We start from the raw sequence: 72,089 nt of genomic DNA, 5'->3' as shown, positions 1-72,089 counted from the left end.
GATTATAAATGGACGGTCGACGGAAATATAATATTAATCTATATTAAGTTATTAATTTAATAATGCACCAAAAAACTGCTAACATTCCTTATTTTTGTCCAGTGGCGTGCGGACAATCCTGGTCCTTCCCCTGGATACAAATTCTTAAAAAAATTATATAGACTGTTCTTTCTGGTTATTGTTCTGAATCGATAGTCTAGTCGATAGTACTCAGTTTTTGCTACCACATGGCGTGGTATAGAAAAGCCAAAATTCATGAAAAAGTGACATTCCTTGTTTTTTCTCTGTACTCCTCACATAATATCTTACAACAATCTAGTAACAATAAATTTTACAACCTCTTTATTTTGGCGCATCATGGACGGCTAATGGCACCATTTACAGGCAGGGTGAGAAAGGAGGAAGTTTTAAGAAGAGCAAGTACTTAGAGAGAATTGGTGAACTTGATCAAGGCACGAAAAATTGGATACCTGGGCCGTTTGATTCTATAGAGTTAGAAAAAGCACTGGAAGCCCTACAGCAAAGCCGAATAGGCTACAGGAACACGTCACTATATAGAACAAATGGACAAACTATATAGGGTGAGGCAGATAACTGGCCTATTAGAAATATCTCGAGAACCACAGGCAACAGAATAATGAAAATTGGAATAAAGGGGTTTTGAGGGATAATCTATTAAATGAAAATATTTTCATCTCTTTGCAACTTCCGATTATACCGGAAGTTGCTTATAACTTGGTTTTTTAAATTGGACACCGTGTATATTTTTACATTTTTGGATTCTCCTCAATATCTTCTTTCTTAAAATATGAGATTTTGTAATATTATATAGGGTATTTTAAAAGATATTTACGTTTTTTTATTAATTTCGTAGCAACATTCACGCCCTGTAGAATTGTAATAGTTTGACATTAAAGCTCTGCTTACGTTCAAGTGATTTTTAATATAGGCTATTATTGTTAAGAATCATTAGTATAGCTAATTTTGAAATTTTAGTATACAGGGTTGGTCGAAACTCGGAATAAATATTTTCTGAGTTTTCTTAAATAGAACATCCTGTATTTTAGTATTGTAATGAAATGATATTTCATAGTACTTTTTTATTTTATAAGTATTCCCTATACCTAACTGCTTTAATTTGTGAGCTTTTGGTGATTCAAGCTAAACATTAATTGCAACAAACAATAAGTAAAAGTTTATTACGTTGGCCGTGAAAATATGCAATTACAAATAATTTTTCATAAATAAATACATTTTTATTATTTATTAAATTAACAATGCACCTAGTCTTAAGACTAACCAGAATTTTACATTTAACTTAATCTACTACTGTACTGTCCTAGGTATTCCCAACGGTTCACCTTAGAATTTAATAATTATTGTTGCACACATCCCTGTTGTGGCTAGGTTCACTGTCCGAATTTAAACTGACACTGACATTTTTATAGATTTATCACTATCACACAAGTTCAAAAGGTTTGGTGCGTTTGAGCCTGCGGACTAGGTTTTGATTATCTAAAAGTTCTAACACTTCCCTGTTTGTATGGTTGTGGAGTCGTTTTTCGTGACCCTTGGCAATCTTCTTTATTTCTTCTTTGATTGTTGCTATACGAAGTTCCCGATGTAGGTCTTTGTTGCGGATATACCATGGAGCGTTGACTATGTTTCTTAGTATTCGGTTTTGGACTCTTTGAAGGCAAGCATAGTTACTCTCACTAGTACAGCCCCATAACTGTAAACCATAGGACCATACTGGTTGGAGCATTTGTTTGTAAACTAATACTTTGTTTTTGATTGTAAGTTGTGAGCTTCTACCTAATAACCAATATAACTTCTTGTACTTCAGTTTCAGTTTCAGTTTTAGGGTTGGTCGAAACTAGGAATGAATATTTTCTGAGTTTTCTTAAATAGAACATCATGTATTTTAGTATTGTAATGAAATGATATTTCATAGTATTTTTTTATTTTATAAGTATTCCCTATACCTAACTGCTTTAATTTTTGAGTTATTGGTGATTCAAACTAAACATTAATTGCAACAAACAATACGTAAAATTTTATTAGGTTGGCCGTGAAAATATGCAATTATAAGTAATTTTTCATAAATAAATAAATATAAATACCTACTGATCCTTAAAATTACCAATAACGGTTTAGCTATCAAAATACCTACGTAGTTAAGATTGTTGGTGCGACTAACAATTAAGCACAAATTAAAGCAGTTAGGTATAGGGAATGCTTAAGAAATAAAAAAGTACCATAAAATATCATTTTATTACAATACTAAAATACAGGGTGTTCCATTTAAGAAAACTCAGAAAATACTCATTCCGAGTTTCGACCAACCCTGTATACTAAAATTAAAAATTTAGCTATACTAATGATTCTTAACAATAGTAGACTATATTAAAAATCATTTGAATGTAAGTAGAGTTTTAGTTGTCAAACTACTACAATTCTACAGGGTGTGAATTTTGCTACGAAATTAATAAAAAAAACGTAATTATCTTTTAAAATACCCTGTATAACATTACAAATTCTCATATTTTAAGAAAGAGACATCGAAGAGAATCCAAAAATGTAAAAATATATAGGGTGTCCCATTTAAAAAAAATTAGTTAAAAGCGACTTCCGGTATAACCGGAAGTTGCAAAGAGATGAAAATAATTTCATTTAATAGATCATCCTTCAAAACGCCAGCTGTTTAACGACAACCGAGACACAATAGATAACGAATATTTCGTTGAAGAGATTGGATCAGAAATAACAGAAAGTAAGGTAAAACACACCATTAAAGAACTGAAAACTGGGAAAGCTGTAGGACCAGACGAAAAACCGACAGAAATATTGCAACTTATAGCCGACTGCAATATACAAGTAATCGTCGAATTATTTAATATCATATACAGAACAGGTATATTACCTAAAGAATGGCTTCTATTAACATTCGTGACTATACGGAAAAAGAGAAACACGCCAGACAATGTTGCGGACACCGTACCATCAGTCTAATGTGCCACATACTCAATATATTTCTAAAGATTATTCATCGTAGAATATACAAAGAGTTAGAACAAGACATTGGACAAACTCAGTTCGTATTTAGAAATGCTCAAGGAACCAGAGAAGCATTATTTGCAGTAAATGTGCTAATACAGAGATGTTTAGATGTAAAACAGGACATCTATGTCTGCTTCCTAGATTATAACAAGGCATTCGATACGGTGAAACATAATCCGTTAATAAAACTACTGAGAACAAAGAACATCGACACACGGGATATAAGAATAATAAATAATCTGTATTATGAACAAGAAGCTGTCATAAGAATAAATAATTTATACAGCAATGAAATAAAAATCAAAAGAGGCGTTAGACAGGGCTGTGTCTTGTCGCCATTACTGTTTAACGTATACTCAGAAGAAATATTTAAAAAAGCATTAGAAGATGAAGTAGCAGGCATAAAAATAAATAGCCTACCCATAAAATATGTGAAATTACATACGGCGATGACACAATACTAATAGCAGAAACTATTACAGATCTGCAAAGAATTTTAGATAAGGTTGTTGCAACGAGTGAAGAATTTGGTCTGTCACTAAACATGAAGAAATCGAAATTCATGGTTATATCAAAGAAAAATATTAGAAACATAAATCTACACGTAAATAATAAGACGATAGAACGGGTTCAGCATTATAACTATTTAGGGACAAACATTAGTGAAACAGACGATTATACCAAAGAAATCCGAATTAGAATAGAAGTGCATTCACTAATATGAAACAAATATTATGTAATAGAAACATCAGCCTAAATCGTAGAAAGCGAGTACTAAAATGTTATGTATTTTCTGTTCTTTTATATGGTCCGGAGACATGGATTCTCAATAAACAATGCCTCAATAGGTTGGAAGCATTTGAGATGTGGACGTATCGAAGAATGCTGAGAATCTCCTGGACAGACAGAATAGCCAATGAGGAAGTACTAAGGAAAATACAGAGCAGGACATCGATTTTTGATCCCTCGCTTCGTTATCGAACGTGTGCGCCTTATATCTGTTTATTATACGAAGCAAATACGTTCGATAACGAAGCGAAGGGTCAAAAATCGGGGTCCATCAGGGAGATACTGGATTCCATCAAAATAAGAAAACTTCAATACTTGGGTGATATAATACGTGGTGTCAGATATGAACTCCTAAAATTAATTATACAGGGAAAGATTTAAGGAAGATGCAGCATACTTAGAAGAAAAATGTCCTGGCTGAGAAATCTCAGAGAATGGTTTGGATGCAACTCAACTGAACTCTTTCGGGCTGTAGTATCAAAAGTGAGAATAGCAACGATGATTGCCAACCTTCATCGCGGAGATGGCACGTAAAGAAGAAGAAGAAGACACGTCACTAATCAAAAATATCTATGAGAACGCCACATCAAGTATGCGACTACACAAAGAGACATAAAAATTCAGCTTAGGCCGAAGAGTAAGATGAGGAGAAAATAGTTTATCTAAATTATTCACGACAGCTCTAGACTCAATATTTAAGAACACTCAATGGCAAGATATGGGTATCAATTTAGATGGAGAGAGATAAAATCATCTGAGATTTGCGGATGATGTTGTATTAATCGCAAAAAGTTACAGGATACAGTTTCTATGATACATTCACTTAAAACTCTGTCTGAGTGAGCAGGATTGAAAATAAGCTTTGAGAAAACTAAATTTTGGACAAATCTCGTAATAAGTGGAAATATAACTAGGCATTGAAATACTGTGGAACCACGATAACTCGGATTAATCGGGACCGCGGCCGATCCGGGTTATCTAAAATCCGGGTTATCCGGAGAATATGGTAAAAATTAATAAAATACGGTATACTTACAGATACCCTCCATTATAATAAAAAAAAACATGAAACACATATGCACAGTACACATCTGAATTACGTATAGTTGTAGAGAGTGTAAAGTTTTGTTCATTTCTTGGTAAAAAACTCAGTCATGCTGTAGATTTACCGACACCATATGATGCTGCAATAAATTGATTTTAAAGATTCGCCTTTATCAATCCTACCTAATACTTCTAGTCTCTTTTCCATTGTCACTACAACATTTTTACGTTTTGTTGCCATTACGTAGACAAAAAACACGCAAACACAATCTGAAGCACTATTACAGAACGGAAGTGAACAATACGACTGTACTACACACAATACGGTCACAAGGAACAATGTTGTTATTTAAGAAGAGACTAAGACCATTGTTTTAAAAAAGAATTTTTTAAATAGTCTTTTAGTCGATTTTAAACAATGCTGAGAAAGTTTGACATAAATAAAGGAAAAGGAATACAGACAGGTGCCTGTTCTTTCCGATAAGCTGATACGGTCGCTCTGCCACTCTGTGCCTTGAATCATTTTTACTATCGTATATCACTCCGGGCTAATTAGCAAAATTCATGGAAAAGTTATTTACCAGCAATTTTTTTTGCTGGAATCGAATTATAAGATCCTATATATTAATAATATAGGTCTGCAAAGTCCGCAGATAGTGTGCTACTGTTTTTATAAACAAAATGGCGCCGACAAATCGTATTTTTTTTCAATGATTGCTCTATAACTCCGAAGAGTTTAACTTTACAACGAAAACACTCAAATAAAAATTCACCGCAATTAAATTCTGCATAGAGATATGTTTTCCCGGTTTGCTCCGACGAAAATTTTCCTCGGAAAATCTTTAATTTTCAAATAAAGTTTTAGGTAAGTAATTATTAATCAATAATTAAATAACTTAGCGACATCAAAGCTTTCTTAGTATATATTGTAATTCCAGAAGCCGGTGAAAATTAAACGAATATTTTAGCAACAATTCAATTGTTAATTAACAATTTAGGATCGCAATAATAATCAAAATAATCATGATACATTGATCAAACTTATAAATATTATAAAGATGGGATGCTTATTTAATATTTTATCGACAAAATACAAATTTTTCGTTTTTTTGCATAATCTTTAAATTTTGAAAAAAAAAATAGTTATAATACGCTGGTCTAATTAGTAAAGTACAAAGAAAGGTTATTTACCAGCAATTTTATTACTGGAATCGAATATTATGATCCTATATATTAATAACATAGGTATGCAAAGTCCGTAGATAGTGTGCTACTTTTTTTATTAAAAAAATGGCGCCCCCAAATCGTGTTTTTTTCAATTATTGGTCTATAACTCCGAAGATTTTACCTTTACACCAAAAACACTCAAATAAAAATTCACCCCAATTTAATTTTACATAGAGGCATGTCTTTCCGGATTTGTTTCGATTAAAATTTTCCTCGGAAAATGCGGGTTTCCCAACAAAATCTCTAATTTTCAAATAAATTTTTTGGGCAAGTAATTATTTATCAATAATTAAATAACTTGGAAAAATAAAAGCTTTCTTGGTATAGATTATAACTGCTGAAGCCGGTGAAAATTAAACGAATATTTTAGCACCAATTCAATTGTTAATTAACAATTTACAGTCGCAATAACAACCAAAATAATCATGAGACATTGATCAAACTTAGAAAGATTATAAAAATGTAATGCCTATTTAATATTTTGTCGTATTTAATATTTTGTCGACAAAATATAAATTTTTCATTTTTTTGCATATTCCTTAAATGTTTAAAATGCTTAAAAAGGACTTGGAAATGAATGCTTAAAAATTTTTTCCAACCATTTCCAAAAATTTATGAAACAGCAAAATAAACATACGATTATTCCGTTGTTTATAATTTGTTTTAATTGTTTCAAAGCTTAAAAGTGAGTTTATGGTACAAACTAATTACTCTCAAAAAATATCAAATATTAGTTCAATGGTTATAATATAATCAAAGATTAAAAATGTTTTTTTTTTGTAATTTTTAGCGCGAAAGTAGGCTTGATACAGAGCCGGAGATAAAATGTTCACTCGAAGCGACTGACACGATTTAAACTCGCGCGAGTTGTGTATGTGGACGGGTAGCTACGGTACTGTATTAGTCTACTTTCGCGCGTGTAAATTACAAAAAATATATTTATAATCTTTAATTAAAATATAACCATTAAACTAATAATCAATATTTTTTAAGTAATTAGCTTGTACTTTAAACTCACTTTTACGCTTTGAAAGAATTAAAAAAAAATTATAAACAATGTAGTAATCGTATGTTTATTTTGTTGTTTCATAACTTTTTTGCAAATGGCTGCAAAAAAGTTCTAAAGCATTCATTTTAAAGATCTTTGAAATACGCATTTTAAATATTTTTTAAAATTAGAATACAATAAAAACTCTCTGAGGAACGTTAATTTGTTTATACCTATTTTTTTTAAACATTTAAAGATTATTCAAAAAAATTAAAAATTAATATTTTGCCGACAAAATATTAAATAGGCATCTCATCTTTATAAGATTTCAAAGTTTGATCAGTGTATCATATTTATTTTGGTTATTATTGTGACCGTAAATTATTAATTAACAATTGAATTATTGCTAAAATATTAGTTTAATTTTCACCGGTTTCTGAAACTATAACCTAAACCAAGAAAGCTTTTATGTCACCGAGTTATTTAATTATTGGTAGATAATTACTTATCTAAAACTTTATTTGAAATTTAATGATTTTGTTGGGAAAACCCGCATTTTCCGAGGAAAATTTTCGTCGGAGCAGATCGGGAAAAACATGTCTTTATGCAGAATTTAATTTTGGTGAATTTTTATTTGGGTGTTTTTGGTGTAAATTTAAAATCTTTGGAGTTATAGAGCAAAAATTTAAAAAGACACGATTTTCGGGCGCCATTTTGTTTATAAAAAGAAGTAGCACACTATCTGCGGACTTTGCATACCTATATTATTAATATATATAATCATAAGCTTCGATTCCAGCCATAAAATTGCTGGTAAATAACTTTTCCCAAAAATGGCCTATTCTCCGATATGCCCAGACTATAATATGTAGTTTAAATTACACAAATACACATTATCTCTCACATATTATTTTGCCTACATACATTTTTATTTGATAAAATTGTTAAATTGTTTATTTGTTAAAATGTTTGTCTGATGAAAATCGGTCCGGGTTAGCCGGACTTCCGGGTTATCGGGGGCCGACTTATCGGGGTTCCACTGTAATACCATACTACAAACAGACACTTACAAATATCTAGGACACGAGATCAAACTAAAAAAAACAATCAAACACATGAAATACAGAGGCAAATTTAGACCTTAACATGGGCAGCATTTGTCGAATTAAGCCATATTCTAAGAAGTTTCATTCCCATGTATCTCAAGCGAAAGGTTTGTAACCAATGCCTTTTGCATGTGCAGAGTTATGGAGCAGACACTTTACACTTTACACTGACGCAAAAATCCGCGAATAAGCTTTAATTTACACAACGAGCCATGGAATGTGCAATGCTCACCGTTAGCCTTCGAGACCACATAACAAACCAACAAATCAGGCAAATATCAGTTCAAGACGTCATCGAAAGAGCTACGACAGTGGAACTGGGCAGAGCACTTAGATAGAACATAAGATGGCCGGTGGACACGACGAATTATGGAATGAAGGACCAGAAACTATAAAGAAGCTGAGGACGACAACCGACTGGATGGACTGAAGACATAAAAAGAGTAGCGGAAACTGGCTACAACTGGCCCAGTGTAGAAAACACTGGAAAGAAATTAGGGAGGCCTATGTCCTGATGATGATGGTGATGAATTGTTAGATACCTGTACCAGACAGTGTTTTGGGGAAATCGTTATACCCCTGGTCTACTAGGGAATAAATGCAGTAGATTAAGCTAAATACAAAATGATGGTTAGCAGTGGGATTACCAGCATTCTTTTGGTATAATACAACAATCCCCAAGAAATTCGCACGGAAGCTAAAATGCCCCAATACAAATAATATTTTAGTGAAAAATGGTCTCTATATCGCGTTAGTGAAGCACCTCCCTATATAAATTTGATATTATTTCAGTAAACCATACAAATCGATATTTAAGCAAAAAGTGGCGCCCGATACACAGAGCAGTTTGATATATCGCCACAAACATATATCATATTAGTGCCGTTGAAATATTCTCTGAATCAATATTTTTAGTAACTGTTTTTAATGAACGCATAAATAACGTATCAGTGCGTTTATCGATCATCGGTCGGTGTAAAATAGGTGTCTATAAACAGTTTTAGAACAAGAAATTAGGGTTTTCTTTCAATTTTTTAAACGCCGACGACCTAAACAGTTTAATATTCTAATTCCATAGTAAGTTTTGTTTTTAATTAGCGAAAGTTGGTATAAATTTAATAAGCGAAAGTTGGTACTTCATGGCATAACTTAAAAGTCTTTTCTAGAAAGGGACAAATAAAAACATGAGGAATGTGTGGGGTAAACGTGAAAATTATAGAGGTATCGCGATGCTAAAAGTCATTTACAAAATCTTGAAAAACATCATAAAAAAAGCTTAATCAATACAGGGAAAATATATTGGGCAAATATCAGGCAGGATTCAGAGACAATAGGTCGACGACAGACCAAATATTTGCATTAAAAGAAATTTAGACTACGTGCTACGAACATAAAATAGCAGTATATGTTCTGTTCGTTGACTTTAAACAGGCCTACGATACGGTAAAGCGGCAACAAATGTACGAATTAATGAAAGAGATTGTCCAGGGATGGAATAAGACAAGGAGACCCACTATCAATGACCCTTTTTAATGTAATACTGGAAGGAATAATTAGAAAAAGTAAAAAAACACACAGGAAACGATTTTTAAAAATGGCCATCAATGTATAGCATTCGCAGACGATATCTAACACTATTAACGACAAGTAAGACAGACCTAAAAAAAATTAATGAGAAATCTAATAAAAGAAGCAAAAAAGTTTGGTCTTCTCATAAATAAAAAAAAACAAAATACATGATAATGGGAGAAACAGATAAAGAAAAAGAGGACAATCTCACATTGGAGATAGAAGGAGAAAATTCAGAAAAGAGTTTCAGAATTTACTTATCTGGGTGTAAAAATAGATGAAAATGGACATGGGGAAGGCGAGATAAAAGCAAAAATAGCAAAAGGAAACAAAAAGTATGGGGCGCTGCGATCATTAATGAAATCAAAATATGTCTCAAGAAAAACAAAAATAAGAATCTACAAAACCGTTATCAGACTTACAGCTACATATGCATGTGAAACATGGGTGCTTAAAAATCAGAAATAGACCTTTTAGAAAGATGGGAACGAAAAATACAAAGAGCAATATATGGAGGAGTGAAAATAGATGGTCAATGGAGAAGAAGAAATAATAAGGAACTTGAAGAACTCTATAAAGAACCAGAAATAACGACGTCAATCATAGCACAGAGAATCCGATATTTAGGACACATTGAAAGAATGGGAAGGGAAATAATGCCAAAAATGGTACTATCACGTAAGCCAATCCAAAAAAGAAGAATAGGTAGACCAAGAAGGAGATGGAAAGAGAGCGTATATGAAGACTTACAAAAGAGTAACATTGTGAACTGGAAAGAAAAAGCTTTGGACAGAAAACAATGGAAGGAACTGGTCAAGAAATGTATGGAAATACTATAAGGAATATTAATGCCTGGTTGCACTAATAGATATTAAGCTCCAGCTTAGCTAAGCTCTACTTATAAATAGGGCCTCCTTAGTATCACTTACGTTGCACCATAATTTTAGATTCTTACCTTATTAGCAATTATATCTATTATTATATTATGGTATTCTTATTGTAATATATTATAATTATATTATATTAATTCTTATGATATTCTCGACTTAAGCTTAAGATCTGTTGGTGCAACTGGGCATTAGTGTTTTATATAAATGAATGTAATATTGTATATAGCAGCGTTTCCCAACCGGTGGGTCGCGGGCGGATTTCAGGTAAGTCGCGGCGTGGTTCTTACAGTAGCTGAATAACGTACTATATCATCATGGGTGAGGGATGGGTCGCGAATATGAAAAAACATCATAAGGTGGGTCGCCACACATAAAAGTTTGGGAATCACTGGTATATAGTATAGTAGTATAGGATATAGTGTTATAAATATATAATGTAATAGTAATTGTAAGAAAAAAATTAAATCTTTCAGACCTAGGTCTTCAAGGCCTGTTGAGCTTAATAAATAAAAAAAATAATAAACAGTTTTAGAACAAGAAATTAAGGTTTTCTTTTAATTTTTTAAACGCCTATAACCGAAACAGTTTAATATTCTAAGTCGATAGTAAGTTCTGTTTTTAATTGGCGAAATTTGGTATAAATTTAATTAGCGAAAGTTGGTACTTCATGGCATAACTTTAAAGTCTTTTCTAGAAAGGGACAAATGAAAAATGAGGAATGTGTGAGGTAGATGATATTACCGGTTTGTTGCTAATCAGAATAATTGAACGAACATATCAGAAGTGCGTAAGAAATGAAGAATAGTAACAATTCCTTTAGATAAATCACCATCACGACGGATAAGTGTAAGCCTATCTCGAATAACATGAAGGGACAATTTGAACATTGATGCAGGTGGATGCAGTTTAAACAGGCCATTCGCCTAGAATAAAGAAGGAAAAACAAGAAATATATCTGGTTGTATTGCAACGTTTTACCAAAGTATGAGACAGTTGGAAGTTACTGCTCAAAAGTTATAACCAGAAGAAATATCAGTCAACATTCTCAACTTGTCTTGATTGTTATTAAACCATGGGAACACTTTTTAATGTGCATTTGAGATTCCTCTTCCATAGAAGGTGAGAGTGTATCCAGTTCCTCATGCCTCGTCCAGTATTAAGGAATCACCCCGTATAATTAATACTGTTTTTCCTACATAGTACATCGCATTTGTTTATCACAAATTGCTGAAACAAATATTATCTCTGGAAAACAAAACTGTTGCATTAAATAATTGTAATTATCACAAACATTCAATTATCTGCTAGCTCATTATCCCAATATAAATTAAAACATAATATAAATGTATATTATTTTTAAGTATAATTATGCATAATACACATGAAATTACATTTGGGTATTTAAAGGTAAATAGCACATAAAAAAAGGTTTATTAGTAATATCAAATTAGTTCGAATGTTTTTAAAAGTATTTAGATAAATAAACTCACATACATATATAAGGGCTATTTGTTATTTATTAGGGGTGCTACTGACGCTCATTCGGAAGAAAAATGGCACAACTCAAAAAATGCGTAATTCCAGTTATCTATTTAAACTGACTCCAAAAATTTTTGTACCAGAAAATATGTCACGTAGATGTTTATTTTCGACTTCGTAAAATGGCGGCAGTGTCAGTATATTATTTACTTTTATATTATTATTAATAATAATTAATATTTTGATTTCAGAACAATGACATTTTCAGTTTTGTTATGACGTTCGAAATGAATGTATAGTAGTTATTTATCGCAAAAACCGGTGTATTTCGACAAGTGTCCTATAGTTCGTCCCACCTTGACTTTACAGTATAAGGAACATAGGCAATGCAGTCCTTATAAGAGTTTTTAGCGCGGTGATGCCGATCTTATTAAAAAGAATTTGTAATCGAACATTAGAGAGATTAAATTAAAACTATTTTAGAAAGGTAGTCTATGATTTTCGAATTCATATGCGCTTAAGTTTATTTGATATACTTACTAGAGTTATTACCATGGCCCCCACAAGGGTGGGGCTGGTGCAACTCTGGTCACAGGGCCCGGGCTCCTGGGGGGCCCAGGCCTAGCCCTGTTTTTTTTTAATTGCAGAATATTTACAGGGGATCATAGATTAAAAACTCAAATAGGCCTATATAATTATTACAAAGTCAGAGTGTTGTGAAATAATTATTAATTCTAGGTTATTGGTTATTTACGATATAATTAGGAATTAGGTGCGTACCGTACATGCTAGTTACTGTTGTTTGTATATTAGTGTACAACAGCCTGCTCGGGCCCCACACACTCTCTCTACCTTCCCCTTCCCCCAGGCGCCTAGCTGCCCCGCCCCCACTTCCGCGGCCAGTCCATCTTTGTCTCTCCGCTTTGTTCTAAAAATAAACACTTCTCATCAGTTCGTCAGTTCGTCTGTTGACTCCGTTTGATATGGGCGGAATTGTTTAATTGTTGTGCTCTGCTCTACTATTACTATTGACAGGTAATTATATAGTTGAATGTATCTTTGTTTAAAATGTTCTTAAACAGTAAAATTGTGTTTGTTTACAATTAAAGCCGTCTTGGTTTTTTGTTACGGTATTCAAGAGATTAGTGTTTAGACATACTGTATATGTACTGTAATCTGGCTTTCTTGCCGTCCCGAAACAAAAATAATAATTAATTTTAATACATTTTGAGAAAGCCGATCGTCACAATAGTGTAAAAAAGCAAATTTAAAGGAAAACAATAGTTGTATCTTTTTCAACTTAAACATGTAACCTACTCAATTGTTTTGTTTGTATACAATGGGAAAGCACATAACTTTACATTAGGTAACGGTAAAAGATCCAAATATTTATATGCTTATGCTTAGGATCGAAAACCATTGATCTTATTATGATTTTATCCGTCGTGTTTTGTTTCAGGTTAAGATGTCAAGCTATAAACATAAGTCTGGAGCTTTGAAAAGAAAGGTCCAGAAAGAAAAATTAGAACAATCTGCTAAAGGTCGCCAGGATATTAAGAAGTTTTTTAAGAGTAATGAAAAAGAAGAGTTGCAAGAATTTCAACCGGATTTCAATCCAGAACCTACATCAGCCTCACAGACCCAACCTTCTTCAGCTTCAATCCAAAATGCTTCTACGTCTACTGTATGTGAGGGAAGTAATGACGAATGTGCTAGTGCTGATCCAAATCTTAGTAAGGATACTGTCGATGACAATAAAACTTTTAATTTTGACGATCCTAATACGTGGCCTGCGGTGATGAGTGATAAAATACGGCAGGAAATAGTATTGTGCTACGGTGGTTTTCAAGCTTTTCAGGCCAGATCAAAATCATTTCCAGCTGACCCCTCAGGAAAACATTTCCATGAAACATTGTTGTACATGAAAACAGACAACAGAACATGTAAAGCAATTCCACGTGAATGGTTAATGTGGAGTGAAACAAAAAACAGCATTCATTGTTTACCCTGTAGCATTTTCCATTCAAACCAAAACAAAAGTAAACTTGCAAAAGAAGGTTTTTTCCCTGAAAAACAACAATACAAACGATTATACAGGTTATTTTCGATGCATGAAAGAAGCTCTGAGCACAGAAAACACTACCTAGAATGGAAAAGTCTTCAGATATCATTGAAAGGACATGGTGTCGACAGCAATCTGCAACAGATTATTAACTGTGTAGCAACAAGATGGAAAGCTATTCTTCAACGAATTTTGGACACAACAATATTCTTGAGTAGTAGAGGTTTAGCTTTCCAAGGGGAAAATACCCAGATCGGTGATGTTCACAATGGAAACTTTTTAGGAGTATTGGAATTAATAGGAAAATATGACGAAGTAACTCGTGAACATTTAGCCAAAGTAAAAGAAAACCAGTTGAATAAAAAAAGTATGATAGGTCAAGCTCACTATCTCTCATGGTACTCGCAGAATGAATTTATTTCTCTCTGTGGTAAAAAACTACTGAATACTATTTTGCACCAACGAGAAGAGTCTGTATTCTATGGGATTATTGCTGATGCCATGATTTCTTGTCAGTGTATTAAACACTTAAAAAACATTTTAATTGTTTAGCTCCTAACTTTCTTATAATCTCATTCTTAGTATTTTGTCAACTTGAATTTTATTCTTGGTCAGTAAGGGAAATCAATCTCAAAATGGAAATGTACTGTACTTTCAGTAAAATATAAATGATTTACTTTATGTTTGCAACAATTTTGTCAATAAAGTTTGGTTTTTAGATTAAAATAATAGCCTTAATTATTCCTTAATATCAATAATCATCAGTTTAAATAAAATTTGTAAACTAAAAAATTACCATGTAAATTGTTGAAACATAGCATAGCACGGGAACATAGGGGGGCCCGAGCCTGATCCTGGTTACAGGGCTCGCAATGGAATGTGGGGGCCATGGTTATTACGCATATGAATCCTAAAATTGTAGACTGCCTTTCTCAAATAGTTTTAATGTAATCTCTCTAATGTTCAATTACAAATTCTTTTTAATAAAATCGGCATTATCGGCAGAGACGACGAGAGTAGAAACAGCATGTGACGAGAATGGACAGCGAGAGAATAGCCCGTATAGCCAGGGCTTCGAAGCCAACAGGCAAGCGACCAATAGGAAGGCCCTTTAAAAGGTGGCGAGATAGCTGGCAGTCAACATCACAGCTACGAATACACGCGCAAAATCGGTAAGGATCAGGCCAAGAGGCCTATTATAAGAAGAAGAAAAAGAAGAAGGCATTACCGCGCTAAAACTCTCATGCATTGCCTATGCTTCTTATACTGCAAAGTCAAGGTGGGACGGACTATAGGTATTTTTTGGCGCTTCGACGGTTAGGTAACATATTTAGATTTGGGTTATTTTTCTCGAAACGGTAAATAGGGTTCTTATTATATTTTTAAATAGCTATAGTAATATTTTGGGCTATGTTATCATTGGTAAAATGTTTCACCAAAAAAATACTAATTTATCGTCACTGTTGAAGTGTTTAGATTAATTACTGTCTTCTTGCATTTTCTCGATATGTATCTATTTCTTTTGTGAATCAATAAACATTTTATTTATACTAAAACCTTACTACAAGAGGTTTCACCTTCTTCTTAAAATGGCGAAGGAATATAAACCAGGTGATATAAATAATGAAGAATGGAAATATATAAGCAAAGAACCAGATGGAGATTTAATGTTATTTTTCTACGAGCGTGCAAAAATGTCTACTTTCGCGCACGCATTTTAGTTTAGAAAGTTTTACTTTTCCGCACGCGTGTTACTTCTCCGCACGCGTTTTACTTTTCCACACGCCTTGTACTTTTCCGCGCACGTGTTAATTTAGATATGTTAATATGGCTTTAGAGTAATTGTAATACATGCAATAAACTAATATTTAGATATTATTTACTAATATATTTTAAATATATCTTATTGTGTTCATGTTTTAATGAAATTAACGCGAGAATTCGATGAAATAAAATAATTTTGACATAATATTCAAAAGTCAAATCAGTAGATAATAACAGTGGTTTTGAATCGTCGTCATGGAAACCAAGATCGTCGTCATGCTAACCAATTATGCTGAAACTTTGGTTTTGACAACCTTGTCAAAGAATTAATTTATTTATGTATTTTCATATTAATTAAATTAATTGATTAAGATTTGGTCATTTTTTAAAGACTCGTAGAAAAAATATTGTTCCTAACGCTTGCATAATGTCTCTTTTCCGCACTCGACTGCTTGCCGAACTCCTGCTTCGCGTCGTTCGGCAAACTGCAGTCGCGTGCGGAAAAGTATGACTTTCTGCAATTATTAGGAAAATAACTATTGTAGTAGCGAAATCAAAAACCCCATACGATAATATAAAATAGAAAACACTATTTTTCTGGAAAATTAAAAAGGTATTGAACTAATGTAATTATACTAATTGTAATGAACTAATGTGGTAATAAATAAATCGATTTTGGATAAGATTGTCTTGCTTTAAAATAGTGCCCTAATCAGAATCTTTCTAGTGGTCAGAAAAAGACAAAAATTCGCCAACAAAATATGCCAAATAATATAATAAAAATGATATATTCAGCCTCATTCGGCGAAATTTCTATAATCCCAATTTGACTTAAAGCAAATCCTTAAAATCACGTTTATCTCGTCCGTATTTACCATCTCTACTAAATAACGCAATTTTAATAGATCATGAGGAAACATTTCCATATTTCTCGACTGGCATCACATGTTTTAAAAGTGTCCATTAACAATCAATGTGACGTCGACTAAGTAGCACGCTCATAAATATCGGAAAGCTGGTATAGGAGCTGCGAATGAAGCAACGGTCATTCGGAAGAAAAGTGACACAACTCAAAAAATGCATAACTGCATAAGATTGCGGTAGTGTCATTATTCATTTGGCGCCAAAATGAACATTTTTTATTCGGTAATAATGACACTATTGTGTTATGCTCTGACGTTCGAAGTGAATTTATTATTATTTATCACAAAAACCGTTGTATTGGAGGTGTCCTAAAGTATTTTTCGGAGTTTCGACGGAAAAGTGGCATATTTAGATTTGGATCGCTTTTCCTGAATAGGTGAGTAGGTTTCCTATTACAATTTTTAAAATATTACAGTAATATTCTGAGTTATGTTATTATTGGCGAAGTGTTTTTATTTTATACATCTAATAGTAGTGGCATAATATACTGATTAGTGGCTGATAAACTCATGTTAATAGATAAATCAATTTTAGATGAGATTGTCCTGCTTTGTCAGACTGCCTGAATCAGTATCTTTCTGGTGATTAGAAAAAGACAAAAAGTCGCCATAGTATGCCGAATATAAATACTAAACCTGATATATTCAGTCTCATTCGTCGAAATTTACATATAGATCCCAATTTGATTTAAAGGAAATCCTTAAAATCCCGTTTATCTCCTCCGTAACTATCATCTCTACAAAATAACGCAATTTAAATTGATCATAAGGAAACAGTCTTTCCATATTTCTCGACTGGCATCACATGTTTGAAACTGTCCATTAACGATCAATGTGACGTCGATTAAGGAGAAGCCTCGTATCTGGAAAGATGGCGGAGGAGCCGGCGAATGACGCAAGGCTCATTCGGAAGAAAATTGACACAACTCAAAAAATGCATAATTCCAGTATATTGGTATGCTGAAATATCTATTTAAATTAACGCCAAAGAACCTATACTTTTACAAGCAAAAGTGTCACATAGATGTTTACTTTCAACTTCGTAAGATGGCGGTAGTGTTATTATTAATTTGGCGGCAAAATGAACATTTTTATTCCGGAACAATGTCACTTTTATGTTATGCTCTGACATTTGAAGTGAATGTATCATTATTTATCACAAAAGCCGTTGTATTTGGAGGTGCCCTAGGTATTTTTCGGCGTTTCGTCGGAAAAGTGATATATTTAGATTTGTGTCGTTTTTATTGAATAGCAGAGTAGGTCTCTTATTATATTTTAAAAAATACAGTAATATTTTGAGTTATGTCATTATTGGTGAAGTGGTTTTGCTTTTTACATCTAAAGTAGTGGCATAATATACTGATTAGTGCCTGATAAACTCATGTTAATAGATAAATAAATTTTAGATAAGATTGTCCTGCTTTATAATACTGCCTGAATCAGTATCTTTCTGGTGGTTAGAAAAAGACAAAAACTCGCCATCGTATGCCGAATATATAATAAAAATGATATATTCAGTCTCATTCGTCAAAATTTCTATATAGATCCCAATTCGATTTAAAGGAAATCCTTAAAATCCCGTTTATCTCCTCCGTAACTACCATCGCTACTAAATAACGCAACTTTCATTGATCATAACGAAACAGCCTTTCCATATTTCTCGGCTGGCATCACATGTTTCAAACTGTCCATTAACGATCAACGTGACGTCGATTAAGGAGAAGGCTCATATCAGGAAAGCTGGTATAGGAGCTGGCGAATGACGCAACGCTCATTCGGAAGAGAAGTGACACAACTCAAAAAATGCATAATTTCAATATATTGGTATGCTGGAATATCTATTTAAATTGACGGTAAAAAACCTATACGTTTACCAGCAAAAGTGTCGCATAGATATTTTCCTCCAACTTCTTAAAATTGCGGTAGTGTCATTATTCAGTTGGCGGCAAAATGAACATTTTTTGTTCGGTAACAATGACACTTTTCTGTTATGCTCTGACGTTCAAAGTGAATGTATCATTATTTATCACAAAAACCGTTGAATTTAGAGGTGTCCTATGGTATTTTTCATAGTTTCGACGGAAAAGTGATATATTTAGATATGGGTCGCTTTTCTTGAATAGGTGAGTAGGTTTGTTATTACAATTAAAAAAAATACAGTAATAGTTTGAGTTATGTCATTATTGGTGAACTGTTTTTAAATTTTACATCTAAAGTAGTGGCATAATATACTGATTAATCCCTGATAAACTCATGTTAATAGATAAATCAACTTTAGATAATATTGTCCTGCTTTATAATACTGCCTGAAGCAGTATTTTTCTGGTGGTTAGAAAAAGACTAAAACTCGCCCTCTTATGCCGAATATATAATAAAAATGATATATTCAGTCTCATTCGTCGAAGTTTCTATATAGATACCAATTTGATTTAAAGGAAATCCTTAAAATCCCGTTTATTTCCTCCGTAACTACCATTTCTACTAAATAACGCAATTTTCATTATTCATAAGGAAACAGCCTTTCCATATTTCTCGACTGGCATCACATATTTCAAACTGTCCATTAAAGATCAATGTAACTTTGGAGAAGCCTCATATCCGGAAAGATGGCGGAGGAGCCGACGAATGACGCAACGCTCATTCGGAAGAAAAGTGACATAAATCAAAAAATGTATAATTCCAGTATATTGGTATGCTGAAATATCTATTTAAATTATCACATAGATATTTAATTCCAACTTCGTAAATTGGCGGTAGTGTCATTATTCATTTTACGGCCAAATGAACATTTTTTATTCGGTAACAATGACACTTTTCTTTTATACTCTGACGTTCCAAATTAATGTATCATTATTTATCACAAAAACCGTTGTATTTAGAGGTGTCCTAAGGTATTTTTCGGATTTTCGACGGAAAAGTGACATATTTAGATTTGTGTCGCTTTTCTTGAATAGGTGAGTAGGTTTCTTATTACAATTTTTAAAATAGTACAGTAATATTTTGAGTTATGTCATTATTGGCGAAGTGGATTTTTTTACATCTATAATAGTGGCATAATATACTGATTCGTGCCTGATAAACTAATGTTAATAGATAAATCAATTTTACATAATATTGACTCCCTTTATAATACTGCCTGAATCAGTATCTTTCTAGTGGTTAGAAAGAGACAAAAATTCGCCATCGTATGCCGAATATATAATAAAAATGATATATTCGGTCTTATTCGTCGAAATTTCTATATACTGATGTGATCTTGATTATTGATATGAGATAATATTCTTATATGTCATTTAATTTAATCAATGCATTAATCATAATCTAATTAATTTACCAGATCACATATCAATATGTTTTCAATCTCAGGGCGAATTATAAAATTAATTACTTACTCTCGTGGCTTCTAAGTATTTCTCAATGGTTCCTAATCGGGATAGGAAAGAAAAAAGTAAAATAATACACACATATGGGTTACAATTATAATCAAAATATTGTTTATTTTATTTAAATGGCAATCACTGCTTAATATTTGCTATATCTTATTATTCTTAAACATAACATTTACATGGGAATCTTATTTCCTTTTGGTTTCCAATTGAAAGTTTTTATTAACATTTAACTATTATGATTTATTAGCAACAATTCTATTCAAGTTTGATGAAGCTTTTCTGATCTTATTGATTATGTTCTTCAATTTTAAATGTGGTATTTAATACGAAAAACCCATACATTCATGTCCTAACAAATTAAACTAACCTTTTTCTGGTGAACTGAGAATGTCTTCACACAAGACCCGTTTCCTGCTATCCTTGGCTGCGATCAAAACCTCGTCCTGGCTTTCAGTAATGTTCTCCTTTGAAAACTAGCTCGTATAGCTCTCGCTCCTGCTTCTGTAGTGATGCTGTATTCTACCATTTTCGAAACTGCAATCAGCTACCGGGACACTCTTGGCTCAAGGAGGTTCTTTTACTCTCAACCTGGCCTACCTCTCGTTCCACGATAGATACTCCACACTCACGGAACTATACCGGCTTTCTCACTCTCCGTACACTACCGTCTACTACTGGACTTCACTTCTCGACAGCTCAAAACATTCTGATCTCTCTTTTCAGTCATTCACCTACTTTCTAAATATCCCTTCCAGATTCACAAATCAACCTTCCACCACCAACTCTCATTCGCAGTATTCCTCAAAACCCATTTTTAATCTTTCTAAATATGCTTAATGGATTTCCAAAAAAAATAGTTAATTCCCATTCTAAAATTACTTTCTACTATTTACAAAATTTAATGACCTATTCTCTATTTCCACTAAGTCTTATTTAGCATCGGCTAATGATCGAACCTTCCGCGAACAACGATAATGACCTATTATCGATTTCACTTGAGTTTTGTTCTAAGCGCATTGTCCCGAGTTTCGTTTAATCACTTCTTAAAATTAAATATAACAATTTGTTGTATACAGGTTGTTCTAAATTTATATGCCCGTGGTTGAGAAAATTGAAAGTATTTTATATTAAATTGAATTCTGCTTATAATTATCAAAATTTAATTTTCAGATCAAATAGAAATATAACAAATCCCCGCCTTGTATTCGATAAAATTTATCTGCAATTTTAAATAAATTTTCTCGAGGCAAAACCAACTCCCTGTATATTTCCTTACTTTAATCTACGTCTTATACCCCTTCTTCTTGTATTACTCTAATTAGTCCCACCTGTAGAGTAATTGTTTCCTTATTTTCAGTGTCCTCATCCTGTGTTAGAGTGTCGGCTATTATGTTGTCCTTCCCTTTTTCCCATATCAATCTTCTGTCTCTTTCCTCAGATTTTTCACATACTTTTACCGTGTATTCTGCATCCTCGTTTTCATATGCCTCCTCTTCACATGCCACTGTTTCGATCATATCTTTTTCGCTTTCATTTGTTAGCTTTATTTCTTCTTCTCCTGAGCTCATCTCTTCTTTTGAGGAATCCCAGTTTTCTTTTGCTTTTGATACTCTCAATTTTTCTTCTTCTGGGCTCAACTCTTCTTTTGAGGAGCCACAGGTTTCGTTTTCTTTTGTCTTTTTCTGACTTTTTCTCCCTTTTCTTCTTTGTCCTTGCTTCGTTGCCAAATTCATTTCCACTGTTTGTTCTTTACCTGATTTGTCCGTATTTTGTTTCTCCTGTTCCTTGTCCTGTTCTTCTTCTTTTTCTTCTGTTAGATTCATCGTATTATTTTTAAAATCTATCACTACATGTTTTTCTGCCAATTCGTCAACTCCTACTATCATGTCATGTGACATGTTTGGCATTATTACACATTGTAGTGCATACATCTTCTTACCCAGTCGTACCATTACTCGTATGCCTTAATTTATAGTTGCCAATGTCCGTTTGTTTGCGCCCACTAAATTTACCCTAGGTATTTTGTAAATTAAATTTGTTAAGTTAACTTCTTCTATTAGTTTTCTGTTGACCAATGTTATTTCAGATCCAGTGTCTATCATAATTTTAATTGGTTTCTCGTTGATAAATCCATCCACAAATTTTAAATTAACTCCATTTTTCTTTTCGTTGTTTCTTGCCAATTTAATAAACTCCTTGGGGTTACAAAAGATTCCTGTCTGATTTTTGGTTTTTAGTGAGCGCCGTCGTGAAAAGACGCCGGTTGCTCATCGTTGTTTATATTTTCGTCATAATGTCTCTCTCCGTCATATTCATCTGTCTGGGTATTATTTACTTCTCTTCTATTTTCTCTTGGTCTGTCGGATCTGTTTCGGTTTTCTCGATATCCCTGTTCATTTTGTCTACCATTATTTCTGTTTTCTTGATTTGCGAGTGTGGTGTTTCTATTCTGGTATTCTCGATTTCTGTCCTCATTCCATTGCCTATTTCTTTGTTCATAATTTCCTCTTCCGTTGTCTCTATTTTCGTTTTCCCTTCTGCGATTAAAATCTCGTCTTGTATAGTCCCTCCTATTTTGATTTCTATCTCTGTAATCTTGTGTTTCTCGGGGCCTGTAATCTTCTCGCGACCTTCTTGATTTTCTTTCTCTTAGACGTGATTCTCTTATTTGTAGGAATTGGCATAAACTATCTATGTCTTTGTAATTTTGCAATGTGATATGGTCTTCCAGCGTTTCCTCGAAATGTCTTGCAATCAGTTCAACTAATTGTTCCGATGAGTAATTATATCGTAAATGTTTTGCGTTATAGTAAATTTGTAATGCATATGTCCTTTCTGATATACCCATCCTATCATTGTATTTCCCATTTTGCAATTCCTTGTTAATTTCCAATTGTTGGACTTTTCCCCAGAAATAATTCAAAAATTTTTGTTTAAAATTGTTGCCAACTGTCAAATTCTTCTTCTTTGCAATCGAACCATAAGCTTGCTTCATATTTTAGATGGTTTCTGATAGTTTCTTTTGCTGTTTCGAAATTTCCCATGTGCTGTATTTTCTTTTTCAGGCTATTTATGAACGGCACTGGGTGTAATCTTCTTACATCCCCGCCAAACCTTATCTTCACGTCATCTGTGCTATGTATAACCATTTCTCTTCTTTCTCCTACATTTTGTTGAATATTGATTTCCGCAATCTTTCTTTCCATTTCTTCTCTGATTGCTTGAATAGCATTTTCCAACTTGTTTTCCAAACTTTCCATTTCTTTTTTCTGGCAATTCGTTAACTCCTTCATTTTATTTTGAATTTTCATTTCTTGTTCTTTCATGTGGTCCTTCATTCTCATTTCTTGTTTTTGCATGTGATCTTTAATTTTCATTTCATACTTTTCTATGCGTTCCTCTATTTTCTTATTGTTCTCTTCTATCGCTTGTTTTGTTTCCTGTTGATTGTCATCCATTTTTTGCTCCACTTTATCCATTTTCTGTTCCATTTTTTGTTGTGATTCATCCATTTTTTTATTTGTTTCTCTTTGATTGTCATCCAGTTTTTGTTGTGTTTCATCCATTTTCTGTTCCATTCTTTGTGACTGGAGTTGCATCATTTGTAATAATTTATCTATACCTGATAATTCTTGCTGTTCTGATGCCATGATTGTCGTGTCTAAAATATCTTCTTGGTCTGAATTATTCTCTTGATTTGAATGTTCTTTTTGTTTTTTGTTGTCTTTGCTTTGGCTTCTTGTCACAGACATTTGTTTTCAAGAAGTACTGTCCCCGCCAAATATGAGATTTTACTAGTATGTTACCAAGACGACTTTTTCTCACCCAAATATTATAAATTGTCAATAAATATATCAAATGTAAATATCGTAAAAATAAAATATTAAATCAGTTATGTAAAATTTGTACCTAAAGAGATCTAAAATTTTATGTTATCAAATGTAAGTATCTCACTTTTTACCACAGGCATATAAATTTTCAAATACCGGCTTTACTCTTTTTATCCTTCAAATTTGCCACTAGAAATACTTATCAATGCTTTCCACGTTGGACGACAGTTGAATGTGATCTTTATTATTGATATGAGATAATATTCTTATATGTCATTTAATTTAATCAATGCATTAATCATAATCTAATTAATTTACCAGATCACATATCAATATGTTTTCAATCTCAGGGCGAATTATAAAATTAATTACTTACTCTCGTGGCTTCTAAGTATTTCTCAATGGTTCCTAATCGGGATAGGAAAGAAAAAAGTAAAATAATACACACATATGGGTTACAATTATAATCAAAATATTGTTTATTTTATTTAAATGGCAATCACTGCTTAATATTTGCTATATCTTATTATTCTTAAACATAACATTTACATGGGAATCTTATTTCCTTTTGGTTTCCAATTGAAAGTTTTTATTAACATTTAACTATTATGATTTATTAGCAACAATTCTATTCAAGTTTGATGAAGCTTTTCTGATCTTATTGATTATGTTCTTCAATTTTAAATGTGGTATTTAATACGAAAAACCCATACATTCATGTCCAAACAAATTAAACTAACCTTTTTCTGGTGAACTGAGAATGTCTTCACACAAGACCCGTTTCCTGCTATCCTTGGCTGCGATCAAAACCTCGTCCTGGCTTTCAGTAATGTTCTCCTTTGAAAACTAGCTCGTATAGCTCTCGCTCCTGCTTCTGTCGTGATGCTGTATTCTACCTTTTTCGAAACTGCAATCAGCTACCGGGACACTCTTGGCTCAAGGAGGTTCTTTTACTCTCAACCTGGCCTACCTCTCGTTCCACGATAGATACTCCACACTCACGGAACTATACCGGCTTTCTCACTCTCCGTACACTACCGTCTACTACTGGACTTCACTTCTCGACAGCTCAAAACATTCTGATCTCTCTTTTCAGTCATTCACCTACTTTCTAAATATCCCTTCCAGATTCACAAATCAACCTTCCACCACCAACTCTCATTCGCAGTATTCCTCAAAACCCATTTTTAATCTTTCTAAATATGCTTAATGGATTTCCAAAAAAAATAGTTAATTCCCATTCTAAAATTACTTTCTACTATTTACAAAATTTAATGACCTATTCTCTATTTCCACTAAGTCTTATTTAGCATCGGCTAATGATCGAACCTTCCGCGAACAACGATAATGACCTATTATCGATTTCACTTGAGTTTTATTCTAAGCGCATTGTCCCGAGTTTCGTTTAATCACTTCTTAAAATTAAATATAACAATTTGTTGTATACAGGTTGTTCTAAATTTATATGCCCGTGGTTGAGAAAATTGAAAATATTTTATATTAAATTGAATTCTGCTTATAATTATCAAAATTTAATTTTCAGATCAAATAGAAATATAATAATACATAGATCCCAATTTGATTTAAAGGAAATCCTTAAAATCCCGTTTATCTCCTCCGTAACTACCATCTCTTCTAAATAACGCAATTTTCATTGATCATAAGGAAACAGCCTTTTCATATTTCTCAACTGGCATCACATGTTTCAAACTGTCCATTAACGATCGATGTGAAGTCGATTCAGGAGAAGGCTCATATCAAGAAAGCTGGTGGAGGGGCCGGCGAATGACGCAACGCTCATTCGGAAGAAAAGTGACACAACTCAAAAAATTCATAATTCCAGTATAGTGTTATGCTGGAATATCTGTTTAAATTGACGGCAAAAATCCTATACGTTTACCAGCAAAAGTGTTGCATAAATGTTTTCTTCCAACCTCGTAAAATGGCGGTAGTGTCATTATTCATTTGGCGGCAAAACGAACATTTTTTATTCGGTAACAATGACACTTTTCTGTTATGCTCTGATGTTCGAAGTGAATGTATCATTATTTATCACAAAAAGCGTTGAATTTAGAAGTGTCCTAAGGTATTTTTCATAGTTTCGACGGAAAAGTGATATATTTAGATATGAGTGGCTTTTCTTGAATAAGTGAGTAAGTTTCTTATTAAAATTTTAAAAAAATACAATAATATTTTGAGTTGGGTCATTATTGGTGAAGTATTTTTTCTTTTTACATCTAAAGTAGTGGCAAAATATACTGATTAGTGCCTGATGAACTCATGTTAAGGGGGGGGGGGGTATGGTTTGAAATCAACATATCAGGCACATTTTTGTGAATTTTTTTCGACGCTATGGTAGAATTATTTTATTTTTAGATCAAATAAACATATTAAGTACAATTCAAAGAATATTTAGGAAAAAATTCAAACCAAAATATTGAAAAATAAGCCATTGGCGACCAATTTTGGCAGGCAGCTCAAAAAAAAATTGATTTTGCGGTGGACATCAGTACTCATCACTGGATAATACGAAACAAAAAATTCAAAAATATTTAATTAGCTTGTGAGTTCTACGAAGTAACAACGTCGAGTTTTTTTATTTTTAATGATTTTTGAATTTTTGGTATCACTCAGAATTCAAAAATACGAAATTTTTGATAAAAATTTTGTGAAAACCAAGAGATTTAATATTGTTGAAAAAAAAATAAGCACAAAACGAAAAATATCTCGACGTTGTTACCTCACGAAATGTCTATAGAAAATTTATGCAAAATTTCAGGTAGATCGGTCAAGTAGTTTTTTAGTTACAATGTCCACCGCATTTGAAAAAACAGTTTTGAGAAAAACGCGTTTAAAGTTTTGACAACTGCATCTTCATCTTCTTATTTGTCTGCCAAATCGTAAAGTGATGAACATTGGAATATGTTTTTTGAATTGCGGAGTAATCCACAAAAGAGAAGGCGAACAGTTGTTTAACGTTTCTCACTACGCTCAAGCGTGCTGGCGCGAAGCCGCAGCAAAGCGAGTCGAAGGTAGGGATATTCAACACCCTGTATCTCTGGTAATTTTATTCCGATTATTTTGAAATTTTCAGAGAGTATTCTTGAAAGTATGCACTTTTATTTGAAATAATAAAAAAAATTAAATATTTCAAACCATACCCCCCACCCTTAATAGATAAATCAATTTTATTGTCCTGCTTCATGCATCTTTCTGGTGGTTAGAAAAAGACAAAAACTCGCCATCATATGCCGAATATATAATAAACATGATATATTCAGTCTGAATCGTCGAAATTTCTATATAGATCCCAATTTGATTTAAAGGAAATCTTTAAAATCCCGTTTATCTCCTCCGTAACTACCATCTCTACTAAATAACGCAATTTTCATTATTCATAAGGAAACAGCCTTTCCATATTTCTCGACTGGCATCACATGTTTCAAACTGTCCATTAACGATCAATGTGACATCGATTCAGGAGAAGGCTCATATCAGGAAAGCTGGTGGAGGGGCCGGCGAATGACGCAACGCTCATTCGGGAGAAAAGTGACACAACTCAAAAAATGCATAATTCCAGTATATTTTTATGCTGGAATATCTATTTAAATTGACGGCAAAAAACCTATACGCTTACTAGCAAAATGTCGCATAGATGTTTTCTCCCAACTTCGTAAAATGACGGTAGTGTCATTATTCATTTGGCGGCAAAATGAACATTTTTTATTCTGTAACAATGACACTTTTCTGTTATGTTCTGACGTTCGAAGTGAATGTATCATTATTTATCACAAAAACCGTTGAATTTGGAGGTGTCCTAAAGTATTTTTCATAGTTTCGACGGAAAAGTGATATATTTAGATATGGGTCGCTTTTCTTGAATAGGTGAGTAGGTTTGTTATTACAATTTAAAAAAAATACAATAATATTTTGAGTTACGTCATTATTGGTGAATATTTTTATTTTTACATCTAAAGTAGTGGCATAATATCGCACTAATAATACAATAGTGTCGTAACTCAAAAAAGATGATTTTTCAGAATCAACGAAAAACTCATTACTCATTTCCTATTGCAAGTAAACAAAAAATTAATGCATAATGTGTTTCTAATTAATATTAAAGGAAGTTTCTTTGTACTTTTAGTTAAATAAAAATACTGTCAATGATGTTATTTAAGAATTTTGAGTTAAAACGGTATTGTTCTAAGCAAAATGTTCGAAATGGAATATTATTTTTAGTTATGACATTATTAGTGAAATATTCTGTGTTACTACAATTTGATTTACTAATTTTTTTCTGCGGTTTACGTCAGTTTTTGAGAAAGTTTGCGGACTCTTTGTCGCTCATTGTAAAACTAAAACAGTTAATTTTACTTCTATACAAAAATAATGAAACTTGGCCTCTTGGTACTGGCAGCACAGCTTGCAAGTCATATACGGCGAATATTGAATCTATGTTAGCATTTTTGTCTTTTTCTTTCTCCTTTCTGGACAGTTCTGTCTCTTTCAAGTGGTTTTCGTACGTCACAACAATACTGTCTTTTCCATCATAATCAGCATTTTTGAAATTTTCACAAAGATCACAGTGATCTTTTTTGGTGTATGGAAGGAGTTAAAATTTTTAGTAAAAATGCGGTTAAAAGTAGTTGCAGACGCAAATGATTTGAAGTTTTCTTCTGTACATTTATCTTTGTAGTCTCGATATAAATCAACTAAAGACTTGTCACACTGGATATATTCCCGTGATGTCTGAGCTCTAAGGTAATATTATTCGACGCGTGGTATAGCGTTTATAAAATGTTTGACACAGTCATAGATTCCCGGTTCCACAGTATGTTGTTTGCCATGTTTCCCGCGTAATTTGCCACGTTTTCTGTGTTTTCCAAGAGCTACTAGTAGAAGAGCTACTCGATGAAGAGCTTCTTGAAGAAGAGCTTCTTGAGGAAGAGCTACTTGATGGTTTGACTGTTCGAAATCGAAACAAACTATAGGTTTTCCTTTGCACAACAGGAACGAAATGCGTATCTCGGTCGGAATTATCGGAATCAAAGTCGCTCTGGTCTGAGTGCATCGGTGAAATATGATATTGCCTTTGGTTGGATTCTGTAATAGGTTTAATATGACTGACCTTACTAAAGGCCACTGTTTACGTCAATTTCTTGAAGTAGTTTGATGACTCATAAATGGTGAAGGTATAGGTGCCGGTTGTACTTTCGTAACGTCACTGTTCTCTATCTGGGCACCAGATTCATTATTTGTACTCACCAGTGGGAATAACGACGGTGAAGAGTTTTCCTGCTCGCCATCCTCAACATTTGTTGCCATAGCAACAAGTAATCGCCCACGATCACTTGTTGCTTTGAATCGCCCCCTTAAAAATGAATTAAGTAATTATTAACAAAGTTAATTGACGAAATGAACAAGAATGTCACGAATAGTGTGGTAACTCTAAATTTATAAAATAGTTAGTATTTAGTAAGCTTTTTTAATAACACTGCTGCACATTTTAAATGAGTTGTTCGTATATGTTGATTGAAAAATAGATAATGATTAATAAATGTTTTACAAACAACAAAAAAATGGTTAAAAGTTATGATTCAACAATAGTGTAGCATGTCAAAAATATTGAACTGAACCAATAATAGTGTCGTTAATAAAAATATTATTTTAAAACGTGCTTGTGTAAATCAGGAATAGTGTAATAAGTAGAAAAACAACAATGTTATGGTTAGGTTTAAATCAACAAGAATGCAATAACTCAAAATATAGATATGCAAATTACATACATGATTTAGCAATAACGTGGAAACTCAAAATGATGAGCAAAGCAACACGTACGTTCTCTATCACTGTTGGCCGCAACTAAAAGTGGCACAATATTGTGAGGGCGATAACGACAATCGGTCAGTCATGAATAGCGTCTTATGGCGCCATCCCTTATTAATTTTTTGCACTATTAAAACGACGGTTTTATTGACTTGTAGGGAATTGAATTTTACGTCTGAATAGAGTGTTATGTCAAATTCGAAACATTTTGAGTTACGACACTATTGTATTATTAGTGAAATATATTGATTAGTGCCTGATAAACTCATGTTAATAGATAAATCAATTCTAGATAAGATTGCCCTGCTTTATAATACTGCCTGAATCAGTATCTTTATGGTGGTTATAAAAAGACAAAACTGGCCATCGTATGCCGAATATATAATAAAAATGATATATTCAGTCTCATTCGTCGAAATTTCTATATAGATCCCAATTTGATTTAAAGGAAATCCTTAAAATCCCGTTTATCTCCTCCGTAACTACCATCTCTACTAAATAACGCAATTTTCATTGATCATAAGGAAACAGCCTTTCCATATTTCTCGACTGGCATCACATGTTTCAAACTGTCCATTAACGATCAATGTGACGTCGATTTAGGAGAAAGCTCATATCAGGAAAGCTGGTGGAGGAGCCGGAGAGTGACACAACGCTCAATCTGAAGAAAAGTGACACAACTCAAAAAATGCATAATTCCAGTATATAGGTATGCTGGAATATCTATTTAAATTGATGGCAAAAAACCTATACCTTTACCAGCAAAAGTGTCGCATATATATTTTCTTCCAACTTCGTAAGATGGCGGTAGTGTCATTATTCATTTGGCGGCAAAACGAACATTTTTTATTCGGTAACAATGACACTTTTCTGTTATGCTCTGACGTTCGAAGTGAATGTATCATTATTTATCACAAAAACCGTTGTATTTAGAGGTGACCTAAGGTGTTTTTCGGAGTTTCAACGAAAAAGTGACATATTTAGATTTGGGTAGGTGAGTAGATTTCTTATTACAATTTTTAAAATATTACAGTAATATTTTGAGTTATGTCATTATTGGTGAAGTGTTTTTACTTTTTACATCTAAAATAATGACATAAAAATATACTGATTAGTGCCTGATACACTCATGTTAAAGATATATCAATTTTAGATAAGATTGTCCTGCTTTATAATACTGCCTGAATCAGTATCTTTATGGTGGTTATAAAGAGACAAAACTGGCCGTCGTATGCCGAATATATAATAAAAATGATATATTCAGTCTCATTCGTCGAAATTTCTATATAGATCCCAATTTGATTTAAAGGAAATCCTTAAAATCCCGTTTATCTCCTCCGTAACTACCATCTCTACTAAATAACGCAATTTTCATTGATCATAAGGAAACAGCCTTTCCATATTTCTCGACTGGCATCACATGTTTCAAACTGTCCATTAACGATCAATGTGACGTCGATTAAGGAGGAGGCTCATATCCGGAAATCTGGTGGAGGAGCCGGCGAATGACGCAACTTACGCGAACGCTCTAAAATTTGGCGGAGGCCATTTTCCATCTCTATTTTCATAAGAATGGAATATTTGGCACGTTAAACAAGTTTATTAATGCAAACAGTGGTTCATAAATTAGTTTGGAGTTTGTCTTAACATTTGGGGAACATGGATTAGAGGATGCGCTCTCACATTTGCATTTTAGGGTTGTTGGGTACGAATGGAGGCTTCCAGATATCCTTGATATCCTTCATTTTTATTAATAATTAAATACTAAACTTATAGTTTAGTATAGTTTCTGCTATCGAGACAATTTTATTTGTTTGGATGCTATAAACTAAAAGTACAAATAAAAATTTTAAGCAGAATAATAATATTTATTTATGTATCAAAGGCGTAAAATAGGCGTTTATGGACCGCGACGTGTAAGTAAGAGCCCGAGCCGGTAGGCGAGGGCTATTAACACGTAAGGCCCATAAACGCTGTTTACGCCCGAAATACATACACATTTTTATGCACGACTGTTTTAATAATCATTTATTAATAAAGATACAAAATTCCTTGCACGATCGTCTTAGTGATTATTTTTTAATGCTTCTTTTTCTTTCCACCTTTTGCGAGCAATTTATTATAAATACCGTTTTAAAAGCTACATGAATTTTATAGCTAAATTTATTAAAACTCATCCTGTATAACAATTCACCGAATGATTTGTATTGGTTAGTTAATAAAAAATGTCATATTGAAAGAAATATGTGTAAGAAATAATAATATGATAGAACAGTAATCTCTATAGCCATGTTCGCGTTACCCTAGCAACACAGTAAATAGGACAAGAATAGTAAGTCGCCATTATTTATCGTATTGAAAGTTTCATAACACATTTTTAAAGAAGTTCTTTTATAATGGAAACTAGTGACGATGAGACATTTTCTGGAATACCACCGGAAATTTTTAAGGCAGCAGAAGATTCAAAATTAAGTTTACTACTCGTTAAATCTAAGAAAATATACGATAAGGTCTACGATGAATTTGTTAGTTGGTGCAAATTGGAAAATGTTAAAGACGGTAATTATACAGAAAATGTATTTCTTGCGTATTTTTTGGAGAAGTCTAAATGCCGTAGTTATTATTGTTATTGATATATGAGTTATTGGAAGTTCATAGCAACTTACAACAGAGCAAAATAGCAAATCCTAACATTTCTATAAATAATTGTTGAAATTGTGTTATAAATATAAAATTATAGATGTAGGAAACTTATGTTTGATTGCTAAATTTATAATTCCTTTATTAAAATAAAATACAATAAATAAAAGCTTTGTGTTTTACTAACCACACCCGCCATCTAACATTACCGTCCGGCGGGCGATAAAGAAGCCCAAAGATGGCTCTTTACGCCCGCCGAATATATACATAATATGGACTTTACCGCCCGGTCGTGCATAAACTAAATTGCCAGCGAAATTTGGCAGCGAAAATTGTACCTTCTATCTAAAATTTATTATAACAAAAATTTGGCCAATTTACCAAAAAAAAGGTTATAGTAAATAATTTTAAAACTACTGTTTAAATAAAGGGCCCGGATAATTCAGGCGGTAGCATGTCTGACTTCCACGCAAGTTAGGCTGGGATTGGAAACTCAGCGCCGGCGAGAAAATCTAGACATTTTTAAATATCTATAGGCACCAGATCAACTTAGCCTGAATCAAAATGAGTATCTTGGGTAAAACCAGGGGTAATAATAGGAGGTTGAAGTATAGCACTGGTCCTGTTACCTTCCTTGTATACCGTAGGCCCTAGATATAGAGACTACACTGCTATAATCCCAAAGCCGCGGCTATTTTAATATAGTTCCTTCAGCTTCGATATCGAGTATATCTTCCTCTTCTTCTTCCATCATCAGTCCAATATTCTTTTCAGCCACCTGTGCTCTGGCATTCTTTGTACATGCCGTTGCCACTGTAGGGCTCTGTTTTCCAAATTTTTTGTAATTGAGCATTCTACTTCCATTGTGTTGTATACTTCTTCTGATCTTATTCTATACTCATTGGTATTTGTAGACATCTTATCATAAAGTCCAATGCAACCCTTCGTATTTTATTTCGTACTGTTTTTGTCATTGACAACATATAGGCTTATATTCTCCATTTAGGGTTATATTCAGCACTATGCTCTGAAAGATCCCTTTTTGTTTTCTTTGGTTACAGTGTTCTTCCACACCACTCCATTAAGTGCTTTCGTGGCTTGTGTTTCTCCAAAAATTTTCGTTTATATAACTTTTATACAAAAAAAATTATAACAAGTCAACCATTGGGAATGAGAAGACGATGTAGATCAAAGTTGAGGTGGATGGACGGGTTAACACAAGATGCCGAGAAGATCGGAGTCGGCAACTGGAAAATACAAGCAAGGGACAGAACAGAATGGCATTGAAAGCTTGAGAAGGTCGAGTCCCTCTAATAGTCCAGAAAGCCACTGCGCATCCGCTTGGAAAAATATTCCGATTCGGATTTTTTGCACAATCTTTCTCAAAAAGGACCCCTTTTAACAAATTTGCATGTTGCCAGAACCAAAAGTGGGTCAAAAATTTTTTTTAAAGTTTTTTTTGTTTTTTTTTTAATTATTTTTTTTGCATGGAAGAAAGTTTTTTTTAGGTTTTCTGGATCATTCCAAACAGAAAAGGTCTTTAGTGACATTTCTCTAAAGTTGATAGTTTTTGACACATAAGCGATTAAAAATTGAGAAATTGCGAAATCGGCCATTTTTAACCCTCAAAAACTGTGTGAAAAACTGAAAATTTGAACGTTACTAAGGTAGGCAGATATTCTTTAAGCATCGATTGATGAAATCCCGAAGAGTTTTTTGCAATACAATATTCAAAACTCCTTTGTTTTTTAATTGCTAATCAAGCGTGTGCGACACTATTTTATACCGACGACAGTATGGTGCAAATGAAAGGAATAAATTCGTTATTTCGTAAAACGGCGACTTTAAGGGAAAATCCCGAAAGAGGTCGATTTTTAATTTTAAGTTATGATATTGTGGCATATATGGTATACTAGTTACGTCATTCATCTGGGCGTGATGACGTAATCGATGATTTTTTTAAATGAGAATAGGGGTCGTGTGCTAGCCCATTTGAAAGTTTCTTTAATTCTCTATTCAGTAATATAACCATTTACATAATTATTTATACAGGGTGTCCTTCTACTTAGTTTTTTTCAAATAATTTAATTTAATAAAAATTTTTTGGACACCGTGTATAAATAATTATGTAAATGTTTATACTACTGAATAGAGAATTGAAGAATCTTTTAAATGAGCTAGCACACGACCCCTATTCTCATTTAAAAAATCATCGATTACGTCATCACGCCCAGATGGATGACGTCACTAGTATACCATATATGCCACAATATCACAATTTAAAAATAAAAATCGGCCTGCTTAGGGATTTTTCCTTAAAGTCGCCGGTTTACGAAATATCGAATTTATTCCTTTCATTTGCACCATACTGTATACACATGCAGCGGTGAAAAATAGTGTCGCGCACGCTTGATTAGGAATTAAAAAACAAAAGAATTTTGAATGTTGAATTGCAAAAAACTCTTCGGGATTTCATTAATCGATGTTTAAAGAATATCTACCTACCTTAGCAACAATAAAATTTTCAGTTTTTCACATAGTTTTTGAAGGTTAAAAATAGCCGATTTCGCAATTTTTCAACTTTTAATCGCTTATATAGGTATGTCAAAAACTATCAACTTTAGAGAAAAGTCACTAAAGACCTTTTCTGTTTGGAATGATCCAAAAAACCTAAAAGAACTTTGTTCCATGCAAGAAAAATAATTTTAGAAAAAAAAAAAAAAAAAACGTTTAAAAAATTTTTGACCCACTTTTGGTCCTGGCAAGATGCAAATTTGTTAAAAGGGGTCCTTTTTGAGTAAGATTGTGCAAAAAATCCGAATCGGAATATTTTTCCTAGCGGATGCGCAGTGGCTTTTTGGACTATAAGTGCTGTAGCACCAAGATGATGATGATGATGATAATGATCTTTCATACAGGTACCGTCTCGGCTTATCATTTGGCCATAAATATTAAAAGTCTCACAACTCCTAATAGTATCTTCTAAACTAAAGTTCAAATCTGCAACCTCGGATACAATATATAAGATATAAATATTCAGTCTTACACATACTTATCTTGAGTACCCATAGCTCATACTATTCCTTTAGTTTCCTTATCATATATTCCATTTGCTTAGTGTCTTGTTCAAAAATGACTTGGTCATCGGCGAAACGTAGTGCATATATATTCTCTTGTACTGGTATGCTCATTGTTCCACATTTTCTATAGCATATTTTCAAAGTTTAATCGATGTATATGTTAAAAAGTGTAGGTTAAAGATCACATCTCTGTTTTTGGTCTTTTGCGACGATGGTTGTTTTTGTTATTTTATTGCCAACTTTATTTGCACATGTGTTTATTTATATTGTGTGTATCTGTATTATATTCATCCATTTCTTTCTAACATGCATTTTTCTCATTGTTTCTCACAGTTATATATTCGATAAAGGTTACATGTGTTTCTATAGGGCTTTTCATTCAGTCATTTGTTTCCTGCTTCTGTCATATTTCGTATAATCCGTGTATATTAATATTATACACATATGACAGAAGCTCGAAACAAATGACAATCGATGAAAAGCCCTATTGATAAAAATAATTGTTAAGTAGTAACTTTTAAACAAAAGCTATTAATACTTATAAGGATAAGATATTATTTATTTATATTTGAATAAATAGTTATTTTTTTGAGTTGTTTATCTAATGATATGTATTATATTTATGTTATGTACATACAGCGTGTCTAATGAAGTTGGATACATATAATTTATTATAGGTAACTTTTTTATTTTTAATTTTATGAAAAAAGTTATTGTTCACAAAAAGTTTTGCATATTCTAAAACTTAAGATTCAACCATCAGATATCAAATTATATCTAGTTTATTCGAGGTATGTCAAAAAATATGAATTTAGTTTGTCTAAGAATAAATCACCTTTATTTCTCACAATATTGAAAATGGTTATTATGAAAAGTTGTTTTAAATTAAAATTATGTTTTAATATATTATACAATTATATCCTTCTAATAAAAAAAATATTTGAAAATGTTTTCCAAATTACGGATACATTAAATCATTTTCATTTATAACCCTTTTATTATTAATTTGACGAAGAATAGTGCTATTCTTCATAAATAGCCCTTCATGGTCCAAAACCTGAGATACAACTATCGTATATCAAATTTTATCAATTTTATACGAGGTATGTAAAAAATATGAAGTTCGCTCAAGAATAAAATAATTTTATAGTTTACATTATTGCAATTAGAAGGATATAATTACACAATACAACGTAATTTTTAATTCTAAACAACTTTTCATAATATCAATTTTCCGTATTATGAATTTAATTACGCAAATTAACAAAAATTTTGTTATGATAATGCTCGAATTTTCGGCTTGTTTCTTTTATAATTTCGGAACAAATTCTTGCTATTAAAGATTAACTTATCCGTCTATAATTATCTGTTGAACTTTTGTCACCTTCTTGGAATGGAGCACATGTATAAAGTGTATCTTCTTTCTTTTATCTGATGCATGCATAGGAGGACTACCACCCTATCCAAAGGAATTTTTAATCGTAGTCTAACTTAATTATGTTTTTTTTAGATCTGTATAGAATAATATACTAACTAACTAATACTACACCTGTTTCTCTATATATCCAAATATGGGGGACACTGATAGTAGATTAAAAGAACTGGTTGTATCTCGTCACGATATATTAAAGCACTCATAAAGAACCACGTGCTCTAATATAAATCCTCACACTCAAAATAAATAAAGAGAATGCCAATCATAATCGCACAAAGAATGAAAATGTTTCGGTAAATAAAAATGCCGAACGAGAAGTTGATCTTGCCGTGAAGCTTTACAACTTAGGGTGGATTAGTGGAAAATATAATTGTAAAAATAATTAAAAGAAGCTTCTGCGGATAAAACGAAAATCCTAATTAAAAGTTATATATAACCATAGGAGAAATCGAAAGATATTCGACATGAGAAAGCTTCATCCGACGCTTCAACTTTGATCAACAAAGAAGTGTTTTCGTTACATGATAAGTATATATAAAAATAAACTGTTGCAACAGCTTATATAATAAATCTCGAATTTAACATCGTTCTAATAATCGGCAGTGAATTTCACTAAAGAATATATAGGTATTGAGGAGAGATAAATAAACTATTTAAATATACATACCTATACATACAGTGCACTTCAGATAAAACTAACCTTCTTAAATAACTTTTTAACCACTAATTTTTAGAAAAAACGCAAAAACATGTCAAATAATACTTGAAGGGGGAGACATGCCATATTTAACCTTGCCCGGAAAGGCACCCTCTCACCCCCCGTATCTTCCCTTAATTTTTTTTAATAACTTCCACCTTTTTTTATTTGATATTTGGATTTTCCTCTTTGCACTAATTCCAAAAATGTATCACTTATTGCTTGAAGTGATTGGTTTAGGAGAAAAATAAATACAAAAGCAATAAAACTGGATATAATAAAAATTATTTTTTTAACAATTTTATAACATTTAGAATGAACACTTCACTACCAAAAATTTTAACAATAATTATTCACAATTTTAACAATAATTATTCAAAATTTCAGAAATGATTTTGAATAAATATTGAATAAATACTAATGAAATAAAAAATTTTAGCAGTTCCAAAATAACACAAAACCTAGTCATTGGATAAAAAAGTTTATTTGAAGAAAGTATATTTTTTGTTCTTGTTAATGGCGGTACAGGCTCGTTTTTTTAATATTGTATTTAATTAGAGAGTAATTTCCACATATTAATCTTCTTCTTAACGTGCCCTATCAAGTCCCCTTGACGTTGGCGATTAACAAGGCGAAACTGTCTCTCTCTCGAGCTATTCTAAATAGTTGTTCTGCTTTCTTTATTCCTGTCCACTCCCGGATATTTTTCAACCAAGAGGCTTGCTTTCTACCAATTCCTCTGTCCCCTTCGATTTTACCCATCATAATAAGTTGAAGAATATTATACCGGTCTCCCCTTACTACGTGTCCAAAGTAGGCCATCTTTCTATATTTGATGTTATTAAGCAGCTCGCGGGCAGCATTTGATCTCTTAAGGACTGCCACATTTGTCAGCATAGACGTTCATGGTATTTTCAGTGTACGTCTGTCCAGCCACATTTCAAAGGCTTCCAAACGATTAATGGTGGATATTTTTAATGGCCATGCTTCGACACCATACAGAGGACTGACCAAATGTAACATTTAATGATGCGCTTTCGAAGTTGAAGTTGCAAGTTATTATTACAGAAGAATGACCTCATTTTTAAAAATGTCGTGCGGGCTATCTCGATTCTACATTTTATCTCTTTATCTGGATCTAGTTGTTCAGTAATATGGCCACCAAGATAATTAAAACTGGGCACTCTTTGAATTATATTACCATCAACAAATAACCGTGAATCTTGATGGGCTAAACGGCTAAATACCATGTATTTTGTTTTTGAACAGTTTATGTTTAGGCCAAACTCTCTTCCCACTTTGTCAATAGCATTTAAAAGGTGTTATAATCCATTCATATCATCACTTAAAATAACTGTATCGTCTGCATATCTGATTGTATTTATCAGAATTCCATTAACTTTCACACCCCATTCCAAATGGTGCAGCGCTTCCTTAAATATTCTATCTGAATATAAATTGAATAACAGTGGGGACAGTATACAACCCTGTCTGACACCTCTTTGTATTTTGCATATTTCTGTTGATTTTCCATTTATGCATGCTGTCGCTGTTTGACGCCGGTATAATTTTCCTATGATTCGTCCATCTTGATTATCAACTCCTTCATCCTTTAATATGTTTATTAATTTGTGATGTTGTACTCGACCAAAGGCCTTCTCATAGTCAATAAATACAGCAAAGACGTATTTCCTTTGATCTCGGCATTTCTGCAATAATACATTCAGTGCAAAAAGTCCCGAGTTCCCAGTCCATTTCTGAAGCCAAATTGTGTTTCAACGTGATCTTCTTCACATTTATCTCTGATTCTACTGCGGATGATACGTAGAAAGATTTTCAAAGTGTGGATCATAAGGCTTATCATTCTATGATCGCTACAGTTTTTTTGGTCGTTGTTTTTTTGGTAGGGTTATGAATTCGAACTTTAACCAATCTTCAGGGATATCACCAGTCGAATAAACATCGTTGAAAAGTTTGACTAGTATTCCAATGTTTTCCTCATTAATGAGCTTTAACATTTCTGTAGGTATGCTGTCAGGACAACGGCTTTCTTGTTTTTTGCCAATTTTATAGCATGTAGTATTTCTGATTTTAGTATTTCTGGTCCTTCACCTTCATCTAAAGTCTCCAGTTCTTCGGGTCTATCATCATTATAAAGGTCATTTATATAATTATACCAGGTAGTGCGAATTTCGTGTTCGTCTATTATCATTTTTCCCGACGAATCCGTTATAGTATGTGGAGTTTTCTTATGATAAAATCCAGCTACTTCTCTAACTTTTTTAAACATATTAAATGTATCATGTTTTTCATTCAACACATATTAACATATTTTTCAAATTGGGCTCTGTACCGCCGTTCTTTATTATATTACGAATACGTGTGCCAAATATCTCGAAAAAATATTCAAAATTACAGCCGCAATCGCGTTTTTGCTACCTGTTGATCGTTACTGTTTCCTCTTAAATTTTTGGTAGTGAAATTTTTGAGGAGTGAAATTACGCAAGTGCATCAAAATTATGTAAACATTGTGATCCAGAAAATAATTCTAGCTGGAAAATGCATGGGAAATTTAGGATACTAATCCAAACTTCCAAGCCTCCACTACCCTTGAGCTTATGAAATTCTGAAAAAAAATTGTGAAACTGGAAGGGCATGTGGTTGCCGAAAAGCAGACCTCGAATGTTCAGCAGTGTGCCTCTATGGTGGTGGTGAAAGTTGCAGCAACATCGTGGACATATCAACATTAATTATTGAAGAAAATAAATTGGTAGATGAATTACCGACAATGACGCCAACTCTAACTCTCATTATCCCACAAAAATTCACCTCAGATACTGATTCAGATCTTGACTCGCAGCATGGACCATCGAAAAAAAGGAAAAAATATGATAGATCTTTTTCAACATATATTAATAAATAATATTAATCTGTCTAGAAATTGTCTGTGGATTAGGCCTATTGGGGATACCACACAAAAGACGCGCCTCCAGACTCTACCTCATAGGTGGCCGGGAAAAGGGCCAAAATTAGCTTAATAATAGTATAGGAATGTTAAAATCATAATAAATAAATATAAATATAGATTAAAAAGAATGCCCAAGGTTTTGTTTTTATTATATTTCTATGAGAATTTGAGAATCGGATCAAGTTTGAAGCGCTGTAAAACCTACACAAGAATAAAAAACCGCTAAACGCCTTAAAAATGAGTGGAGCTTACAATATTCTAGCTACAAAAGATATGATATGAATATTACGTGGCGCGAAAATGTATTTTCATTTTGATGCTAAACAAAATTCTAATTTTATTTTAAAAGATTTTTCCATAATGTTTGCCAAATTTGAAGTAAACGCGCCACAAAAGAGTAACTTTGATACAGTTTGAATTTTGAAACTCTTTTGTGGCGCGTTTACTTCAAATTTAGCAAATATTATGGAATCTTTCAAAAAAATTTATGGAATTAAAAAATCTTTTAAAATAAAACTATAATTTTGTTTAACATCAAAATGAAAATACATTTTCGCGCCACGTAATATTCATATCAGATCTTTTGTAGCTGGAATATTGTATGCACCACTCATTTTTAAGGCGTTTAGTGGTTTTTTATTCTTGTATCAGGAGTTTTTCAAAGTTATTTATAAGTTAAATGTATGAAGTTGAATGCAATGTTCCTCTATTGCTCGTTAGGCTTTATAAATGGTCACCTTTGTTGCATTATCTCCCAAATGATCTAGTGTCCATCGAATGTACACTAGATTTTTTTCTCTTCCAAATAGATTGAAAAAAAATATTGAGATGATCGGTAAATAAAGTCAGATTGCCCGTTGCCAGATCAAATTTAGCGTCGTAATCACTACAACTACATAAACCATTTCGGGAATAATCGTTAATTGGATTATACATTTGTAGCTTAATAACTTATAAAAGACTTAACCGATTTTGATCAGTAAACATGAGTTTGAAACGTATTTACCAGTAGTATCTGATGGATCTAAGGTCAAGTATGATAACTGAAGCTATTACAGGAATTATTGAGCTTGAGGAACCGTTTTTCGCGTAGGAAATAGATTTGATCATACTTATGAAGCCTATAACTTAAAAAATTCGAATCTTTCCAGTTAGATTCGTCTAGAGAGCTTCTACAAACGCTCAGTTATTGGCGCAATTCGTAGGTTGAAATTTTGAGTATTTGTCGAAAAACCAAAATTTTCAAAGTATAGTTTTTCAGTTTTTCGGCTATACTGAGCCGTGTGTATGTCTAATCCTGACGGATTAAACACCATTTGAAAGCTTAACTCAACACTATCGATTTGATGTATTTGCAGTTCTCCTGTCTCTTCTTTATCCGAAGATATATACCCCCAAAAAAATATGCCGTTTTGTACATACCAAGTCCTCTAGCTGGCTTATGGGTGGTCAAGAGTCACAAACTACACCGGTTCTGAATCGGTCCTGATCCCCTCTTCAAACACAGAAAAAAATTCAAATTAGTTTAACTTGCAAACACACATACATATCCACAAACATTTTCCCTTTTTTTAATAAAAATTGAGTCATATTTCTGAGCTCGGTAACTTTTGAATGGTATAACCGATTTTCAAAATTAGACATGCGTTGGAAAGGTAATGATCAGTACTATTAGAAACCGTAAAGGTCCGACTTAAATTTTTGAATTTTTTGGGAGTTTTGGGGACGAGAACGAAAAACAGATCCTAAATAGAAAGGGCCGTAATATCCACACCCTTGGACCAAAATGGATGATCAACATATGAATGCGTGAGTCTTTTGCTGAACTTTAAGATGGGACTTGGCCCATCTTTCAAATCAGTCAGATTTAGAAAATCGAAAATTTCGTGTGTATATAGTGTCGCGTGTAGGGGGGTGTTGGTGTGCGCCACTGGCGAGAACTGCCGCTCTCTGGTAATAAATAAATTAAACAATTTTATAGTGGAAATTGTTCGTTAAAAAATTTTCACTAGTAATACCATTAGAGGTCAAATTATTTCCGGAAATTTTTTTGAGATCATGAATATTTTGAAAATTTCCTGAGTCGCAGACGAGGGAAATTTTCTAAAAATATTCATGATCAAAAAAAAAATTCCGGATATTAATTTGACTTCGCGTGGTATTCGGTAAGAAAATTCCACACCAAATTTGCATTTGAAAATCCAAAGCTGCATGAACAGATTAATAGCGCGCCATAGCTTTGTCAGCAATTATTTAGGCTTTCAAATTCGTATTTTCTACTCATTGTAGTTGCATGGGAATACCATTTCAAGATAGAAAATAGTATATTCTTCAATTTTACATAAGTTTTGAGTAACTACAAGTGATAGAAAATGAATCAAAACTAAATTATGTAAACAAATAAAAACCAGTCTGTCAAAAATGTTCTGTTATTGTAAACGTCAAAAAATTTCCACTATAATTCGCTGTTGGGTACCCCACGAGCAAAAAATGTCCGATAAAATACCTCCGTTGCCATGGTGATCTGTCAAAATAACGTATTTTGATTGGTTCAAAATTACAGGTGTGGAATTTTCTATAAAATCGCTATGATGTTATTTTATCGTAAAGTGAACAGAAAAAAGTTATAACCTCCAAAAGGAAACTTCTTACAACATTTTTTCTTATTTCTGTTTATAACTTTTTTGTTGGTCACTTGACAATAAAAAGTAATACATTTAAAATTGAAGAAAATTTAATTTGCTTCATTTTAAGTTTCATTAAATTTTCTGTATGGTTCCTAGTTTAGGAGATACAGCGCGAAAGCCCTTTGCACCCCTTTTTCCAAGATGGCCGCCGGGGGTCAAGGGCGGCGACCCCAAAAACTTGAAGTTAAGCTTCTACTGAACCCCCTACACATTAAAAAAATAAAATTAACTCCTCTAAGAACTGCAACCGTAAATGTAACATTTCATTGGACTATAACCATAGTTTTGCTTAGAGTTTTATTTGTCAACTTGATATACTCTGGGCTAATTAGCAAAATTCATGGAAAAGTTATTTACCAGCAATTTTATTGCTGGAATCGAATTATAAGATCCTATATATTAATAGTATAGGTATGCAAAGTCCGCAGATAGTGTGCTACTTTTTTTATAAACAAAATGGCGCCGACAAATCGTATTTTTTTCAATTATTGCTCTATAGCTCCGAAGATTTTAACTTTACGCCAAAAATACTCAAATAAAAATTCACCGCAATTAAATTCTGCATAGAGATGTGTTTTTCACGATTTGCTCCGACGAAAAGTTTCCTCGGAAAATGCGGGTTTTCCTAACAAAAACTATAATTTTCAAATAAAGTTTTAGGTAAGTAATTATTAATCAATAATTAAATAACTTAGTGACATCAAAGATTTCTTGGTATAGATTGTAATTCCAGAAGCCGGTGAAAATTAAACGAATATTTTAGCAACAATTCAATTGTTAATTAACAATTTACGATCGCAATAATAACCAAAATAATCATGATACATTGATCAAACTTATAGAGATTATAAAGATGAGATGCTTGTTTAATATTTTATCGACAAAATATAAATTTTTCTTTTTTTTGCATAATCTTTAAATTTTGAAAAAAAAATAGTTATAATACGTTGGTCTAATTAGTAAAGTACAAAGAAAGGTTATTTACCAGCAATTTTATTGCTTTAGTCGAATTATAAGATCTTATATATTATTAATATAGGTCTGCAAAGTCCACAGATAGTGTGCTAATTTTTTTATAAACAAAATGGCGCCGACAAATCGTATTTTTTTCAATTATTGCTCTATAACTCCGAAGATTTTAACTTTACACCAAAAATACTCAAATAAAAATTCACCCCAATTTAATTCTATATAGAGGCATGTTTTTCCCGATCTTCTCCGACGAAAATTTTCCTCGGAAAATGTGGGTTTTTCCAACAAAATCTCGAATTTTCAAATAAATGTTTTGGGCCAGTAATTATTTATTAATAATTATATAGCTTGGTGAAATCAAAGCTTTCTTAGTATAGATTATAAATTCAGAAGCCGGTTAAAATGAAACGAATATTTTAGCAACAATTCAATTGTTAATTAACAATTTACAGTCGCAATAACAACCAAAATAATCATGAGACATTGATCAAACTTAGAAAGATTATAAAGGTGTGATGCCTATTTAATATTTTGTCGACAAAATATAAATTTTTCATTTTTTTGCATAATCTTTAAATGTTAAAAAAATTGTTATAAACACATTAACATTTCTTAGAAATTGTTTATTATATTCTAATTTTAAAAAATACTTAAAATGCTTATTTCATAGGCCTTGAAAACGAATGCTTTAAAAAAAATTTCCAACCATTTGCAAAAAAGTTAGGAAACAGCAAAATAAATATACGATATCTCCATTGTTTATAATTTGTTTTAATTGTTTCAAAGCTTAAAAGTGAGTCTATGGTACAATCTAATTACTCACAAAGAATGTCAAAAATTAGTGCAATGGTTATATTTTAATCAAAGATAAAAAATACTTTTTTTTGTAATTTTTAGCGCGAAAGTAGGCTTGATACAGAGCCGGAGATAAAATGTTCACTCGAAGCGACTGACACGCTTAAACTCGCGCGAGTTGTGTATGTGGGCGGGTAGCTACGGTACTGTATTATTCTACTTTCACGCGTGTAAATTACAAAAAAATATATTTATAATCTTTAATTAAAATATAACCATTAAGCTGATAATCGATATTGTTTTAAAAATAATTAGCTTGTACTTTAAACTCACTTCTACGCTTTGAAAGAATTAAAAAAAATTATTAACACCGTAGTAATAGTATGTTTATTTTGCTATTTCATAACTTTTTTGCAAATGGTTGCAAAAAAGTTTTAAAGCATTCATTTTCAAGATATTTGAAATGCGCATTTTAGCTATTTTTTTAAATTATAATATAATAAAAACTTTCTGAGAAACGTTAATTTGTTTATAACTATTTTTTTTAAACATTTAAAGATTATGCAAAAAAATAAAAAATTTATATTTTGTCGACAAAATGTTAAATAGGCATCTCATCTTTATAAGATTTCAAAGTTTGATCAGTGCATCATAATTATTTTGGTTATTATTGCAACCGTAAATTATTAATTAACAATTGAATTGTTGCTAAAATATTCGTTTAATTTTCACCAGCTTCTGGAACTATAATCTACACCAAGAAGGCTTTTAAGTCACCAAATTATTTAATTATTGGTAAATAATCACTTATCTAAAACTTTATTTGAAAATTAAAGATTTTGTTGGGAAAACCCGCATTTTCCGAGGAAAATTTTCGTCGGAGCAGATCGGGGAAAACACGTCTCTATGCAGAATTTAATCACGGTGAATTTTTATTTAAGTGTTTTTTGTTGTAAAGTTAAAATCTTCGGAGTTCTAGAGCAATAATTTAAAAAAAAACACGATTTTCGGGCGCCATTTTGTTCATAAAAAAAGTAACACACTATCTGAGGACTTTGCATACCTATATTATTAATATATAGGATCTTATAATTCGATTCCACCAATAAAATTGCTGGTAAATAACTTTTCCCAAAAATGGCCTATACCCCGATAATCAGCCCAGACTAATAGTACTTAACTCGTTATTTAAATTTAATAGGCCCTAGAACATTATTTTTTAATAACACGCCCTTGGGCGTTATATCGTACTTAATAGACTTCGAAATAATGTAACTATTTGTCAAATAATAGACCAGTCGGACATTAAAATTATTATTAAACATTGTTAGAAAGATGTATTAGTCTAAGTATCGAAAAATAATAAATCACAAGCATCAGAATTCAAGGAAAATAACTACTTACTTCCTTGCATAGCATGAAAAGCTATGAGCTTTTCATCAGAGCTTTATATTATCATCCAAGAGCAGCTTAGGCATTCATAGTAATTAATCTATGGTGCAGAAATAAACATCTATTAGCTATTTTAACACGTCAGAATAATTGGCGTCGACATCAAACCGTGCGATGGTTTAATTATTTACTTTCTGCTACCGGGTTACGTACAAAGCCTTTAAATTAGAATTTCTCATGCATATTTTTTAATTAGACATTTTAATTTTACTGAAGTCAGCGTGTTAGTAATGAAATTAAAGTGTAATCTTTTTTTCATGCCACTTTCTTTTTTCTACAAACAAAATATTTCGGTGAGATTAAGGTTTTATTTTGACGTTTAGGATTAGCTTGCAGAATTTTTGGGATATGTTTGTAACGTAAATAAATATAACTAAAAAGAAGATTAGCAAAACTGTATGATTTTAACCCAGTGTAGTACAAGAATTTGATATTTTAATAAAATAGTACGTGTAAAATAGTACGTGTAACTTGTAGGTTGAGTAATAGTTATATTCAGTATGTTCAGTAATTATTATATTTATATTTATATTTATAATTATGTTCAGTAATTATATTTATGTTGGAATAGATAAGTCTATGTATATGGTCTGGTAAGAGGAGGAAGGCACTTGTAGAATCAGAAGAAATTACGAAATTTTTGAAATTAATGACGGACACCATATTGTACGATTTGAGAAAAGTCAGAGGCTGTCATGGCTGGGACGTATCCAGCGATAAGACGATTAGACCGGGCAGTATCGTCGCCCCCGCTAGCGCAATTATTCCGATTCGATTTTTTTGCACAAACTTACTCAAGAAGAGGTCCTTATAACATATCCACAGGTGCCGGGCGGTGCCGTGGTCGAAAAATTTTTTAAACAATTTTTTTTAAACAAATTCACAAAAATAATTTTTTTATTTCCAACAATTTTTTTTTAGATAACTTGGGTCATTCTGAGCAAAAAAGATTTCCTGTCATTTTTCTCTAAAATTGACTGTTGTCGAGTTATACGCGATTAAAAATTTGAAAAATGCGAAAAGGGCCATTTTCAAGGCTTCATAACTCGATTAAAAATGATTATTATGAAGCTCAAAAAGTGACAAAATCAAGATTCAAATACCTTCTTCAACGTCCTGAAGAGATTTTTGTCACTGTTTTATTACAAAGCTGTTACAAACTTACTCAAAAAGAGGTCTTTATAACATATCCACAGGGTGCCGAGCGGTGCCGTGGTCGAAAAACTTTTTAAACAATTTTTTTTTAAACAAATTCACAAAAATAATTTTTTCATTTCCCACAATTTTTTTTTAGATAATTTGGATCATTGTGAGTAAAAAAGGTCTTTGGTCATTTTTCTGTAAACTTGACTGTTGTCGAGTTATACGCGATTAAAAATTTGAAAAATGCGAAAATGGCCATTTTCAAGGCTTCATAACTCGATTAAAAATTATTATTATGAAATTAAAAAAGTGAGAAGTTCAAGATTCAAATACCTTCTTCAGCATCCTGAAGAGATTTATGTCATTATTTTATTACAAAGCTGTTACTTTTAGTTATTAACAATGAGCGCTATAATTCAACTGCATCGTCACCCCGTTAGCGGAACTATTTCGATTAGATTTTTTTTGCACAAACTTACTCAAAAAGAGGTCCTTATAACATATCCACAGGGTGCCGGCCGGTGCCGTGGTCTAAAAATTGTTTAAACAATTTTTAAACAATTAAAATCTAAAAAGTTAATAACTAAAAATAACAGCTTTGCAATAAATTAATGACAAAAATCTCTTCAGAACGCTGAAGAAGGTATTTGGATCTTGATTTTGTCACTTTTTGAATTTCATAATAATCATTTTTGATCGAGTTATGAAGCCTTGAAAATGGCCATTTTCGCATTTTTCAAATTTTTAATCGCGTATAACTCGACAACAGTCAATTTTAGAGAAAAATGGCAAGAGACCTTTTTTGCTCAGAATGACCGAAATTATCTAAAAAAAATTGTTGTAAATAAAAAAATAATTTTTGTGAATTTGTTAAAAAAAAAATTTTTAAAACATTTTTCGACCACGGCACCGCCCGGCACCCTGTGGATATGTTATAAGGACCTCTTTTTGAGTAAGCTTGTGCAAAAAAATCGAATCGGAATAATTGCGCTAGCGGAGGCGACGATACTGCCCGGTCTAGATAAAAAGGCAAGAATGTAAAGTCGACAGAAACATGAAGGACAGAAAAATCTATAATAAAATGGTTGCATGAAATGGAAGACCACTTGAAAACTATGAACAGAAAACAATGAAGGAGAAGAGCACAAGAGGGGTCGGAAGGTAATGACATAGCCAGACAAATAGACGCCAATCTAGGTTTATGATGCCCATCTAAAAGAGCACGTACGGAAAGTTACTCGGAGGCTGCGAACAGTGCGGCTGAGTTAGGGAGGGTGATGCCCAACATTGAGGACACAAACCCGAAAGAAGGAGAGTCTTGAACGGTGTTGTGCAGTCGATCGTCATCTACGCGGCACCATCCTGGAGTGGGGTGGTAGAGATACAGGCCTGCAAGGGGCTCATGACGTGAGTGGAGAGAATAAGTCTGCTCCGAGTGGCATGCATCTACAGGACTATATCTCTGGCAGCCTTGTGGGCCACCACTGGATGTGTTCCGCTGCATATGTTGGTAGTGGAAAAAAAAGAGCTATATGGGAGAAGACACCAAGAGATTACTATGGTCGAGAGAAGACAGGAAAGATAAAGGTCAATTAAAAGATGACAAGAAGAATGGAAATAGCACGGATGATGAGGCACAGTGGACAAATATGCTGCACTCTAACCTAAAGACTGTGGTCACAGGCAACTGGATTATTAAGTAACGCAGGTGCTTACCTGATACGGGTGTTTTAGGGCATGAAAGACAGACACGGATGAATTCCTATTTTGCAGACACCCGGACACTACTACACATACGAATAACAGATTTATAGTAGAAAGGAACAGAATAGGAAGAGAGACAGGTGTGAATTTGTGACAGTGAGAGAAATGATTAGGAGAATGATTGAAAATAAAGCAGGTTGGATTATTATACACAACTATATCCGTGCAGTGATCAAAAAGAGAGAAGAGGAGGAAAGACAGCTGTGCCAACGACAAAGATAAGAGGGAAAGATACGGTAAAGTAAAAGGTAGAAGATAAAGTAAAAGGTAGAAGGAGTACGTTTTGATACGAAGCGAATTAGTATGTTAGATCGTGTGGGACAGAGTGGAAAATTAGCTCATTTTAAAAAACTCATACAAAAATAAAAAACCCAAATTCTGGGACCGAAAAAAGGGAAACTGGGAAAAAGGAAGGGCCTCCTTGCTGACAGTCTGTGGATGAATGAAGGTAGAGTACTTCGGAAGCGATTCGGGCCTTACAGCGCTCCGCTTTCGGAGCGCTGGATAACAGAGGGGGTCTAATTTAGCAGGAAGGCATTAGCGTAGCCTTGGCGACAAGAGGGCATTCTAAAGTACCTCGTGAACTATCGCTGGGACTACGAAGAATGAATCCTGCACTAAGGTCAGTCAGGCGGCGTTCTGAAGGTTATTTTAAAGATTCCAGACCCCCCTCTATAAAGATGAAAAAAAAGGTTTATGATAACAAAAAAAAGAAGGGTTAAGTTCTTATATGTTTGATTGAAGTGGACATGCTATTGAGATTTACTTGGTTCTTATATGTTAAGCGAAATAACTTGCTTTAGAATTTGTTGTTTTTATATATTATTATGTTAAATCAGATTACTGAAAAATTACAGAAAAAGAATAAAATTCTAGTTTTATTTTTAAAGATTTTTCCACAATATTTGCTAAATTTGGAACAAAACGCGCCACAAAAGAGCTTCAAAATGCAAACTTTATCGAAGTTACCTTTTTGTGGCGCGTTTCACTTCAAATTTAGCAAGTACGTAATATTCACGTAATATAATATTCACGTAATAAGTATTCATATCAGCCCTTTTGTAGCTGGAATATTGTGTGCGCCACTTATTTTTACAGCGTTTAGCGGTTTTTTATTCTTGTGAAATAAATACAGATGTATAGATACAATCCTAAGTTATAATACTGTGAATATTATGACTTTTATGAAGTTATACTTCTTTACGCGCGATATGAGGGTGAATTTTTATATGTTAAAACCTACGATCCCGGCGCATGCACATTATAACTTTGTTCTGATTGGATGTTCAAATGACATGTCAAAAATTATCCAATATGGCAGCTGTAGCGCAGCTGTGGTTTGGACGGTTGACGGTTTGGTTATGTATGGTTGTTGCGTTTTAAAATTTGTGGAAGGAGAAACAACAAAGGTTAGTTAATAGTTATACTGCCTTTTTAAATAGTTTTCATATTATATTTTTGAAGTTATACTTCAAAATGTTTTAATTTATGTATGTATCAGTCCAGAAAAGGTGTGGAAAGAATATATTAGTGTTTTTAAATATATTTTTCTACAAACGTGTTAAAAATGCAATTGTTAGGACTCCATAGGAGCGTTAAAAATGCTACTTTACGGCACTAGTGCTTTAAAATTTTAATGCACTGCAGTTAAAAGTGAATTGTCAAATTGTGAAACGTCAAAATATTTATATTTCATTTATTAATATTAATATTAATAATACAACTTGCCCAATTTGAAAAAGGTAATTTAAAAGGTTTTTTATTATAATTTTGTGTCTTTGGATTTGTCTTCCTTGGGCGTAAAATAATAAAACATCTATTTTTTATTTCACTTGTCACCGTGATGTATAATTTTGTATATCTGAAATGTAAGTGCATGCGACTTGATGGCCTTTTTGGTAGAGCATTGGACCAGAGATCAAAAAATCGCGAGATTGCGGGTTCAAATCCCGGAAGATTCATATTTTTTTCTTTTTATTTTAATACTAGCTGACCCGGCAGACTTCGTACTGCCTCAATAGATAAAAACAAACTGTTGTATACAATAAACTTAAAATTAACAAAAGGAATTCGTAATTAATAAACAAAAATGCTCGATGTGAATGAGGTTTTATTATTATTTTTAATTAATTACACATGATGTTTGAAATAATAAAGTTTAGTTAGAAGTAACAAAATAAAGTTTGTAGTGCAACAGTTACAATCTTAAATTAGTTTATATTATAATGAATATAACAGCTTTATTATATCTACATTCAAAACAACCATCTATTTATTATTAGGTTCGGGGAGATTCCAAGTCTATAGGTGTTGATTAAATAAAATTAAATTCAATTAAAATTAAATAAAAAGTAAATGAAGTAAATTAAAATTAAATGAAATTGAATAAACGTAAATAAAAATAAAAAAAACTGAATAAAATTAAATACAAATAAATAAAATCATATTAACTTAAATACAATTAAATAAAGTTAAAAAAGAATTAAATAAAAATAATAAATAAATTAAAAAATAATAATAAAATTAAATAAAAGAAAATATAGTCTAATAAAAATAAATAAAATTTAATAAAATGAAATAAAATAAAATAAACAAAAATAAATAAAATACTTAAACTAAATAAAATTAAACAAAATGAATTAAAATTAAATAAAATTTTATAAAATAAACAAAAATAAATAAAATACTTAAACTAAATAACATTAAACAAAATGAATTAAAATTAAATAAAATTTTATAATTTGCTGCTTGTTCTTTTCGTGTGCTCAGAATTTTTCTCCTGCTTACGGTTCCGTTTAGAGATATTTTTTGAAAATTTCGCAAAATTAAAAAATTCATATTTTGCCCAATTTGAGTCCCAAAGTTAAACTGTGCCACTTCTCTTCTATGAAATTTGTCGCTCGTTCTTCTTCTGTCCTCAGAATATTCCTACGGCTTGAGATATTGTATTTCGGACACCGATTGTGCTAGACAAAAAATTTTAGTACGGTTCTGCTCGGAATCCAGCAAGGAGTCTACCTACTTAATTTCATATTTTTCACGTCATTATTGTGAGAGTTACGGCGTCATGGGCAACCCCCTAATGACATACGGGTATGAAATATAGACAGCAACCTACTCCCAGTACAGTCCAATATACCTGCAAAATTTCATAAAAATCGGTTAAGTCGTTTCGGAGGAGTATGGTAACAAACACTGCGACCGGCGAATTTTTATATAGATGTAAAATATTTAAATGGCTATTAAAAAATAACGGTCTGAGATAAAAAATTGAAAATTTAGGATTGTATGTATCTTTTGCTTCTACATCTCATAAAAATAGTAAAAAACGGTTTTTCCAAAAATTAAAAAAATATATCAGGGGGGGGCAACACCCCTTATGACGTACGGGTATGAAACTCCATATTATCCTATTCCCAGACCGCTAGAATATACATGTAAAATTTCATAAAAATCTGTTCAGTCGTTCTCGAGTTATAAATGGTGTAACTAACACAACCTCGACTTTCTTTTATATATATAGATGTAAAATATTTAAATGGCTATTAAAAAATAACGGTCTGAGATAAAAAATTGAAAATTTAGGATTGTATGTATCTTTTGCTTCTACATCTCATAAAAATAGTAAAAAACGGTTTTTCCAAAAATTAAAAAAATATATCAGGGGGGGCAACACCCCTTATGACGTACGGGTATGAAACTCCATATTATCCTATTCCCAGACCGCTAGAATATACATGTAAAATTTCATAAAAATCTGTTCAGTCGTTCTCGAGTTATAAATGGTGTAACTAACACAACCTCGACTTTCTTTTATATATATAGATGTAAAATATTTAAATGGCTATTAAAAAATAACGGTCTGAGATAAAAAATTGAAAATTTAGGATTGTATGTATCTTTTGCTTCTACATCTCATAAAAATAGTAAAAAACGGTTTTTCCAAAAATTAAAAAAATATATCAGGGGGGGCAACACCCCTTATGACGTACGGGTATGAAACTCCATATTATCCTATTCCCAGACCGCTAGAATATACATGTAAAATTTCATAAAAATCTGTTCAGTCGTTCTCGAGTTATAAATGGTGTAACTAACACAACCTCGACTTTCTTTTATATATATAGATGTAAAATATTTAAATGGCTATTAAAAAATAACGGTCTGAGATAAAAAATTGAAAATTTAGGATTGTATGTATCTTTTGCTTCTACATCTCATAAAAATAGTAAAAAACGGTTTTTCCAAAAATTAAAAAAATATATCAGGGGGGGCAACACCCCTTATGACGTACGGGTATGAAACTCCATATTATCCTATTCCCAGACCGCTAGAATATACATGTAAAATTTCATAAAAATCTGTTCAGTCGTTCTCGAGTTATAAATGGTGTAACTAACACAACCTCGACTTTCTTTTATATATATAGATGTAAAATATTTAAATGGCTATTAAAAAATAACGGTCTGAGATAAAAAATTGAAAATTTAGGATTGTATGTATCTTTTGCTTCTACATCTCATAAAAATAGTAAAAAACGGTTTTTCCAAAAATTAAAAAAATATATCAGGGGGGGGCAACACCCCTTATGACGTACGGGTATGAAACTCCATATTATCCTATTCCCAGACCGCTAGAATATACATGTAAAATTTCATAAAAATCTGTTCAGTCGTTCTCGAGTTATAAATGGTGTAACTAACACAACCTCGACTTTCTTTTATATATATAGATGTAAAATATTTAAATGGCTATTAAAAAATAACGGTCTGAGATAAAAAATTGAAAATTTAGGATTGTATGTATCTTTTGCTTCTACATCTCATAAAAATAGTAAAAAACGGTTTTTCCAAAAATTAAAAAAATATATCAGGGGGGGCAACACCCCTTATGACGTACGGGTATGAAACTCCATATTATCCTATTCCCAGACCGCTAGAATATACATGTAAAATTTCATAAAAATCTGTTCAGTCGTTCTCGAGTTATAAATGGTGTAACTAACACAACCTCGACTTTCTTTTATATATATAGATGTAAAATATTTAAATGGCTATTAAAAAATAACGGTCTGAGATAAAAAATTGAAAATTTAGGATTGTATGTATCTTTTGCTTCTACATCTCATAAAAATAGTAAAAAACGGTTTTTCCAAAAATTAAAAAAATATATCAGGGGGGGCAACACCCCTTATGACGTACGGGTATGAAACTCCATATTATCCTATTCCCAGACCGCTAGAATATACATGTAAAATTTCATAAAAATCTGTTCAGTCGTTCTCGAGTTATAAATGGTGTAACTAACACAACCTCGACTTTCTTTTATATATATAGATGTAAAATATTTAAATGGCTATTAAAAAATAACGGTCTGAGATAAAAAATTGAAAATTTAGGATTGTATGTATCTTTTGCTTCTACATCTCATAAAAATAGTAAAAAACGGTTTTTCCAAAAATTAAAAAAATATATCAGGGGGGGCAACACCCCTTATGACGTACGGGTATGAAACTCCATATTATCCTATTCCCAGACCGCTAGAATATACATGTAAAATTTCATAAAAATCTGTTCAGTCGTTCTCGAGTTATAAATGGTGTAACTAACACAACCTCGACTTTCTTTTATATATATAGATGTAAAATATTTAAATGGCTATTAAAAAATAACGGTCTGAGATAAAAAATTGAAAATTTAGGATTGTATGTATCTTTTGCTTCTACATCTCATAAAAATAGTAAAAAACGGTTTTTCCAAAAATTAAAAAAATATATCAGGGGGGGCAACACCCCTTATGACGTACGGGTATGAAACTCCATATTATCCTATTCCCAGACCGCTAGAATATACATGTAAAATTTCATAAAAATCTGTTCAGTCGTTCTCGAGTTATAAATGGTGTAACTAACACAACCTCGACTTTCTTTTATATATATAGATGTAAAATATTTAAATGGCTATTAAAAAATAACGGTCTGAGATAAAAAATTGAAAATTTAGGATTGTATGTATCTTTTGCTTCTACATCTCATAAAAATAGTAAAAAACGGTTTTTCCAAAAATTAAAAAAATATATCAGGGGGGGCAACACCCCTTATGACGTACGGGTATGAAACTCCATATTATCCTATTCCCAGACCGCTAGAATATACATGTAAAATTTCATAAAAATCTGTTCAGTCGTTCTCGAGTTATAAATGGTGTAACTAACACAACCTCGACTTTCTTTTATATATATAGATGTAAAATATTTAAATGGCTATTAAAAAATAACGGTCTGAGATAAAAAATTGAAAATTTAGGATTGTATGTATCTTTTGCTTCTACATCTCATAAAAATAGTAAAAAACGGTTTTTCCAAAAATTAAAAAAATATATCAGGGGGGGCAACACCCCTTATGACGTACGGGTATGAAACTCCATATTATCCTATTCCCAGACCGCTAGAATATACATGTAAAATTTCATAAAAATCTGTTCAGTCGTTCTCGAGTTATAAATGGTGTAACTAACACAACCTCGACTTTCTTTTATATATATATATAGATGTAAAATATTTAAATGGCTATTAAAAAATAACGGTCTGAGATAAAAAATTGAAAATTTAGGATTGTATGTATCTTTTGCTTCTACATCTCATAAAAATAGTAAAAAACGGTTTTTCCAAAAATTAAAAAAATATATCAGGGGGGGCAACACCCCTTATGACGTACGGGTATGAAACTCCATATTATCCTATTCCCAGACCGCTAGAATATACATGTAAAATTTCATAAAAATCTGTTCAGTCGTTCTCGAGTTATAAATGGTGTAACTAACACAACCTCGACTTTCTTTTATATATATAGATGTAAAATATTTAAATGGCTATTAAAAAATAACGGTCTGAGATAAAAAATTGAAAATTTAGGATTGTATGTATCTTTTGCTTCTACATCTCATAAAAATAGTAAAAAACGGTTTTTCCAAAAATTAAAAAAATATATCAGGGGGGGCAACACCCCTTATGACGTACGGGTATGAAACTCCATATTATCCTATTCCCAGACCGCTAGAATATACATGTAAAATTTCATAAAAATCTGTTCAGTCGTTCTCGAGTTATAAATGGTGTAACTAACACAACCTCGACTTTCTTTTATATATATAGATGTAAAATATTTAAATGGCTATTAAAAAATAACGGTCTGAGATAAAAAATTGAAAATTTAGGATTGTATGTATCTTTTGCTTCTACATCTCATAAAAATAGTAAAAAACGGTTTTTCCAAAAATTAAAAAAATATATCAGGGGGGGCAACACCCCTTATGACGTACGGGTATGAAACTCCATATTATCCTATTCCCAGACCGCTAGAATATACATGTAAAATTTCATAAAAATCTGTTCAGTCGTTCTCGAGTTATAAATGGTGTAACTAACACAACCTCGACTTTCTTTTATATATATATATATATAGATGTAAAATATTTAAATGGCTATTAAAAAATAACGGTCTGAGATAAAAAATTGAAAATTTAGGATTGTATGTATCTTTTGCTTCTACATCTCATAAAAATAGTAAAAAACGGTTTTTCCAAAAATTAAAAAAATATATCAGGGGGGGCAACACCCCTTATGACGTACGGGTATGAAACTCCATATTATCCTATTCCCAGACCGCTAGAATATACATGTAAAATTTCATAAAAATCTGTTCAGTCGTTCTCGAGTTATAAATGGTGTAACTAACACAACCTCGACTTTCTTTTATATATATAGATGTAAAATATTTAAATGGCTATTAAAAAATAACGGTCTGAGATAAAAAATTGAAAATTTAGGATTGTATGTATCTTTTGCTTCTACATCTCATAAAAATAGTAAAAAACGGTTTTTCCAAAAATTAAAAAAATATATCAGGGGGGGCAACACCCCTTATGACGTACGGGTATGAAACTCCATATTATCCTATTCCCAGACCGCTAGAATATACATGTAAAATTTCATAAAAATCTGTTCAGTCGTTCTCGAGTTATAAATGGTGTAACTAACACAACCTCGACTTTCTTTTATATATATAGATGTAAAATATTTAAATGGCTATTAAAAAATAACGGTCTGAGATAAAAAATTGAAAATTTAGGATTGTATGTATCTTTTGCTTCTACATCTCATAAAAATAGTAAAAAACGGTTTTTCCAAAAATTAAAAAAATATATCAGGGGGGGCAACACCCCTTATGACGTACGGGTATGAAACTCCATATTATCCTATTCCCAGACCGCTAGAATATACATGTAAAATTTCATAAAAATCTGTTCAGTCGTTCTCGAGTTATAAATGGTGTAACTAACACAACCTCGACTTTCTTTTATATATATAGATGTAAAATATTTAAATGGCTATTAAAAAATAACGGTCTGAGATAAAAAATTGAAAATTTAGGATTGTATGTATCTTTTGCTTCTACATCTCATAAAAATAGTAAAAAACGGTTTTTCCAAAAATTAAAAAAATATATCAGGGGGGGCAACACCCCTTATGACGTACGGGTATGAAACTCCATATTATCCTATTCCCAGACCGCTAGAATATACATGTAAAATTTCATAAAAATCTGTTCAGTCGTTCTCGAGTTATAAATGGTGTAACTAACACAACCTCGACTTTCTTTTATATATATAGATGTAAAATATTTAAATGGCTATTAAAAAATAACGGTCTGAGATAAAAAATTGAAAATTTAGGATTGTATGTATCTTTTGCTTCTACATCTCATAAAAATAGTAAAAAACGGTTTTTCCAAAAATTAAAAAAATATATCAGGGGGGGCAACACCCCTTATGACGTACGGGTATGAAACTCCATATTATCCTATTCCCAGACCGCTAGAATATACATGTAAAATTTCATAAAAATCTGTTCAGTCGTTCTCGAGTTATAAATGGTGTAACTAACACAACCTCGACTTTCTTTTATATATATATATAGATGTAAAATATTTAAATGGCTATTAAAAAATAACGGTCTGAGATAAAAAATTGAAAATTTAGGATTGTATGTATCTTTTGCTTCTACATCTCATAAAAATAGTAAAAAACGGTTTTTCCAAAAATTAAAAAAATATATCAGGGGGGGCAACACCCCTTATGACGTACGGGTATGAAACTCCATATTATCCTATTCCCAGACCGCTAGAATATACATGTAAAATTTCATAAAAATCTGTTCAGTCGTTCTCGAGTTATAAATGGTGTAACTAACACAACCTCGACTTTCTTTTATATATATAGATGTAAAATATTTAAATGGCTATTAAAAAATAACGGTCTGAGATAAAAAATTGAAAATTTAGGATTGTATGTATCTTTTGCTTCTACATCTCATAAAAATAGTAAAAAACGGTTTTTCCAAAAATTAAAAAAATATATCAGGGGGGGCAACACCCCTTATGACGTACGGGTATGAAACTCCATATTATCCTATTCCCAGACCGCTAGAATATACATGTAAAATTTCATAAAAATCTGTTCAGTCGTTCTCGAGTTATAAATGGTGTAACTAACACAACCTCGACTTTCTTTTATATATATAGATGTAAAATATTTAAATGGCTATTAAAAAATAACGGTCTGAGATAAAAAATTGAAAATTTAGGATTGTATGTATCTTTTGCTTCTACATCTCATAAAAATAGTAAAAAACGGTTTTTCCAAAAATTAAAAAAATATATCAGGGGGGGCAACACCCCTTATGACGTACGGGTATGAAACTCCATATTATCCTATTCCCAGACCGCTAGAATATACATGTAAAATTTCATAAAAATCTGTTCAGTCGTTCTCGAGTTATAAATGGTGTAACTAACACAACCTCGACTTTCTTTTATATATATAGATGTAAAATATTTAAATGGCTATTAAAAAATAACGGTCTGAGATAAAAAATTGAAAATTTAGGATTGTATGTATCTTTTGCTTCTACATCTCATAAAAATAGTAAAAAACGGTTTTTCCAAAAATTAAAAAAATATATCAGGGGGGGCAACACCCCTTATGACGTACGGGTATGAAACTCCATATTATCCTATTCCCAGACCGCTAGAATATACATGTAAAATTTCATAAAAATCTGTTCAGTCGTTCTCGAGTTATAAATGGTGTAACTAACACAACCTCGACTTTCTTTTATATATATAGATGTAAAATATTTAAATGGCTATTAAAAAATAACGGTCTGAGATAAAAAATTGAAAATTTAGGATTGTATGTATCTTTTGCTTCTACATCTCATAAAAATAGTAAAAAACGGTTTTTCCAAAAATTAAAAAAATATATCAGGGGGGGCAACACCCCTTATGACGTACGGGTATGAAACTCCATATTATCCTATTCCCAGACCGCTAGAATATACATGTAAAATTTCATAAAAATCTGTTCAGTCGTTCTCGAGTTATAAATGGTGTAACTAACACAACCTCGACTTTCTTTTATATATATAGATGTAAAATATTTAAATGGCTATTAAAAAATAACGGTCTGAGATAAAAAATTGAAAATTTAGGATTGTATGTATCTTTTGCTTCTACATCTCATAAAAATAGTAAAAAACGGTTTTTCCAAAAATTAAAAAAATATATCAGGGGGGGCAACACCCCTTATGACGTACGGGTATGAAACTCCATATTATCCTATTCCCAGACCGCTAGAATATACATGTAAAATTTCATAAAAATCTGTTCAGTCGTTCTCGAGTTATAAATGGTGTAACTAACACAACCTCGACTTTCTTTATATATATATATATAGATGTAAAATATTTAAATGGCTATTAAAAAATAACGGTCTGAGATAAAAAATTGAAAATTTAGGATTGTATGTATCTTTTGCTTCTACATCTCATAAAAATAGTAAAAAACGGTTTTTCCAAAAATTAAAAAAATATATCAGGGGGGGCAACACCCCTTATGACGTACGGGTATGAAACTCCATATTATCCTATTCCCAGACCGCTAGAATATACATGTAAAATTTCATAAAAATCTGTTCAGTCGTTCTCGAGTTATAAATGGTGTAACTAACACAACCTCGACTTTCTTTTATATATATAGATGTAAAATATTTAAATGGCTATTAAAAAATAACGGTCTGAGATAAAAAATTGAAAATTTAGGATTGTATGTATCTTTTGCTTCTACATCTCATAAAAATAGTAAAAAACGGTTTTTCCAAAAATTAAAAAAATATATCAGGGGGGGCAACACCCCTTATGACGTACGGGTATGAAACTCCATATTATCCTATTCCCAGACCGCTAGAATATACATGTAAAATTTCATAAAAATCTGTTCAGTCGTTCTCGAGTTATAAATGGTGTAACTAACACAACCTCGACTTTCTTTTATATATATAGATGTAAAATATTTAAATGGCTATTAAAAAATAACGGTCTGAGATAAAAAATTGAAAATTTAGGATTGTATGTATCTTTTGCTTCTACATCTCATAAAAATAGTAAAAAACGGTTTTTCCAAAAATTAAAAAAATATATCAGGGGGGGCAACACCCCTTATGACGTACGGGTATGAAACTCCATATTATCCTATTCCCAGACCGCTAGAATATACATGTAAAATTTCATAAAAATCTGTTCAGTCGTTCTCGAGTTATAAATGGTGTAACTAACACAACCTCGACTTTCTTTTATATATATAGATGTAAAATATTTAAATGGCTATTAAAAAATAACGGTCTGAGATAAAAAATTGAAAATTTAGGATTGTATGTATCTTTTGCTTCTACATCTCATAAAAATAGTAAAAAACGGTTTTTCCAAAAATTAAAAAAATATATCAGGGGGGGCAACACCCCTTATGACGTACGGGTATGAAACTCCATATTATCCTATTCCCAGACCGCTAGAATATACATGTAAAATTTCATAAAAATCTGTTCAGTCGTTCTCGAGTTATAAATGGTGTAACTAACACAACCTCGACTTTCTTTTATATATATAGATGTAAAATATTTAAATGGCTATTAAAAAATAACGGTCTGAGATAAAAAATTGAAAATTTAGGATTGTATGTATCTTTTGCTTCTACATCTCATAAAAATAGTAAAAAACGGTTTTTCCAAAAATTAAAAAAATATATCAGGGGGGGCAACACCCCTTATGACGTACGGGTATGAAACTCCATATTATCCTATTCCCAGACCGCTAGAATATACATGTAAAATTTCATAAAAATCTGTTCAGTCGTTCTCGAGTTATAAATGGTGTAACTAACACAACCTCGACTTTCTTTTATATATATAGATGTAAAATATTTAAATGGCTATTAAAAAATAACGGTCTGAGATAAAAAATTGAAAATTTAGGATTGTATGTATCTTTTGCTTCTACATCTCATAAAAATAGTAAAAAACGGTTTTTCCAAAAATTAAAAAAATATATCAGGGGGGGCAACACCCCTTATGACGTACGGGTATGAAACTCCATATTATCCTATTCCCAGACCGCTAGAATATACATGTAAAATTTCATAAAAATCTGTTCAGTCGTTCTCGAGTTATAAATGGTGTAACTAACACAACCTCGACTTTCTTTTATATATATATATAGATGTAAAATATTTAAATGGCTATTAAAAAATAACGGTCTGAGATAAAAAATTGAAAATTTAGGATTGTATGTATCTTTTGCTTCTACATCTCATAAAAATAGTAAAAAACGGTTTTTCCAAAAATTAAAAAAATATATCAGGGGGGGCAACACCCACCCCTTATGACGTACGGGTATGAAACTCCATATTATCCTATTCCCAGACCGCTAGAATATACATGTAAAATTTCATAAAAATCTGTTCAGTCGTTCTCGAGTTATAAATGGTGTAACTAACACAACCTCGACTTTCTTTTATATATATAGATGTAAAATATTTAAATGGCTATTAAAAAATAACGGTCTGAGATAAAAAATTGAAAATTTAGGATTGTATGTATCTTTTGCTTCTACATCTCATAAAAATAGTAAAAAACGGTTTTTCCAAAAATTAAAAAAATATATCAGGGGGGGCAACACCCCTTATGACGTACGGGTATGAAACTCCATATTATCCTATTCCCAGACCGCTAGAATATACATGTAAAATTTCATAAAAATCTGTTCAGTCGTTCTCGAGTTATAAATGGTGTAACTAACACAACCTCGACTTTCTTTTATATATATAGATGTAAAATATTTAAATGGCTATTAAAAAATAACGGTCTGAGATAAAAAATTGAAAATTTAGGATTGTATGTATCTTTTGCTTCTACATCTCATAAAAATAGTAAAAAACGGTTTTTCCAAAAATTAAAAAAATATATCAGGGGGGGCAACACCCCTTATGACGTACGGGTATGAAACTCCATATTATCCTATTCCCAGACCGCTAGAATATACATGTAAAATTTCATAAAAATCTGTTCAGTCGTTCTCGAGTTATAAATGGTGTAACTAACACAACCTCGACTTTCTTTTATATATATAGATGTAAAATATTTAAATGGCTATTAAAAAATAACGGTCTGAGATAAAAAATTGAAAATTTAGGATTGTATGTATCTTTTGCTTCTACATCTCATAAAAATAGTAAAAAACGGTTTTTCCAAAAATTAAAAAAATATATCAGGGGGGGCAACACCCCTTATGACGTACGGGTATGAAACTCCATATTATCCTATTCCCAGACCGCTAGAATATACATGTAAAATTTCATAAAAATCTGTTCAGTCGTTCTCGAGTTATAAATGGTGTAACTAACACAACCTCGACTTTCTTTTATATATATAGATGTAAAATATTTAAATGGCTATTAAAAAATAACGGTCTGAGATAAAAAATTGAAAATTTAGGATTGTATGTATCTTTTGCTTCTACATCTCATAAAAATAGTAAAAAACGGTTTTTCCAAAAATTAAAAAAATATATCAGGGGGGGCAACACCCCTTATGACGTACGGGTATGAAACTCCATATTATCCTATTCCCAGACCGCTAGAATATACATGTAAAATTTCATAAAAATCTGTTCAGTCGTTCTCGAGTTATAAATGGTGTAACTAACACAACCTCGACTTTCTTTTATATATATAGATGTAAAATATTTAAATGGCTATTAAAAAATAACGGTCTGAGATAAAAAATTGAAAATTTAGGATTGTATGTATCTTTTGCTTCTACATCTCATAAAAATAGTAAAAAACGGTTTTTCCAAAAATTAAAAAAATATATCAGGGGGGGCAACACCCCTTATGACGTACGGGTATGAAACTCCATATTATCCTATTCCCAGACCGCTAGAATATACATGTAAAATTTCATAAAAATCTGTTCAGTCGTTCTCGAGTTATAAATGGTGTAACTAACACAACCTCGACTTTCTTTTATATATATATATATAGATGTAAAATATTTAAATGGCTATTAAAAAATAACGGTCTGAGATAAAAAATTGAAAATTTAGGATTGTATGTATCTTTTGCTTCTACATCTCATAAAAATAGTAAAAAACGGTTTTTCCAAAAATTAAAAAAATATATCAGGGGGGGCAACACCCCTTATGACGTACGGGTATGAAACTCCATATTATCCTATTCCCAGACCGCTAGAATATACATGTAAAATTTCATAAAAATCTGTTCAGTCGTTCTCGAGTTATAAATGGTGTAACTAACACAACCTCGACTTTCTTTTATATATATAGATGTAAAATATTTAAATGGCTATTAAAAAATAACGGTCTGAGATAAAAAATTGAAAATTTAGGATTGTATGTATCTTTTGCTTCTACATCTCATAAAAATAGTAAAAAACGGTTTTTCCAAAAATTAAAAAAATATATCAGGGGGGGCAACACCCCTTATGACGTACGGGTATGAAACTCCATATTATCCTATTCCCAGACCGCTAGAATATACATGTAAAATTTCATAAAAATCTGTTCAGTCGTTCTCGAGTTATAAATGGTGTAACTAACACAACCTCGACTTTCTTTTATATATATATATAGATGTAAAATATTTAAATGGCTATTAAAAAATAACGGTCTGAGATAAAAAATTGAAAATTTAGGATTGTATGTATCTTTTGCTTCTACATCTCATAAAAATAGTAAAAAACGGTTTTTCCAAAAATTAAAAAAATATATCAGGGGGGGCAACCCCCCTTATGACGTACGGGTATGAAACTCCATATTATCCTATTCCCAGACCGCTAGAATATACATGTAAAATTTCATAAAAAGCTGTTCAGTCGTTCTCGAGTTATAAATGGTGTAACTAACACAACCTCGACTTTCTTTTATATATATATATAGATGTAAAATATTTAAATGGCTATTAAAAAATAACGGTCTGAGATAAAAAATTGAAAATTTAGGATTGTATGTATCTTTTGCTTCTACATCTCATAAAAATAGTAAAAAACGGTTTTTCCAAAAATTAAAAAAATATATCAGGGGGGGCAACACCCCTTATGACGTACGGGTATGAAACTCCATATTATCCTATTCCCAGACCGCTAGAATATACATGTAAAATTTCATAAAAATCTGTTCAGTCGTTCTCGAGTTATAAATGGTGTAACTAACACAACCTCGACTTTCTTTTATATATATAGATGTAAAATATTTAAATGGCTATTAAAAAATAACGGTCTGAGATAAAAAATTGAAAATTTAGGATTGTATGTATCTTTTGCTTCTACATCTCATAAAAATAGTAAAAAACGGTTTTTCCAAAAATTAAAAAAATATATCAGGGGGGGCAACACCCCTTATGACGTACGGGTATGAAACTCCATATTATCCTATTCCCAGACCGCTAGAATATACATGTAAAATTTCATAAAAATCTGTTCAGTCGTTCTCGAGTTATAAATGGTGTAACTAACACAACCTCGACTTTCTTTTATATATATATATATAGATGTAAAATATTTAAATGGCTATTAAAAAATAACGGTCTGAGATAAAAAATTGAAAATTTAGGATTGTATGTATCTTTTGCTTCTACATCTCATAAAAATAGTAAAAAACGGTTTTTCCAAAAATTAAAAAAATATATCAGGGGGGGCAACACCCCTTATGACGTACGGGTATGAAACTCCATATTATCCTATTCCCAGACCGCTAGAATATACATGTAAAATTTCATAAAAATCTGTTCAGTCGTTCTCGAGTTATAAATGGTGTAACTAACACAACCTCGACTTTCTTTTATATATATAGATGTAAAATATTTAAATGGCTATTAAAAAATAACGGTCTGAGATAAAAAATTGAAAATTTAGGATTGTATGTATCTTTTGCTTCTACATCTCATAAAAATAGTAAAAAACGGTTTTTCCAAAAATTAAAAAAATATATCAGGGGGGGCAACACCCCTTATGACGTACGGGTATGAAACTACATATTATCCTATTCCCAGACCGCTAGAATATACATGTAAAATTTCATAAAAATCTGTTCAGTCGTTCTCGAGTTATAAATGGTGTAACTAACACAACCTCGACTTTCTTTTATATATATAGATGTAAAATATTTAAATGGCTATTAAAAAATAACGGTCTGAGATAAAAAATTGAAAATTTAGGATTGTATGTATCTTTTGCTTCTACATCTCATAAAAATAGTAAAAAACGGTTTTTCCAAAAATTAAAAAAATATATCAGGGGGGGCAACACCCCTTATGACGTACGGGTATGAAACTCCATATTATCCTATTCCCAGACCGCTAGAATATACATGTAAAATTTCATAAAAATCTGTTCAGTCGTTCTCGAGTTATAAATGGTGTAACTAACACAACCTCGACTTTCTTTTATATATATAGATGTAAAATATTTAAATGGCTATTAAAAAATAACGGTCTGAGATAAAAAATTGAAAATTTAGGATTGTATGTATCTTTTGCTTCTACATCTCATAAAAATAGTAAAAAACGGTTTTTCCAAAAATTAAAAAAATATATCAGGGGGGGCAACACCCCTTATGACGTACGGGTATGAAACTCCATATTATCCTATTCCCAGACCGCTAGAATATACATGTAAAATTTCATAAAAATCTGTTCAGTCGTTCTCGAGTTATAAATGGTGTAACTAACACAACCTCGACTTTCTTTTATATATATAGATGTAAAATATTTAAATGGCTATTAAAAAATAACGGTCTGAGATAAAAAATTGAAAATTTAGGATTGTATGTATCTTTTGCTTCTACATCTCATAAAAATAGTAAAAAACGGTTTTTCCAAAAATTAAAAAAATATATCAGGGGGGGCAACACCCCTTATGACGTACGGGTATGAAACTCCATATTATCCTATTCCCAGACCGCTAGAATATACATGTAAAATTTCATAAAAATCTGTTCAGTCGTTCTCGAGTTATAAATGGTGTAACTAACACAACCTCGACTTTCTTTTATATATATAGATGTAAAATATTTAAATGGCTATTAAAAAATAACGGTCTGAGATAAAAAATTGAAAATTTAGGATTGTATGTATCTTTTGCTTCTACATCTCATAAAAATAGTAAAAAACGGTTTTTCCAAAAATTAAAAAAATATATCAGGGGGGGCAACACCCCTTATGACGTACGGGTATGAAACTCCATATTATCCTATTCCCAGACCGCTAGAATATACATGTAAAATTTCATAAAAATCTGTTCAGTCGTTCTCGAGTTATAAATGGTGTAACTAACACAACCTCGACTTTCTTTTATATATATAGATGTAAAATATTTAAATGGCTATTAAAAAATAACGGTCTGAGATAAAAAATTGAAAATTTAGGATTGTATGTATCTTTTGCTTCTACATCTCATAAAAATAGTAAAAAACGGTTTTTCCAAAAATTAAAAAAATATATCAGGGGGGGCAACACCCCTTATGACGTACGGGTATGAAACTCCATATTATCCTATTCCCAGACCGCTAGAATATACATGTAAAATTTCATAAAAATCTGTTCAGTCGTTCTCGAGTTATAAATGGTGTAACTAACACAACCTCGACTTTCTTTTATATATATAGATGTAAAATATTTAAATGGCTATTAAAAAATAACGGTCTGAGATAAAAAATTGAAAATTTAGGATTGTATGTATCTTTTGCTTCTACATCTCATAAAAATAGTAAAAAACGGTTTTTCCAAAAATTAAAAAAATATATCAGGGGGGGCAACACCCCTTATGACGTACGGGTATGAAACTCCATATTATCCTATTCCCAGACCGCTAGAATATACATGTAAAATTTCATAAAAATCTGTTCAGTCGTTCTCGAGTTATAAATGGTGTAACTAACACAACCTCGACTTTCTTTTATATATATAGATTTGGCATTGTTAAGTTTTGGTTCATTTTTGGTAATTATTGTTAATTTTTTGTATTGTAACTGTTAAGTAGGTATATTTATTTCGTTGAAATTATATTATAATAGAAGTATAACTTATTACGTGCGTACAAAGTACACACACATTCTTTTTTTATTTGTTAGTTAATTTTTTAGTATGTTCCTGATGAAGTTAAAAAAATAAATAATGAACAAAATATCAAACCCTATCTTTGATAACAGTTAACTACAATAACTATATATGATATTATTTAACAACATTAATAAACCATATAATTTATAAAGTTATCTTTGGCAGTATTTTCAACTCATTTTAGCTTTGGATTTAAATGCATGACAAAAAATACTAATCAAAGGATAGAGCTCTGACCGTCGGAGTATTTAAAAAGCGCGTTTTGACGAGGATAAACATTGTTTGAAAATTTAAGGATCGCAAAATAAACTTTTTGGATATGTTTATCTCCAACTTCGAGGCCTAAAGGACGGTTGTGTTCGGTCTGTGTTAATGTTTGCTTTTTCCAATAATTTCACAGTTTCACGCAGACAGTTACGGCTTTGTTATAATTTATTTGACGACCGCCCAGGTTAGCAGTCAATCTAAATTCATGATGTGATATTTATTTATCTTTAACACGTGGGTGTAACCTTTTTTTAATGTGGTAATATTCTTTGATATGAAAGGCTATTTTTGGAGATTTATGATAGTTATTTATTTCAGTTTTGGGACAGACAATTGTGTACATATATTTGTTAAAAACACGGGAGATTGGGGTTTCTGGGGATACTATTTTTGATGCGAGGGAAAAAAATTTTCGCAAAGCACATCGTTGGTAACACATTACGATTCGAATGTGGAATTTCTAGCCCCTCATAATGTCCACTCCTGAGGTAAAGCTTAGTACAAAATATAAGCAGCAGTTCTTTCAAACGTCTCTAGAAATCTCAACTGATCTTTATCTCATGTACAATATGTCAGAAATGCTCTCTGATAATGAAACATTAGGCAACGATCATATCAAGGAAATTTAGAAAAACGCTGGACGGAAGGGCCGCCCGAGAACTTTATCGTACCGATCTATTATCGTTATCGTACTAGATACTGGCATTCTATAAAAATAACAAAGTTGCTCGTTATTTTGATATTTTAGAAACACCTTGTATACTTGAACATATTTTATGGTTCTACGCATCATTAAGTCCTGCATTTGAGAGAATGTTCGGGGACACACTCTAGATTATTGCATACCTAAATCAATAGACTATTAGTCATACTTTCATTTCAAATTAGTTCATTTTTCTGAGAAATTAATAGTTTACAATATTTGCATTTTACTGCATGGATTTTAATGAAATTTTGGGAGTAGCCCAAAGCCCAATCTCCTAATTCAAAGTCTATCCTATATACTATATACTATGGCGCTTTTATCATGGGGGCGGTTCCCACCACTTCTCGGGGATAGAACATTTTTATTTTCGAACTGCATGGAGCAAAAGGAAGAATTTTAAGAAAAGTTAAAAATGCGCTCTATAATTTGATCTTATTTTTTTCACCCGTCCAACTGTTTGAAAATAGAAATAACACTATATTAAGAGGTATTGCAAAAGAAAAACAATGCATTTAAATTCTGGTGGATGATGGGTTAAATGTATGTACTTCTCATTTTTCCTTAAAGTACATTAGTCATATCGCACCTTGAAAACCATAGGGCAGTAACTGCAAAAATCATAATATTGAGTTATGAGCATTTTAAGTTTTTGTAAAGTTAATTTTATTTACTGTAATTCCAAAAATAAAGCTGCAAACCTAGTATTTGGCACAATTGTCTTTAATTTTACATATTTTTATATGAATTAAGAAGTACGTAAAATTTCCCCCAGGAAATAGGTATTTTAGCACATACGGCCATATGGTATTAAAAAATATATCAATTTTCGCACATGATACAGTAAAAATTCATATAAAATAACAGTTTTTTTATTGTTTGTACTTATTTATTACAAATTTTTAGTGTTAACACTTAATCAAAGTCTTGCATATTATAATTTGTCGCTTATATAATGTCTGTCGGTTATAATTCGCTTTTTTTTGGGATCTGCAGTACGACGTTGTATATCAATTTGTTATCGTCTTGTCGCTTATTTCCAGTGTTGCAATCAAATCTCTATGCAGCACTCTGTTTTGTTGCATTCAAAGGATGTTTCCTTAGTAGATCTTGCTTTCATTTTACGAGCGTGGGTCACATTTTGCACATATTGCCATATAGATCTGGGGTTTTTTTTCCAATTTTAGAACCGTAGAGCATCAACTACTGCAGATAATACCTGATGGTATAAAAAGAAGAACCGATTTTTGACAAAAGCCATAGGGATGTATCTTTCTGGTGCCGAACTTAAAACTTTTTGCAGACGCTGCTATATAGCATTAAAAAATATATTTTTTTTCTTATTAGACCACATTCAAAGGTCATTTCATGAAAAAATTGCAGATATTGCCATATGGTTTTCAAGGTGCGATATATTCTTTTGCACCATATCTCGCTTAGTTTGAATGTAACCGACATTTTAACGGTGCTCGTTTTAAATGCCTTTTCAAACACTACAAAAGCATGAGTACTTTGGGCATGCACCAAAAAAACAAACTCTTTTTACCTACCATATCTCTTTTTGTATTATAAATAGAAAATTTACGAAGGAACGAATCTCTTTATTATTTATAATCTAAAAAAATTTATATACTGTTTTTAGTTTGGTGCATAGTTTTTAAGGTATTCACAAAAAACCGTCCGAAAACGTGTCATTTTTAAATGAAAATGGCCAATTTTCAACTACATAACTCAAAAAGTATTGAGTTCTCAAAAAAAAGTATAGATCAGTTTTTGCTTAAAAATAGGTTCTCTAGCCACCTCCATGCTTATTTTGACCAACAAATTTTCCACCACCTTGAAGGGGTGGGAATTGCCCCAAGATAAAAGCGCCATATTATATAGGGTAGATTTTGTTTCTTGAGCTATTCCCTACTTACTGTGAAAATATCAAGTACATCGATGTAGTAGGATGGAATTCGGAGCCAAATTATGCTCTGCTATGATCGCGTGAGAGGGGACATACAGAAGATTCTAGCAAAATTTCTATTTTCTGTAACTGTTCGAGTTTTTGAGCTACAGTAACGAGTTTTATGACATTGGAAAGGTAATTTCGTATTCTTTCAAAATGTGTAAAAATATACAGGGTGTATCTAAAAAATTAAGAGTTTTTTTTCATTTCCGGTTCAACCGGAAGCCATATTGTGGATAAAATTTATTGAGCTAATAGATAATAAAGTACTCTATATGTCTGCCAAATTTAAAATTATAGTTTCTATTACAGAGGAAGTTACGGGCACTCGAATATTTTTTTATGAATAATTTATAACTCCCCTCCTATGAGGAGATAAGAAATTTGACTAATGTTATTGAATTAACCGATAAGATATCAAAAATATATCAAAAAATAAAAAAATTCCTTGGAGCTCTTTTTGAGAAAGTCTAGTTCAAAGTTATGTCAAATTTTGACCCCTTAAATATAGGCAACCCATAACTTTTTCTGAAAAACGATAATATTCTTGTTATAGGCCCATCTTTAGGCTATATAAATGTTTTTTCAAATTAAATTTATCTTAAACAAGTTTTTAGATTGCTAGGGAAATGTATCGGGTGGGAGGTCGGCCATGCTGGCCGCCATTTTGGATTTGGAAATGTCAAATTCCGTATTTCTATTCACCTATCGATAAGCTAACTTTATATTAAATTTCATTCGTTTGGGTAAAAATTTGCAAAAATGGGCCCCAAATAACCCCCCTATTTCGGCCCCCCTTTGAGAGGTTTTTTTCAAAAGCTTAGTTTCTCGACAAAATTCTCTTAAACTTACTCACACCAAATTTCATCGAAATCGGTCCGGTAGTTTTTGCTGGGCGGTGGCGACATACGTACGTACATAAGTACGTACATACGTACGTACAGACATACGTACAGACATACGAACATACTTCCGACATGTTTTTTTTATTTGCTTTCTACACTCAGGGGGACTCAAAACGTCAAAAAAAGTGAAATCTGAAAAAAAATTTTTTGCACGATCCTAT

The 72,089-nt window shown here is 31.8% G+C and overlaps 1 protein-coding gene across 1 annotated transcript; it reads left to right on the top strand.

The window, feature by feature from the left end:
* Nucleotides 1–13,617: 13,617 nt before the first annotated feature.
* On the top strand, nucleotides 13,618–37,191 carry LOC126880740 (zinc finger MYM-type protein 5-like). The gene is made up of 2 exons (XM_050644787.1): nucleotides 13,618–14,553; nucleotides 37,177–37,191. Exons 1-2 carry the CDS (start codon nucleotides 13,618–13,620, stop codon nucleotides 37,189–37,191), a joined length of 951 nt encoding a protein of 316 aa, XP_050500744.1.
* The last annotated feature ends 34,898 nt before the right edge of the window (nucleotides 37,192–72,089 follow it).

The sequence above is a fragment of the Diabrotica virgifera genome, chromosome 2 (assembly GCF_917563875.1).
Source record: "Diabrotica virgifera virgifera chromosome 2, PGI_DIABVI_V3a".
NCBI classification, from domain to species: Eukaryota; Metazoa; Arthropoda; class Insecta; order Coleoptera; family Chrysomelidae; genus Diabrotica; species Diabrotica virgifera.
Note: the sequence above shows the minus strand (reverse complement) of the source record. Positions and strands in the feature narration are given on the sequence as shown.

What these genes read in the sequence shown, in the direction of transcription:
- LOC126880740 (XM_050644787.1), top strand. Translation starts at nt 13,618, where the DNA reads ATGTCAAGCTATAAACATAAGTCTGGAGCTTTGAAAAGAAAGGTCCAG.